The 72,089-nt window shown below is 35.6% G+C and overlaps 1 long non-coding RNA gene across 1 annotated transcript; it reads right to left on the minus strand.

The window, feature by feature from the left end:
* Positions 1-2,266: 2,266 nt before the first annotated feature.
* On the minus strand, positions 2,267-39,876 carry LOC131874738 (uncharacterized). Its single transcript, XR_009372124.1, has 4 exons — positions 39,588-39,876; positions 34,938-35,130; positions 34,668-34,819; positions 2,267-2,459 (listed from the first exon to the last, which is right to left on the minus strand). It is a non-coding gene; the product is annotated as an uncharacterized LOC131874738 (long non-coding RNA).
* Positions 39,877-72,089: the final 32,213 nt, after the last annotated feature.

Consider the following 72,089-nt stretch of genomic DNA (forward strand, 5'->3'; position numbering starts at 1 on the left):
TCACCAATTGGGTCGATTCCTCAATGACAAAGAACCTTTGGAGTGAATGGATCATGGATCTTCTTGCCTAGCCTTCCTTGAGTAACTTTGCGCAAGTACCGTGAATCACTCATTTATACTACAAGGGAGCTATGCCATTGAACTACAAACCCAACTAGTGAATATTCCTTTGATTTGAAATTAACGAAAACTAAAATATATTCCAACAATAAGTCTTAACATTTGTGAATTGATGATCCAATTTGTGAAGACTCCATAAGATCGATTGTGACAACTTATTGGAAGAAGGTTTCATGCAGAGATAAAGAGGACATCGTTGCAGCATCACGAAGCGTATCGAAGAAAGTTTTGTGAGAAAGCTGATCGCAGACTTCTAAAACGGGTCAAAGGAGGATTTGTGAGAGGATTTAAAGGAAGATTATTGCTTGAGTTGTGATCAAATATGTTAAGAAAGAATGGCAAATAAAACTCGGATCAGATTTGTAAAGGAAAGACATTTATTATTCAATATCAGAAGTTGTAATCAGATTTGTGAGGAAGGGAGAGCAATATCCTTAGTCGAAGAATTCGTAGGTTGGTGCCTGTCAAATAACAGACTCGTTTATCTTGCTGAGTTTGTACCCAGTTGTAGGAGTTAGTGTTTCCAGTGCGTTGCTGCCTACATATTCGAAAGAGGCAGTTGGTGCTTACAGTGGGTTGGTGCTCACAAAAAAACTTAGGGGTTGGTGCTTCTAGTAGGTCGGTACCTAGGATAATTGTAAAAGGGGAAACATAGAATCGTGAATTTGGCACAGTTTTTCCATTAGGGTTTCCACGCGTATATCATGTGTTGTATTTGTGATGCTTTGTAATGTCCCATTCCTTGTGATGTTGCAGGCAGTGGTCCATTGGCCTATTCCGGACACCTGTAGGCTATGTGGAAAGGTGAATTAAGGGTTCCCATGTTCCTTTGAGTTCCGACCAGACTTGTCAGGGGTGGAACGTGAACTTACTACTTGTAGTAATTAAGGGTTTGGCCGTCGGGATGGTACAAAGTTGCTAAGATCACCAAGCTTTTTTTCTGGTTGCAAAGATAACGATTTTTTAAGCATTAATTCATGACTTACTATTTTTAGTAAGTAGCAGTTTGGGGCATTCTATTATTGGCAGTCCTAGATTTGGTCTTGTTCCTACACAATTCAATGATCCTCATTGCTCAGCCTCATCTGGATTTTGTTGATAATCAGTACTAGAGTTATAAGCAATTTAATTTTATTCCTTATCCTAAGGTTATTATTTAATTATTTAATTATTGATTGTTGTTATGGGGAATTGTGCAAAAATTGATATTTTTCCTAAGTCTTGCCTAGGCGAATTATTTAATGGATATATGAGACTTTATTTTTCATATACTCCAAAGTTATATCATGCCAAAATTGTGGTCTTCTTCCTAGGCGCGATTTTTGAACTTAGGAAGTGGGCGCCGCTTTGGGTCCACCTCATGAAATGAAACGCAATTTGAATGAGGTGAATTTGGAGACAGCTTCATTTGAATTTCAGACTGGAAAATCTATATAAACAGGTGTTTGGCTCCTCAGTTGTTTATCCAGAGAAAATATATCGTTACACTGTCAGAATGACTCCAAACTTCTTCGAGGGTGAATACCTCTTACATCCTTCCTTCCGGTTTCAAGTGTGAGACATCACTCCTAGCTGTGGTTCGTAGTTGTGAACCTTTTTGGTGATTTTTGGGTGTGTTGGTGAAGAGTTGTGTGCCGCTGGTTTTTTTGGTGTTGCTAGTGTGTTCCAGTTGGAAGTGTTTTTGTTCGTAGCTACCTGCGTGTTGAGTGCATCATTCTGGGTGAGGGCTTGTTGGAAGCGTATCAAAGAGATAATAATTCTGCTACATTGGTGTGGCATTTGGAGAACTCTCCAATTTACAATTGCAGATCGAACTATTCAGCCAAAACGCCATTTCCAGAATTGCCTTGGGTTGCATGCATTGTTGTTGTTGCTCTCCAGTCGCAGTTTCAAGGTATTGATTTGTCTGCTTATTGTTACCTATTTTTCGCTTCTAAGCTGAAAAATAGGTTAAGTTATTCTTGTTTTTACAAAATGGAACAAGTACATATTACTTCTACTATATTGCATTCCAACTACACTAAGAAAGAATGAACTAAAGATTACATTTCAATACTTCTAGTTCGTAACAGAAAAAGAGAGAGACATCTCATCTAAAGAAAGGAATTATTTTTATTGATATTCAAGCATGCGTCCCACACAACGAGCCGTGAGACTGGCTACATGCATCAGGTGCAAGAAGGAAATAAATAGGCATGTATACATGAGTACAAAATAAAAGAGAGCATGTTGAGAATGGAACCAGTCATTGCCTAAATGACTAGTACAGTTGGAGTAGTCTTGATGTTGCCTTTGTCTTGCTGCTTCGTCCTTGTCTACATCTGCCTTCCTTTTGGTATCTGCAAAAGAGTTAAATATACAATGAGTTAGAACATTTCGTTCTAAGCAATGGCTGATTGCATACCTAACATGTATATTAACACATGCATGTATATGTAATCCCTACATGCATCAGGTGCATATAGTCAGCATCACTGAAGAGTCTCAGAAGGGGAAATGTCAAATCAAAGGAAACCAAGAAAATCATCATACATAGGCATATTATTTATAACATGTTTGCTTCATGTGCAGGACCAGGAAAATATGGCTTACTAATCGTAAACTTCATGAATGAGTTGGGGTAAATGAGGCTCCCACAAGGGTTGAGCCCATCTCATATAAAAAACAACAACAATGTCTCATACAATCAAGTTATATCAAAGTTGATGACAGAGAAAGAGCAACAAAACGCAAGTATGCGATCACATGATCAACCAATAAGCATGAATGAAGGCTGCCCTTTCTAAAGGATGTGGACAAGGTATTTATGCATGATAATGAGATATACAGTGCATATTTGGGGTTGTCCATAAAGGGCCTAAGAGGGCATTCAATAATGTAGTTTCAAAAGACTAATAGCGGTTATGCAACCCTTGAGACAGCAAGCGGTCATGTGCAGCTCCAAAATAATGATGACATTAATACCCTTGTTGCAGCATGAAATCATAATTCCATATATGAGAAGAGCAAAGAGCATTCACCAAACTTATACATATTATGGGCAAATCTGAAGTATTAGGAAGCATACAAAAGAAAATTTGCAGATTTGAAGCAGTCATATGCAGCTAGAGCGACATGAGGACTGTTTAATATAGCCACAAAAGGTTTTTTAATAACATTAAAGATGATTACAGCAGGTGACAATGATAAGAGTCAGTTCTTTGTGGAAGAAAGGTGCATAGTCAAATGCTTTCATCACAAATCCAAATTACAGAGCAATCTTTGTATCAGATATGCAGTCATATGAATGATTTTAAACTTCTAATACAGTCACAACAACTTCAAAGATAGTATAAGCAGCATTAAGGAGGATAGAGAGGTTAAAATCAGTCATAAGTAGACATGAATCATAATAGCTAAGGTCTCATACATTCGTTTATACCATTAGAGAGACTTTATGGTTTTCTAAAACTCATAAGTGCAGTCTTCTTAACCTTATGCAATGTAGTCTTAGAAGATCAAATCAGAGAAAGAGCAGTAAATGAGCAAGTTGCTGTTATATACAATAGATGCAAAGATTGCAGCAGTTGAAGAGTCATCAACAGTGAATGAAGAGCTGGGAACAGCAATGAAGAATCTGAAAAAATACAGTCATTCAACAATGACAAAATATATCCACAATGAGTCTAAGAAGTGGGAAGCGGTCATATCGCAGCTGCAGCAGTAAAAGAGCAAAGTATACAGCCAACAAATCACAAAAATTCAGTCAATTAGAGCCTCTATCAGAAAGATCAAAATCTGATGTAATGTTAGGGCAGTAAATGGAGCTTGGTCTGCTGCAAATTATGGATGATTAAGACATGTGACAGTTCAGGAGGTCAAACACATTAAGACAAAGATGGTTGTAAGGTGATATAAAAGAAATATAGTGTGATTATTGCCAAAAAAAAAATCTCAACAGTGATATTGAGCTGACACAAAGTCACAGGCTCAAGCCCGGGGGATAATTTGAAGACATTTCCTACAATCTCAATGGTTTCAATCAAAGAGAAATACTGATATAACGGTCTCTCAAACCAAACACCCATATATCAGCCCCAAAGCAGAGAAGTTGTAACCCAAATAGAGATACGTTGTTAAGTTTTATCAAAACGTGCAAGGTAAGCAGCAGTTCGCATAGATGCACGGAAGGAAATATTGTTAAGTTTCAGACTTTGTTACTTTTTGCAAAGATAAAAAAATGTGCACCTGAGGCAGCCATTAATGGCGAAAAATCTGCAAAAAATGGTTCCCAGAAGTAGCAGCATGGCAGCCTGAAAGTCTGCATTATTTCCAGTTTTTTCTCCTTTCAACCCTAGAAATGGGAGTGCTCTCATGACAATGCGTGCAATATTTTCGAGAAACCCCTTTGGCGGCCAAGAGAAAAATCACGCCTAGCGGAGAAAAATCACGCTTAGCGGAGAAAAATCACGCTACAGCAGAAGTGGAAATATCGAATGCCAAGGGGCAACGCCCAAAACATACAAAATCAGAAATATGCATAAAATCAGTTAGGCCAGAGCAGTTTTCATTCTAAATAGAGGTCGAGATCTCAGTTTTCACGACTTACCAGGCGGTTTGCACACCAAAGATGTATTTCTATCTGCCCAGAATCAATGTAAGACTCTTCGATTTTTCCAGAAAGTCACCTATGGCGGTGCTCAGCACCCATTTACAGCAGGTTGCAGATCAAATGTCGCCCAAACCCTAGCACGGCGGTACCCAGAAGTTTCCAGCAAAAAGAAGGATAGAAAATGTCGAATGAATGAGATGAAGACTATAGGGTTTTCTTTTTCTCTATATCCTCATCGGTGCCTTATGGCATTTTTGCCTTTGGTTTGTTTTTATTCCTTTTTCAAATGCCACGTGAAAGCCTAAGGATTTTGCATTTTTGCAAGGCATTTTTTTTGGTTTCCCTTTCTGAAAATTTTTTTAAGTGATTAATAAAAATCACTTAAAAAAAATTTTCAATGTAATATTTATTAAGTGATATTTATGAATCACTTAATAAAAAAATTTCTTTCATTAGTGCTTTAGAGCATGAGTAAATTAATCAAAAATATAATATATATTAATTAAAGTATTTTTTAAAATTTAATATTAATTAAATATTTATTTTATTTCATCTTTATATTTAAAAATCAAAATAATAATAAATGAAATAATAAAATATTTTGTTAAAGTGATATAAGTCACTTTATTAAATTGTTTTATTATTATTTCATTTATTACCATTTTTGCCTTTAAACATGAACATGAAATAAAACAAATATTCAATTAAATATTAAATTTCAAAAAATCACTTTATGAGATGTATATTTTATTTTTATTGAAGTCAAAAAGGGGATATTTTTGCATTTATGAAGGCTTGCAGGCCTGTCAGGGATATTTTGGAGCCATTTATGATGCATTTAAGAGCTTTTATGGTAGCAGCATGGGCTGGCTTGACTTTTGTTCAAGCCCTTTCAGTTTTACACTTGTTTTTTACCCTAAAAGTGGCCTTTTTGGGTTGAATTCGACCAAGTGGTTAAGCTTGGCTTTATGGGATGCAGCTGTTGGAGGCAGCATATATACTGCCTTCCTTTTTCTTTGTAAGGGTTCTTACTTGTTCATTATTTTTAGCAAACTGTAATTTTTAGAGTTCTCTCTGCAGAAAATGAATGATTTTGTAACACATTTTCAGGAATCGTACAGATTGGTGGTACCTTTTGCAGTAACAATTAGTTCATTCCTTCCCATTTTCATCTGTTATTGTGGATCCTTATTGTTTAGTGCAGATTCTTGTGATTTTCTTGTCCTTGGAGCTGTCATGTCCCTCCCATGATCATTATATATATATATATATATAAATGAAATAATTATTATTAATTAATATAATATTTATTAGTGAAAGATTAATTACAATTATTAAATACTTATTTATTTAATATTTAATATTATTATTTAATAAATATTCATTAATGATAATATTCTGAAATTATTCAAATAAAAGTAAATTAATATTATATTTATATATTATAAATAGAATATACATATTCTTAATCATAAACACAATTTATATATTTAAAATAATAAATATATAATTGTGAGGATCAGGAGAAATTTGCCTTGGGTGTTGTATCTAATTTGATCTGCTTATTAAAGCACTACGACTTTGGGTAACTGACCAGACAATCCTACATTCGGCAATACATCGTGAAGAGGGTCTATGATATAATGAAATCATCAACGAAAAGCACCAAGAATCGATCAGTATAGATTACTATAATAATTCCGATAAACACAGGCTATGCCAAGCAACACTATGATCCTTACTTGGTCTACGTCGATAGCATGAAGGGAATTGTTACTAACATCAAGCACGATAGGCAGCAATTATACAAGTTATATAATAAACTAATCATTGAAGAGCAATTAAGCCATTAATATAAGATGTGTCTCCTCAAGGGAAGGCTACTTCCAAAGGACATGACCCTTGGGAGTTGAGAATATAAAAGGAGGCTGAACACGTATGCTTAGGAAGGGACAGCTAAGAAGGTTTGAATGCGGAATATTAGCAGTAATATTAATATAGACTGCAACACATATGACACTCATTTTTAATTTCTTATATAGTGGGAGACCAGATCTAACGCATGGCCAGATCTGTCTGCCCTTACCCCCACTAAGTATAATTATTGCTTTTTAGGTAGTGATGGTATTATTGATTTATATATTCGGTAATTAGAAGATACATAAATATTTGATAATATAATTCGATTCTTTTATTTATTTCTATTCAAGTCTGAAAAGGATAATAGGTTTATGTATATAATAATTGTCAGCAAGATTGTCCAAATCAGATCATAACTATCATTAAGTTATTGGCAGTATTCCCTTCTTGGGGGCATGCACAGTGTTGTGCTCAATATGATGAGTAAGATTGGAAGCCCAATAATGATCATATGCAGAATTTAATAATAATATAAATATAGATATTAATATAATGGTTATAAATATGGATATTAATATAATACTAATAATTATTATAATATCTTTTAGAAATTGTTTTGCAGTAATGCAAGAGAATAATTCATATAACTAGTTATTAATAAATATGTAAATGTTTTATAATGAATCAAAATAAGATCAATTATCTAGTATGGTAAATTAGCAAATACTTGATAGACAAAGGAAAGAGCGAATATCATAGATTTGATTCACATTAAGATAGACTTGTCTCTTAATCAAGTTAGTTGAAGTCATAAGTACATAGAAATAGATTAATTATGGTTATAACGGGTCTAAACCAAGTAGGGGACATTACAGAGCTGTATCTTTTCATGTTGGTATCTTATGCAGAAATATAATTATTTGCAGGTCAGGAGTTGTGTGTGAAATAGCAGTCTTGGGTTGTGAAAAAGAGTGTTTTCTCCTCCTAGGGTTGTAATTTTTAGCCTTCTCACGAATTATTGATGCAAAAGTTATCTTTTTCTGGGTTGTGAAAGAGAGTTTTATTACTGCCATATTGTGTGTCGCTCTTTCTTACTTTTAAGTGTTTTTTTTCAACATATCATTTTGTTGCATCACCTTAGGGTTAGATTTTAGTTTCATATGTCCTCCTCCTCACTCTTTTCCCAGAAGAAATTGTTAGTTTAGGTGAAGATTTTGAAAAGAACCAACTTACTATGGAGGTTCACTCAGTTTTAGGTTACTTACAACCTTGAAGTGTTCCCATCTTTCAATAGGCAACTGAAGTTCACAGCTTTAGCAAGGGTGCAGGCTTCATTGATAACACTTATGTCATATGCTTCATTCGCTTTTGGTTTGGCATGATTCTATTCTATTCGGTTTTGAGAGAGTTACAACCATTTTAGTGGGTTTCGGGATGGCTGGTTCTACGTTTTCCTTGTATCTGATTTCAGAACAGCAAGTAGTGTTTATGATGGGAGTGTGTTAGTGAATTCTTGAGATATGTACTTCATTCTATCTTCTTTAACATCTCTATCTTTGCAAGAATTGCTTCAGTAGTACTGACCAATTCATTCTATGCTGTATTTCCCGTTGAACAAGTGGAAGAGGATGGCTTAGCCGCCTGTATGTTTTGTAATTCAGTTTTGTCCTCCCACTGAGCAAGTGGTTGAGTGATATTGTCCTCCCACTGAGATATGCGGTTAAGTGATAGTTTATGTAAAGTCCTCCCACTGCATAAGCGGTAGAGTGATTTGGTTTTGTTATGCTCTTGTTACCTTGGCTGGTTTACCACCAAGTCTTGTTCTTCATCCGGCTGAAAAGTGGAAGGGGTTGACTTGCCGCCCAGTATTGTATTGCATTGTAATTTCCAGCGGATTAGTGAGCTAACGACCCCCTTATCACCGTATGCTCTCACCTTCTCACATTGGGCTCTTGGTGATCAGAAAGTGGAAGGGTCACTTTTCAGTAGCATTTGGATTATATTTGTTAACTTTAACGCGTGCATTGTAATATTTGTTGTGCTTGAAAACCGAAAAAGTAAGTGGGAATATTACAGTGGTATCAGAGCTGGTATTTCCTGCCAGCCTATGAAGTCGGGCTAAACAGAGTTCTCCATGAGTGATAGAGACGTCCGCTACTACAATAGAGAACAGAGACGCCAACAGTATCAAATTCCTGTAGTGCCTTTTGAAGAGACTTTTTCAGAAGTCTTGAGAAACAGAGATAAGGAAGTTGATTCAGTTGAGTCAGCAGATTCAATGGGGGAATGACTATTTGGACAAAATAAAACAGCTATGGCTGTAGAGAAAATAGACAAGAAATTTGACACTATGATGGACATGATGTCCCAAATGATAGCCACCTTTAGGCAAAATGTTGGAGGAGGGCATAATCAAAATCCGAATCAAAATACGAGTGGTAATTATGGCAGTACATCCAACAACTCTGGTGGTAATGGAAATGGAAGCAATAATGGCAGCCATGGTAATGGAATGCCTGTTGGATCGATGACTAGGCCATTGCAACCTGTTTTCCTTCGAAGGGAAACACCACCTCCTGAAGTGGAAGTTTCTGTAGCTAAGGAGATTCTGGCCAGTTTTGTGGAGTATGCAGCATTTCCCCAAGAGATTCGAAATGCTATGTCTCTTGACCAATACATGAATTAAAAGAAGAGAAGGAAAGGGAGATATAATAATCGTTACTCCACTCCCAGATATTTTCAATAGGCCCTTGGGAAGGTCACTCTAGCACATTTCGATGGAAGCAGTGTGAGCATGGCTAGAGCTTGGGTGCAGAAGTTGGACAACTACTTGTCCTTGAGACCTATGCCCAAAGAAGAGGCCATCAAGTTTGCCACCTTGCACCTAGATGGAGCTACTCATGAATGGTGGTACCATGGGTTGATCACTCTTAGTCACAACTTGATCCATACCTATGCTGAATTCACCAACAAGTTGATAGAAAGATTTGATACCAAGGATCCGGAGGTGAAGTTTAGAGAGCTAGCACAACTCAAACAGCAGGGTTTTGTAGACACCTTCATAACTGAATTTCAGAGTCTTTCAGTTATGGTTAGTAGTATCTTGGAGAAAAGACTGGTGGTCCTATTCACTGAGGGACTTGAAGAACCATTGAGAGGTTGAGTAAAAGCCTTTGACCCGCCCACCTTGGTTGATGCAATCAAGAAGGCTAGAAGCATGGAGTTGGCTACCCTAAGTCTAAATTTCAGTCAAAGTCTTTCCCATTTCATAAAGACAAGAAGAAATTTTCTAATCAGCATAAGAAGATCCTTCCATGGATGGATGATGACCTTCGTCAATAACTTCAGAGGAAGAATTTGAGTTAATCATGCAAAGAACCTTGGGTTCTCTTGTGACGTATTCACACATCGCCCCATTGCAAATGGGGACCCCTACCTTTTTGCTTTCTAGGGTTAGTTTAGTTTGCTTGGTTGCCTGGTCTTGGCTATTAGTCTTTGCATTGAAGGGTTGCCAGGGGGCTCATTAAGATAGCAGGCTCTGCTTGAGTCAGGTGGATCTCCTCAAGAGGTCAGGTCAATTGAGTGATTAGGGGTTATTTAGATCATTCCTAAGGTGTTTTTTGTGTACTATCCGATCGCACTTCAAGTTGCTAAATCAAACCTTGGTTGAATGCATAATGTCCTCCTAAGGTCCCATTCATCAAGGATAGAGCGAATTCACCTTAAGGAGTCTAGAATGTCATCCTGATCCTCAAATGTCTTGAAATTTGGCTATCTGGAATGTCATCCTGATCCTCCAAAAACTAGATTTTGCATTATAACTCCTAGAGGTCCGAAACCACTCTCAAACATCCTGACAATATATATGGAATATAACTTAAAGTATAAGAAAGAAGAAAGATATAAGGAAATGTCAATTAAATGTTATATTCCATATATGAATCCTGACGGAGAGACTAGCAATGTCAAATTTCGCTCTTGACCCTTCCAAAGGGTCCAGAGCGAAATTTCACCAAGGACCCAAGATTTCACTTATGTCATTGTTGGTTGGATTGATTTGCAAGGATATGGAAGAAAATACATCAAGGGTTGATTCTAAGGTAAAGCCACGACAAATTTGAGGTAAATTGAATCTAGAATAGGAATTTCGCTCCTGACCCTTCCAAAGGGTCTAGAGCGAATTCCTCTATAAGACACTCTACATTGCCCAAAGCCATGAGCTAATCCATGTCCCAAGTATTATTGAAGGCAATTCACTTGTTTGAATGAAGAAATGTGGGAAATAGAGTCAGAAATCAACCCAAAATGCAAATTTTGCTCCTGACCCTCCCAAAGGGTCCAGAGCGAAATTCATATAAGACCCTATTTCTTCACAAAATCTTGAACTAGATGCCAACTTGAGGAGCAAATTCACTTGATCATGATGGAAGGAGGCCTAACAAGTTATATCCAAGCCAAGGAAGGGAGAAAAAAGGTGAGAAATGAGCTCAAGGAAGAATTTCGCTCCTGACCCTTCCAAAGGGTCTAGAGCGAATTTCCTCATGATGTACTATGCCTTGTCCCAACCTACAAGCTAGCTCATTCACAAAAAATTTTGAAGCCCAATGACTTGTTCTTAATGACTTAAAGGATGAAGAATGGAGCTAAGTGAGGGAAAACAAGCAAATTATGAATTTCGCTCCTGACCCTTCCAGAGGGTCCAGAGCGAAATTCTCAAAATCCTCTAGTTTGCTCATGTTTGAGATCAAAAGATGGATTCCTAGGCCTTCGTAGAGAGAAGACTAGTATATACTTGTCTTGGGAAGCAATTTGGAGTAAAGAAATGATGGAATTTGGACCTAATCATAAAAATCGCTCCTGACCCTTCCAAAGGGTCCAGAGCGAAATCCTTTGAAAACTCTATTTTTCACCTTGATTGAGCTGGGCAAAGGGCTAGTTATAAGATCATGATGAGAGGGGGTTTGAAGGTTAAGTCTAGGATTGTGAAATGTTGAAGAAAATGGTCTAATTAAGCTAAAAATAAAAAAAATCGCTCCTGACCCTTCCAAAGGGTCCAGAGCGAAATTCTTATAGCGCTTGTCCCTGGGAAGGATCTTAAAAAGCAAATTTCATTTTGATCCCTTTTTTTGATTTAAGGTTAAAATTGCTATGATCAGGATAAATATATCATATGTACTTAATCATCTTTTGGTTTGTTTTTGCAAATGGAAGAAGATTAGGCTAGGACAAGGACGACCTATTCCAGTCCCATCATCATCAAGGACATTCCAAATGCATAAAGGAGGATTCAAGGTGTTTTGAAGCGTTGGAAGACTACAGGTGTTCAAGGAGTTGCAAGCTATCTCCAAAACCTTTACTTCACCACACAAAGGAACCACATGATGATAGAGATCAGAAGGACCAGGTTGGAGGGAGATCGGAACGAGGATCTCAAGAAGAATATTTCAACATCAAGGTCAAAGGAAGACCTCTTCAAGAGGATCTCATAGGCAAACACAAGGAAGCCAAGGAAAGGTACATCGTTCCTCAAGCACATCAAGGACGAAGGAAGATCACCAAGGTCATCGCAAGGGTATGTTGAACATGATCGAAGAGGCAGATAGTTTCAGAAGAGTTAATCAAAGTCCTCTTCTCATCATCATCACATTGAGTATCAAGAGATATTGCTCCATGTTCCTTGACTGAGCACAAACGCAAGACAAGGTGGCATCCAAGTCACTGTTCCTCCAGTCAAATTGGTCCACCTCAACATGTCCAAATTCAATGTACCTGACTCACCAATGATGACACAAACTTCGAGGCACCTACCCCTGTTTCCTATTGGTCGACACTCATTGAATGTAATTTTCTCATTGGCTAGGGGAGTTTTGTTATAACAAACCCTAATTAGGGTTTCCATCTTGTAATCCTAGCCAATCATTCTAAATCAATCAAAGCCATTGAATTGTAAAGAGCTCCCTATATAAAGCTCTGGCTCTTCATTTGTAAGGGTTAATAGTTAGGAGTTAGCAAAAGAGAGTTAGTGAATAGTTAGCAAATAGAATAGCAATTAGAGTAGATTAGGAAGAGAAGGCAAGAAATTGTTGGCTAAATGTTAAATGAACTCCATTTTCATTGAAGTTATGGTGAAGTGTGTCGTTTCTTTGCAATGTGCACGGTCTCTTGTGGAATCTTCGTTTTAGATGGTAAAAATTGGATTGAATGAAAGGACTTATTGAATGTACTCACGTGGGATCCGCCTAGTCCAAACCACTAGCCTCTTGCTGATTGTAAATGTGCCCTGCGTGGTCAACTGGCATAAAATGAGCTTAATCTCGAGTCGTTACGCGTCTATTGTTCATGCATTAACTCGAATGGTGTTCAGTGTCTGATGGTGTACGATTTGAATATATTCGAAGCATCCCTTAGAAGATCGCACTGAGCTGGTGTCAAATTGTTCGGTCTTATGGTGAGACCTAGCCCAGTAGGACTCCACCTAGTCATTCATCTATCTTCTTACATTCTAGGTCTTAGATTAGATTCTCTAAACCCTACACCTTTTGCTATTTCTTCATTCTCCCGGTGAGTAGATAGGACTTGAGTTCTAGCAAATCAAACGCTCAGGTCATCAAACGTAAGTCCCCTTGTGATTCCAGCAAAATCACATCATACCACAAGAGCTTATCCACACGTAGAGACCCTATATATAAGAACCTTGGAGTTGCCTCGATTGATCCTTAGGCGAAATCTTCAGCATTCGGGGAAACTTTGTTCAAGAGAGGATAAGATACCTTGGTATTTTATTCTGTGTTCGCATGTGCATAAAAAACACATCAATAGGTTCCGGGTCATAGATGCCATGGAAAGGGTAATGCTCGGCAAATGGAAGCATATTCAGCTGATGGATCACATTCTGAAAATTCATAACAGCAGCTTGATTCGGAGGAAAGTGAGTATGAAGAGGCTCCAAAAGGGCCTAAAAGCGATCAAGATGATAAGGGTATAGTTGCCCAACTCTCTAGCTTCCACAAGAATAAATCATTCAGAGTTCGAGGAGCATTGGGAGAGCACCGACTTGTTGCTCTAATTGATACAGGAGCAACTCACAACTTCATTGATGCTAGGATTGTTGCCAAGAGAGGTCTCATCACTAATGATGTTGAAGACTTCAAGGTCGTGGTGGCTGATGGATCAACAATTTGTTGTAGACGGATGGTGTCGAACATGTTAATGAAGCTTGGTAATTATGAAGTCAAGGATGACTTCTATGTTGTCAATATTAGAGGGACCGATGATGTGGTCCTAGGCATTCAGTGGCTGTGATCTCTTCGTGAGATCACTCTTAACTTGCAAACCATGGAGTTAAAGTTCATGACTGAAGGGAAGAAGGTCGTTTTGCAAGGGATGTCTAATGGGGGTCCTCGGATTGTATCCTTGAAGAGGATGGAGAGGTTGATTAGTCATAGTGGGCAGCAGAATGTGTGTTAATGCCATCAAACCCATTAGAAAACAAGGGCAGCTACACTACTGATATTCAAGCTCTAATCACAGGCAAGAGCAAGATCTTTGGAAATCCGCCACTTAGAAGATCTCCTGAGTGTATGGTCATGCCATCCCACTCATCCGAAGAAAGGAGAAGCTATCCTGAAGACATTCAAGCTTTGATTTCAAAAAGGAGCAAGGCATTTGAGACTCCACCTCTGGGTAGGCCGCCTGAGCGTGGTACTGAACACATCATTGAGTTGGAAGAGGGTACTAAGCCTATCATGATTACTCCTTACCGTTACCCAAAGAAGAAGAAGGACGCGATTGAGAAAGCCATTAAGGAGCTTCTAGACATAGGTTACATTAGGCCAAGCAAGAGCCCCTTTGCTTCAGTTGTTGTATTGGTGAAGAAGGATGGGACCATGCGTATGTGCATGGATTACCAAGCCTTAAACTAGAAAACGATCAAGAATCGGTACCCCATTCCCCGAATTGATGAGCTGCATGGTGTCGTGTACTTCTCCAAGATAGACCTCAAATCGAGCTACCATCAAATCTAAATGAGAGCTTCTGATGTTGAGAAGACTACTTTCAGATGCCACTTTGGGCATTTCGAATTTTTAGTATGCCTTTTGGTTTGACTAATGCTCCAGCCACATTTCAGTTCTGCATGAACAAGATCTTTCAGAAGCAATTGAGGAAGTTTGTGCTCATATTCTTCGATGACATTCTCATTTTCAGCAAGTCTTGGAAGGAGCACTTACAACACTTAGATGAAATTCTTAGCATTCTGGAGTCTAAATCATTGTTTGCCAAAGAATCTAAGTGTGAATTTGGAATGAGGGAGTTGCTCTACTTGGGGCACATCATCAATGCAAAAGGTGTGAAGGTGGATCTCGAAAAGATTAGAGCTATCCTTGATTGGCTCCTTGATTGGCCACCACCTGAGAACATAACTCATTTGAAAGGATTCTTGGGTCTATGCAATTTTTACAGAAAGTTTGTGAAGGGTTATTCTCAATTGGCTGCCCCCCTCATAGATCTTACTAAGAAAGGAGCCTTTCAGTGGTCTACAAAGGCACAAACAGTGTTTGATCAGTTTAAGGAAATCATGAGCTCATGCCCAGTTTTGGCCTTACCAGATTTCACCAAGCCTTTTGAGCTGCAATGTGATGCGTCAGGAGAAGGTGTTGGTGATTTTCTTATGCAGGACAAGCATCCTATTGTCTTTGAAAGCAGAAAGTTGAGAGGGCCTGAAAGGCTATATTCAATCTATGACAAGGAGATGCTTGCCATAATGCATGCCCTTGCGAAATTCAGGCAGTATTTGGTGGGAAGTAGGTTCGTTGTTAAGACTGATCATAACAGTCTTACGCATTTCATGCACCAAAAAGATTTGAATGAATGGTAGTAGAAGTGGGTTAGTAAGCTTCAGACTTATGACTTTGACATTGAGTATGTGAAGGGGAAGAACAACATAGTGGCCGATGCCCTTTCACGAAGACCCCATCTAAGCTCTATATGTGAGCTTACTGCTGATTAGAGGGACCTATTGCTTGTTGATTATGCCAAAAATCAATTTGCAACCATCACTGTTGAAGGCACTTTTCATGGTGAAAAGTACAGTTTGGTTGATGGATTGATTTTGTATAAGAGAAGGATCCTTCTTCTACCTGAATAGAAGTTGAAGGAGAAGGTATTGCAGACTTTTCATGACATTCCCCTTGCTGGCCACCAAGGTTTTTTCAAGACTTACAAGCAAATCCGAGAGAGATTCTCTTGGAAAGGGTTGAAGAGAGATGTCTTGAAGTACGTTAGGGAATGCCATACTTGTCAGAAGAACAAGGATGAACACATAGCACCCACTGGTTTATTACAACCATTGTCGATCCCCAGTCAAAAATGGGAAAGTGTCTCTATGGATTTCATCACTGGGTTGCCAAAGGCCAGTGGGAAGGATTGTATCTATGTGGTGGTGGATAGATTAACAAAATTTGCTCATTTTTTTGACATCACTAGCTCATTTACAGCAGCTCGGGTTGTTGATTTGATCTTCCATGATGTGTTTAGGTTACATGGGTTGCCTAAAAATATTGTGTGATAGGGACAACTAGTTCCTAAGCTCATTCTGGCAAGAGATTTTCAGATTATGCGGTACTATACTCACCCCAAGCACGAGTTACCATCCCCAGACAGATGGACAAACAGAGAAAGTAAATAAGTGGTTGGAAGGTTACTTGACGAACTACGTTTCAGAGCAGCAAAAGGCCTGGGTAAGATGTCTACATCTTGGTGAATACTGCTACAATTCCACTTATCACATGTCCATTAGGATGTCACCTTTCATGGCACTTTACGGTTATGAGGCCCCTAGCTTTGCTGATTTGGTGTTTGGAGATAGTAGAGCACCTCAAGCTAGGGATATGGTTCAGTAGTGTCAAGATATTCTGAAGGCATTAAAGAACAACCTCTAGATTGCATAGAATCGACAGAAGTTGTATGCTGATCAGCAGCGTATTGAGCGCTCATTTGAGGTTGATGATATGGTGTAATGTCCCCTTCTCCGCAGTGATTAGTTCTATTGGCCGTTAGCCTAGTTCGGAGGCCCATAGGCTAGTCGGGGGCAGAAATTAGGGTTTCCTATTTTCTAAGAGGATTCTTTGGTGATTTCAAGGGCTATATGTGGGATTTTGATAGTTTCGATTATGGATTCCTTCTGGGTTTTCAGAGAGCTTCAGGATGGTTCGACATGCATCTGCATCAAGTGACTTTTTCCAGACTTGCTATTTTTAGTAAGTACAACGATTGCTCAGAATGTGGTTAAAATCACTTTGGAAACACTTACTATTTTTAGCAGTATGCTATTTTTAGTAAGTACTATTTTTAGCAGTTCTATTTTTAGTAGGATGTCAACAGGCTTGTTCAGATGGCTATTTCCGATAGGTTAGTTTGAGCAGTTGGTCTTCCCTCTTTTTTTGGTGATATTCTTGGCAAGGGTTCCTCAGCTCAGTTCAATGACTATTTCTAGCAGGGCAATTCTCTCAGCTTGTTTCCCCATATCCCTGGAGCTTGTTTTGGCAGGTTCAGTATTTGATGAAAAATGGTGTTTTAAATTAAATTATAACTTAAGGCAAAGGTTGGACGATTTTTTTAAAAGGGGTTGCTTAAGTTATATTGATATATAAGTCATTTCCTTAATTAGATATTGGGTGATTTATTGTTGAGGAAAAATACTTTATAAAGTGAAATATTAATACAGCAAGATGGACGCATTATGGAGAAATCAGTTAATTTTATAATATATTTCACTTATCTACCTTGGATGCCACATTATGATTTTATTGTCATTTTTATAAAGAATATTTGCTCCTATGAGAAGGTCGATTTGGAGAAAGGAGAAATGAAATGTAATTTCAAAATAATGTGAAGTGAATGTGCATTTGGATTTGGCGTTCATTTGGAGGGACTGTGAATCTGAATTTGAGCCCTCAAAATCTATAAATGAGAGTGTTGGGCTTCTCATTTGGTATCTTATGAAATTGCATTGTTATGCTGTCGGTTTGGCGATTGAAAATCTGAGCTTCGAAGTGTGGCTTCCTAGCTAAGTCTCAGTTTCGTACTTGGAAGATAGTACCTAGCTGTGTTCCTATAATTCTAGTGTTGTTTGTGAGTGTTCTGCAAATTGTGGAGAGTTTTGTGTGGATTTTGGAGTGTTTCCTTGTTGCTGGTCGCGGAGTTGCTGAAACCATAGTTTGCTCATATCTCTTGACCAAGTGATTGCATCGTTCTGGGTATCGGCTCTTTGGAAGCGTATTGGGAAGACAATCATTCTCCTATCTTGGCATGGCTTTTGGTGGTCATCACAATTTTTGGTTGCAAATCAAAGTTTGCTGCTGTAGCGCCATTTTCAGACTTACCTTGGGATGTGTGCAACGCATTTGGGGCTTCCAAGTTGCGAGTTTGAGGTATTGGATTGGTTGCCTATGTTATATTAGTCATTTGCATTTTATTTGGTGTGATTCCGGGTAGTTTTGAGAAAGTTATGACTATTTTGGTATTTCCGGTAGTGGCTGGATAGTGTGTTTTCTAGCTTGCAGAATTAGAACAGCAGTAGTGTTCAAGTGTGGTGTGATTTTGATAGTGGATTGTTTGAGATCAGCATTAAGCTTCTTATCTTATCTCATATCTCTATTTTGTAAGATTGTTTCAGTAGTACTGATCAATCATTCTTGTTGTTCTTATTTGTAATTCCCACTGCATAAGTGGAAGAGGCTGGCTTAGCCGCCTTCTTGCTTTGTAATTCAGTTTATATACTCAGTCCTCCCACTGAATAAGTGGTCGAGTGATAAGTTTTATGCAATTGTCCTCCCGCTGGAATATGCAGTAGAGTGATAGCTTAATGTAATGTCCTCCCGCTGAAATATGCGGTAGAGTGATTGAGTTTCAGTTTCTTGTTATTTCCCTTGGCTGGTTTACCACCAAGAGTTCAGTTTCTATCCTGCTGGATAAGCAGAAGGGGCTGGCTTGCCGCCCATGCATTGTAATTTCAGTTTGATTTATGGTGCTAACGATCCCCGAAACACCGTATGCTCTCACCTTCACAGATTGGGCTCTCGGTGAACAAAAGGTGGAAGGGTTCCCTTTCAGCAGTTTGGATTATTTCTCTAACCTTAACGGGTTATGGTGTTTGCTTTGTAAATCTTATTGCCAAATCAAAAAAAAATTATTGGGGATATTACAATGGTATCAGAGCTGGTTTTCCTGCCAACCTGTGTGTTCGGTTGATCAGATCACAAGTTCTTCCTTCCATCCTATTGGTTCGTGGTTTGTTGGTTGCATATCAGAGTTTGGAAGAATGTCTACTATAGATAAGTCTATTTGTGAGTTAATGCAAGGATTGATTAATTTGATGAAGGATCCAAACATTAAAATGGGGTTCGCGAAGGTTCTTGCAAATTCCAAACATAAGGAAGAGTCTGAAAACAATATCTTTAATACAAAGACAAATGATGGAGTTGGTGTTTTGACACCTAACTTTGAGACAGTGCTTCATGAAGACTCTTTGGTGATGCATGCACCTACCATTGATGAGGTTGTCATTCAAGAAGAAGAAAAACCAATATTTGAGGTTGTGCATGATGAATCTCTTAATGTTTCTTATGGAGCTAGTGACAGTGTTGAATGCACTCATGTGCTTCTAGAGGAAGAGCATATGAAAATTGAAGATGTTAAACAAGAGGAAAAGGTTAACAGATTCTTGGATGGAGATTCATGTTATGAAGCTGAAAATATTGCAGCTAATGATAAAGTTCCTAATGACCAAGAGGCTGTCCTATTTTGTGAGTTTAAAATATGCCAAAATGATGACATTCAAGGGGCAGATTTAGAGGACCAATCAGAAATTGCATTTCAGAACAATGGTGTTGAGACTCATAGTTTGAAGAATGAGTTTGACCAAATTCTGAAAGTCTTTGAGCAATGTCCTAAATTGGAATTTTCAGATTTAGGACAGCAGGATTGTTGGTCTAAGTTGGAAAAAGGAAATACTTTTCAGATTGTTGATAACCCATTGTTTGAGATGGGTAAAGTGAAAACATATGACAAGAAATTATTTTAACATTACTTATCCTTGGAATTCTAGGAAATTGAATGGCGGAAGTCAAGGTTGCAACTAAGTTGAGAAAGGCATTGATCAAGAAGTAAATAAAAGGATTTCTTCTCGAATCCAAAATCTAATCGAAGTGGGAGAATGTTGGTTACATCAACTTCGATACATTCAACTTAGAAGATTTCAAGCAAAGGATATTTGGGCGTGATGGCGTAGTTCTTTTAGCAGTGGCGTGAACAATAGTCCGAAGTGGAATCATCCATGTAGGAGGATTTCCTCCTTCCTTCCAATGTCCAGAATTGATCATTGAATGTGCAAAACATTACAACCCAGAGAGAAGAATGATCTCATCTCTTGACGCCAAGTTGCTAGCTAACTTTACTCCAAGGACAATCTCAGAGGCATTTGGAATCACCACATCCCGCTCCATGGAGTACAAGAATAAAGAGAAAGCATTAAGATTCTACCACGCAAGAGGAGTTTAATGTTTAACTACTGTCAACCGCAAGTGAATGGAGAAGCCTAAGCGTCATCACTCTAAATTGCCAAAACAACGAGAATGGACTTCAAGCAAGAATACAATGATCTAGTGGTCTTGATGAACAGACTCATGGGAAGTCAACATGCCTACACCTATGAACCATGGATGTTCTTCTACATTGCAGAAGTGATACAGGAATCAGAGTTATGACTAGTCTAGATTGATAAGTGACAACTTGGATGAGCAGCTAAATAACCCAAAGCAAACTCGTTCTTTCTACATGAGTTCATACTTAGTCTACTTGATCACCAGAATTCATAAGTATGATGGACTCATATGCCAAGCGTCAATTGGGCTAGGTGAAGGAAAGTTCAAAGTATATGAGTGTTTTCCTCAGTTACAATTGACCAACACTATTCATTACAGGAGAGTGAACGATGCATTTTCAATGCATATTGTTTGGATTCTGCAAGGGGGTTTTCATAAGATGTTATACTTAGAGGCTCGAAAATTGGTGGACAAGTATGGCGCATGGTTCATCCAATTTCCCTGGTTTACATACATCAGAGTCCAAGGGTTTGGTGGCTATCCTCTTTAGCTATCAATATACCCAACTGACAGAATATTCCTACTAAAGGTAACAAGACAATTGGCAATATATGACAAAATTCTAAAGAAGAAAAACCAAGGATAACAATTTCCCTTCATCATGGGAGATGATAATGAAGTTTGTCCATCACTTTCAGTAGAAGAGAAATCACCTAAGGAGTTGTAACTCTACAGACTTGCCAACTTTGAGATCGGGATTAAGAACAAAACCCACAACAAAAACACAATTGAAAGGTGTGATTAAAACAGGTAACTAATATTCATGTAAGGAGTGCAATTAGACCATAAAAAACACGTATGAGAAGACACAATTAAGGAAAGTTATGATCATTCCAAATCAAAGGGATGCAACCAATCAATAACAAGATATTTAATACAGGATCAATATTCATTCCAAGGTCATCGAACATATTTCTTTTCTATTGATACCCATTTGTTGATTTGCTCTAATTGAGCAGCAGCCTGTTGACTTTGGACACATATTTACAAGTGGTACAAATCAGATAAGTGCCATTTGAATTTCTATAATCGTAAGATATATTGGGCAAGCATTCATATCTAAAAGTCTTATAGAATTTCTGTCCTAATCAAGTAAATCAGGCAAGCATTCATACAGATCGAAAGTCTTATCAAACCGATACAAATATCTTTGCATATTAATAGAATCAAATTAGACAAAGAAAATATTAGGTTGACCAACTAAGGGTATATAGCCATCACATAAGAAGATCAGACAAGTGATCAGGTTGATCAAGTAAATCAATCATCATTCCATCGCAATCTCATAAGATTATATCTGATAAGTGGAAGAATTTAATTAATGAGACGATTCATAGCAAATTGTTTAAGAGACCCTTAGAGGTGGCAATTCCTCTCCTTGTACACCATAAACACATGAAATTACAGATTAATAAATAGAGACAACGTCTACTATTCTCTTAGGGAACAAAGGATTATAATCAGACTTTATATCAAAAACTCAAGGAAATTATAATCATTCTCCATTTATTATTCATCTTTATAGTTCAATTATTAAATAGGTTTTGTTCTTAATCGCGATACTTTGATCTAGTTACTTTCAGAGAAAAATTTGATCCTTATAACAAGATCAGGATTGTGGATGGTTGGAGACACCGGCATAGAGCACACATGGAATATTATTGGGCAAATGCCAAAGATGATTTTGAGATTAGAAAAAGAATGTTTTCTAGACTGCCACTAAAGTTAGTCTAGGCATGTGAACTCTTTCCAATGCCTGATCAGTCATGAAAAGATGAAAATAGAGTGCACCTAGAATTTGAGATGGAAAAGAACAAGCCCATTTTTCCACCAAGTTGGTCTGATCCAAAGATATCGGATCTTGATGCCTTGCTAAGACCAGTGACTAAAAGATCCAAGATATGGATAAAAAGGCAAGCTAGTAGATTCCAGGCCGAAGTCACCCAATTGACATATGATTTGACAGGAGATCCTAAATCACGATCCGCTCAAGATGGGATTACTAAGGAAACACAAGATGATTCGACTGAGCATGAACAAGGCCAACAAGAAAATAATAGCCAAAGGAAAGGTAAGGAAATTGTCAAAAGTTTGAGTTCAAGGGAGGCAAAGAAGCAAAATACACCAAGTATAGGACTAAACTCAAAGAAGTAGAGAACAGTGACACCTAAGCCATCACCAAACAGTTCTCCAAGTGTAGAAGAGGTGGACCTATTTACAAGAGAAAAGACATCTCGATCCAAGAATGTATGCCAAATGGAGATTGAGTCTAGTGTGTGTTGTGACCATTTCACACATCGCCCCATTTAAAATGGGGACCCCCTCTTTTTGCTCGTTTTGCATGTTCTTCGCTTTGTTTTTTTTTAGGGTTTTGGTTTAGTTTGTCAGTTGTCTGGATTAGGGTCAAGCCTTAGGGTTCCCGTTTTGACATTTTTAGGCCAGAGTCCAGTCAATCTTGAGAGCTTTTTGAGCTTCCTCTCGTAGGATGCAATTTTGAATAAAGTGAATTCGCCAGAGGCTAAGTGAGTTGGTCTAGTTTTAGTCGGAATTTTGAATGCAAAGTCCAAATTTGTCTAAGTGTGAATGATAGGATTTTTTATTTTTGTCTGATTGAATGATTTTGACCAAATTTTGGAATTTCGATGATTGATTCTGGGTATTGGAAAGGTCTTGTTGTTGCCTTGTGAAGTGACTAAACCCTTGAAATCATGATATTTTGACCTGTGGAAGCAAAATCGCTCCTGTCCCTCAGTGAAGGACCGGAGCTTGTTTCTCAAAATTTTACTGTCTCTGCAGGATCAAGACGAATTTCGGATTGGAAGTGATAAAGGGAGGCATGTTCTTTCTGTTGAATATAATTTGAAGAATTTTACAAACACGGAAATGTGCCAGGAGCAAAAATCGCTCCTGTCCCTCAGTGAAGGACCAGAGCTTAAAATCCAACATTACCTTGTCCTTGCAGGATTTGAATGATTTGACGATTTGAGGAGAACCAAGGAAGTGCATTTTATCAGTTGAATATAATTTGAAAGCGCAAACATGAGGAAAACTTGACCTAGAAGCTAAATCGCTCCTGTCCCTCAGTCAGGGACCAGGGCGAACTTAATGGTAGCTCCCGTCCCTCTCCCAAGGACCAGAGCGAATTTCCTCATAGGGCAAAATTCGGGCGAAGATTAAGTAAGTTTTGAGTTTGAAGCAGGCAAGGAAGGTGTAACGAACCTGTTGAAGACAAATTGAAGATTGCAAGACACCAAAAGGAGGCTCATATTTGCCTAGGCGCTCCTGTCCCTTAGCCAGGGACCAGAGCGAATTCTCCCTTAGGCCAATTTCTCACCAAGTTAGAACGAACTCCAGGCCAAGAATGAATGAAAGGGTGCATTCAAACATCAAATGTGCCTTGTAAAAGCCAGGTAAAGTATGAGTGGAATGGAGGGTAACGTTGTTTCTTGCTTAGTGATCGAAGAAATAAAGGTCAAGGAGAAAACACAAGTTCGCTCCTGTCCCTCACCAAGGGACCAGGGCGATAATGGTCACAAGGGGCATTCATCTATGAAATCAAGTTAATCAAGCTCGAGATTCCTAGCAAAAATGCCAGTTTCAACGTAGAGATGGTGGTTTCGAACGTAAAAGGCAAAAGAATCAAGGCTAAGATGATAATTCGCTCCTGTCCCTCAGTCAGGGACCAGAGCGATATGGTTTGTACCCTTACCTCTTCAAATTTTGGCGCTAACACATTTTTTTTTGAATTTTATTAAATGCTAAAAAATCGATAAATTTAAATATTCAATTAAATAGCATTTAAAAAATTGCGCATGGGCATTTAATTAATTATTTGTTGCCTTAAAAAATTGAATCAATTAAAAACGAAGGCAATTAATTAATTAATTATTATTTTAAATAAAAATCAAATTGGAGCACTTGGATTTAAATTCTTTTATTTTTACAAAGTCGGCCCTTGGTTTTTATTTAAAAAATTGCTTTTAATTACCTTATTTTTTACCAAGTCGGCCTAGAGGTAATGGAGGGGGGTAAGTGCCTATAAAGGAAGGAGAAAATTTTAATTTTCAAATCATCATTTAAACCTTCATTCATATGCGATTTTGGAGAAGTGCGAATTTCACCAAGATTACAAGGTGCGAATTTCATCAAAGTGGTGCGAGCATCATCAAAGGGAGTACGAACCTTGGTTAGAGTTGAGCGAACTTGCCAAGATCACATCAAAGACCCCAAAGGTGGCGAAGTTGCTAAGGAGGACATTCGCTTGAGGAAGATCACGTGGAAAAGCTTCAAATTTTAAATTTTGCCTAGGCGAATTTCCTTGTTTTGCACTTTAGAGTTAGCTCTCAAGTGAGGTATGGCGATGTGATTCTTTGTCTTTTGTTTTGAATTTTGATCGTCATAGCCTTAAATTTTGAATTTTGAAATTTTGAATTGCAATGGCTCAATCGTTTTTTAGGAAATGATAACTCAAGGACTTATCATGAGGTTTCCTAAATTTAATCTTTAATCTAATCTAGTTATACATTGCAAAATCTAGTTTCTTATTATGAAATGTTGTGTAGGTGTTACAATGGCGACCCCGAAGGCGGGAGCATCCACCAATCGTCCAGCTCTCATGAAGGAAGATCAAAAGAACGAAGAACTAGAGACCAAGATCGTGTCTAAGTGGAGCAACATTGGAGATACCAATTTGGGCAACTTCAGCACGAAGAAGTTTCGAGAGGTCCCTTACATTGGCAAGCCATCACCTGTCACTCGGAGGATAATTGAAAGTGGCATCATTAAGGCGGTTGGCTTCCCTCCAGCAGTACAGTGCCATGAGTTGATGATCGAGTGTGCTCGTCATTATGATCCTCAGTCCAGAACGATAGTGTCTAAGGAAGGAAACACTTTAGCTTATCTTTCAGAAGAGGCTATAAGTGAGGCTTTCCATCTTCCAGAGCACAGAGATATGGTCTACAAGAGCATAGAAGGAGCCAGGTCCATGTACGAAGATGATCCAGATGCTTGCCTAAGCATCATCAACAAGAACTGGTTACTTAAGAGTCGTCCTCGCCTGAGCAAGATCCCGAACACACCACATAGGATCGATTTCCAGGAGGAGTACAGAGATTTGATTACAATGCTCAACCGAGTCACAGGAGCCCCTCAAACTTTCTACTTTGAGAAGTGGATGTTCTACTTTATCCAGGTGATAGTTCAGGGAAAAGGAACAATTCATTAGGCTAGGATGATTAGCCATTGCTTGGACGTACAGTTGAGGAGATTGAAGGCTACCAAGTCCTTCCACATGAGTTCATACGTCATATATGCTTTGATTAGGAGCTTTGAGTACGCAGGACTACCTCACAGAGGAGTGATTGGAAGAGGACCCGGCGAGGTCAGAGTTTGTGATTCCTATGTTCACTTGCATCATCCACCAGGAAGTAACTACAAGTTAGTTAATGATACCTTCACGATGAACATCACAAGGACGTTGCAAGGTGGGATTCACAACAGATTATCTCAGGATGCACAGGAACTAGTAAAGAGGTACGGTGCTTGGTTTATCCAATTTCCGAAGTTTACTTATATTAGAGTTCATGGATGTCCTTCACCTCCATACATGTTGCCGAGATATCCGACACACAGAATTGTGTTACTTGAGGTAACAAGACAGTTGGCAGCTTATGCGAAGGCATTTAGACACAGCCATGGAAATGGAGTTCCTGTACCTATCATCTTAGGCAATTCAGTTGAGGTATGTCCTAATGCTTTAGCCATGGATGACACAGAGAAGGAGTTAGCTTTGTATTCTTTTTCATTCTTTGCTTTGAGAGAAAGCTTTGATCCACATGGATATATAGAGAAGATAGTCGGTAGGAAATTTAAGCATGAGTTTCAGATAGAAGATTTTATGATGAATCTCTTAGACGATCTTGAAGTGAAAAGAAAGATGCATTCTAGATTGCCTTTGGATTTCATCAGGAAATGCAAGATTTACAGAGTGGTCAACCTTACTCCAGATGAAGGAAGTTCTCTTCGAGGACATCAGTACTAGATGCAATCATGTTGAGGAGGTTATCCACCCGATCCAGGACAGAGTATTTGAGGTACTACGTACCATTCTTGGCAGAAGGATCGAGGTTGAGACAGATGTGGATTTGTAGGAATTGGAGGATAAAATTAAGGTCATCTTTTGCAAGGACGCTAATGCTATCACAGATGAGCAACAGGACCAGATGTTTGCTACCATGCTCCTAATTGAAAAGACTAAGGAACTTGAACCTGAATGGGACGCTGCTCTTCTCGAGGCATTTGATCAGGTCATCCACTTGGAAGAAAGAATGAAGAATCTTCCCGAGATTCCAATTGCTGAGATCGAAGGAATCGTATCAAGATTCATTGCATATGCTAAAAAGGAGCATTGGAAAGGGAATAAGATTCTAGATGAGAGGTTGTTATAGATGACATGGCACCTTAATTGTCATTGATCTATGTCTCCTAGGTTTTTGTGCCAAATTTAATATTTGGCTATGCATTTAATATTGTTCAGTAAAAAGGAGTCTATTTATAACAAACCCTAATTAGGGTTTAGGTGTCATGATCTTGACCGTTGATCTGCTTTTTGATCTGGACCATTCATTGTAATTGAGGATGCTATTTATACCCTCATTTCATTTCATTTTGTAATTAGAAAAGGAGAAAATTAGAGAGAGTTAGAAATTATTGAGAGATTAGAGTTTAGAAGCAATTTACTTTTGTAGCAAGATTGAGCTTTGAAGAAAGAATTCAAACAATTGTTGTACATGATGACTTTGAGATCAATGAAATATTGAAGTTATGGTGTTTTGTTGCAATTCTCTTGGTTATCTTCCTGGTTGTTCAATTTTCTTGAATCATCCTCAATCAAAGTAGTGTGTTAATTCAAAGGACAAAGTGTCGAACTTGATCTTTGGTAGGATTCGCTTTCCAAACCACTAGCTTCTTGCTGATTGTAGGAACGCCTTGCGTGGTCGACTGGAGATATTTGAATCACTTAAACCTTCAATCGTTGTTGTATCTTGGATATGTACCTTCGTGGTAGTGTCCTTGATCTTTGATGTATTGAAAAATCATTTGTTACCTTAGAAGATCGCATCAATTTCAATTGAGTTGTTAATTTATGGCAATATTGAAGTTGGTAGAATTTCACCAAATCTTGTCCACATTGAGTCATTCTTAGGGTTAGATTAGATTAGACCTCTTGCAAACCCTATCCTTTTGATATTTTTTTATTTTTTTTTTTGAAAAAGCTTGATTAGTTTAGCAAAATCTTCGGCGACGTAAGGCCCCTTGATGACACAGCAATCACAATGACCACTGGTGCTTATCCACACGTAGAGACCCTACTAAAAGAACATTGGAGTCATCCTAACTGATCCTTCTTGCGATATCTTCAGCAGTTAGCGACTTTATTCAAGAGAGGATAAGATGCCTTTGGGTATTTTATTCTGTGTATGATTGTGTACAAAATACACGTCAACAGTGTGTCAGACAAGAAAAGTGGAAATACTTACATGGAAACTCTCTGCCAAAGAAATGTTGAACAGGAATCCCATCAAGACGAAGACTTGGACATCATGAATTTCTTTGACCAACATGATATGACAACAGAAGTGGGAGGCTTGGGGAATCCTAATTTTCCCTTTTCCAATGGAAATTTCCTTGAGGATGACACTTTGCCAAGACAGGAAAGACAAATGGAAGTGCATATTTAGCCATCAAAAGTACCAATGTGGCTAAAAGACCAAATGAGAAAAGATTTAGAAGAAGATGGTGATACAACGACAAAATTGGAAGAACTCCTCAACTGGATAAACAATTCTAAGAAAAGAAGGCAGCCAAGAAGTTCTCCCATTGGACAAGAGGAGGATCTGAATTGAGAATTTTACATGTTGCAATTCCCAAAGTAGACAAGACGAGATGAAATCACTCCAAAGGAGTATGATGTATCATGAGACAGAGTTTGATTTAGGACCTACTTCAACAGCCCAAGTCATCGAGGATTTTGATGACTCCACTCAAGCATTGAAAGATCAAATCAGGAAATTGGAAGTAAAATACAAGAAGTTGAAGATTGACCATAAAGCTTTAGGTGGATATGTGCAGTGCCTAATGAAGCCAATTAGACAAGAAGATGAGACATTTGTTCCACCCACTACCCTTCCAAGGGAATCAATTAAATAGCTTCAAGGAATGAAGATAATTGCTCAGGAAACCCAAGATTAGTTAAAGAAAATTCATAAAAGAGGCAGATATATTCATTGAGGGCTTAGTGCAAATGTATAGTAGGATTCTGGCCATCCTCAATTTAATCCAAAATATAGATCATGCTTGGGAAGACACTCATATCTACCAAGATGAGACTATCCCACGCCTAGGAGCATTGATAGAGATTCCTCGAGGCACATTGATGCAAGGAGAGATAATCAAGGAAAAGGAAGTAAATGAATTCTCAGATGGTATTGCGTAGTGATATTAGGAAAGGAAGCCTTCAAGAAATCAAATGAAGAATCAGCCCTGCTAAGTAGGATACTCAAAGAAATTCAGATGGAAATCCTCTCAATGGAGGAATCGTTTGCACAAGAAATGGGAAATAAGGAAATGACCATAGATAATTTGACTTGAGCAAGGTTAAGGAACATGTATTCAAGGACATGAGTTCTTTCTCGGGGAGTTACCTGGACGACATTTCCACATTCATTAGTTTCATGAACAAGATTCAGGAACTCAAGTCAGCTTGGGAGAAGACTCTCAATCAGTGTGAGAAGGATACAATAGTCAAGGAGTACAAGAATGAGACTACTCCAAGTGTCTTTGTAGATGAACTTGAGATTGTGATGTCTAGGTTCATTGAATTTGCTAGCAAAGAGAGAGATAAGAGGCGCTTACTTCTAGATGATGAGTTGTTTAATTCTTAGTTCACACTCAGTTATTTGTTTTTTACTCTAGTTCTTTTTACATAAAAGATGGTCATTTACTTTGAAACCCTAATTAGGGTTTTCTCTCATTGCCTTTTGAAGGCCTATATAAAGGGATTCACCCCCCTCATTTGTAATAAGGAGAGATATTATTGTTCCTGAAATACTGCCAAGATAATAATTCATTCATTGATTCTATGGTGAATATTCATGTTGTCTTGAAGTCACATGGTTTCCTATCCTTCAAAATAGAATAGAATTTGTTTCTTTTGAAGTTGTTTAGTGAATGAAAGATCTGATAGTGTTGATTAGTGGTGAAATCCTTTTGCTCATACCCTTGATGAATAGATGATTTCTTTTCATTGTGTAAGGGTAGTCTGAGCTTGTTTTTGTGGATGTTTAACTTCTATCCTTGGATAAATATTATTCATTTTGATGATAATTATTTAAGGTATGAAAATCACAAGCACAACCTTTTGAAGATTGCACCCACTTTGTCTAGTTGTTTCTTTTGGTGAACCTAAGTGTGGTTTGATTCCACCCAATCATTCACCACCTCTTGAATTCTTAGGAGTAGAATAGAATTCTTAACCCATCCTTTTTTTCATTTTTTTTTAGGATTTCATGATCCAAAATCCGAAAAGAACCTTCATTGCTATATCTTCCATTCCATACATTCTTGGAGAGTGCATCATCCCAAGTCCTCACTATGATCAAAGAACAACAAAAGCGTAAGTACCCCTCGGATTACCAGCACACATCATACTAAACAAGCTACATCCATCATTAAGTTGCAAGTTCGCATAGTAACCTTGGAATCACTTTCATGAACTTTTGCAATCTTAGCATAAAAGGCGATTTTGCTCAAGAGGATAAAGTGTCTTTGGCATTTTTATTCTATGTTGGTGTGGTAATAAAACACCCATTAACAATACTTAGTTCAGGAAGGTAGGTGGTCATATTCTCAAGCCAATGAGAAATAGCATTGTGGCAGTCAAATAAAGACAATGATATGAGAAGATGCAAGATACTAAATGGAGATGGTCTATAAATTGTACTGTGATAGACAATGTGTTCAAGGGTATGCAAAATCTTTTGCTAAAGCTTGGATTAACAACCTCTACATGAGTTTTAAAGCCTTTAAAGCCCAGAAGAAAATTCAAGAGGATATATTATGCTATGCTCATCATGGTAAGTCCGTTTACAATAGCTAGATGTACATACTTGTCATAAGTAGTGATATATCGTCAGATGGTAGGTTTGTGAAAAGAATAGAAGATAATGAAATGACAAGAAACCAAATGACAATCTAACTCAGTGTAAAGGAGGATGATTGTAATGAAATGCATAGCAGTCATCATGTTCAATAGATCAGCATAATGGCTGTAATACTGGATGATTGTTGAGGGATAATGACTGAATGACAGTACATTATGATAATGGACAGAGGTTGTAATAGTATCTATACCCTTGCACAAAGGCAAAAAAAATTCAGAGGCATATATTTGTGTGATGGTATAAGAAAAAAGGAAACATGGGTTTTGCAAAAAATGAAGGACAGTCCACATAAGAACATCATAATTGACAATAAGAGAGCTTAGTCAAATCATGAGGTAAGAAATAATGAGCAACATTCATGAAGGACAGTGTTGCTTTGATTAAAGAAACAATGCATACAGTCAAGATAGCAGTGACGGTTTTAATGATGAAAAATACTTAAGGAAATCAATATTTTGCCTTTTTCAACTATCATGGAAAAGATTCATTTGCTATCCAAAAATGAGAAGGGCAGATTCAAAGAAGGGGATGAGCATGGTGAGCAAGGATGACAATATTAACAGTTGCAGTGCAAAGACAATATGTTTGGGATAGATAGTGTTCTTTGATAAGTTGTCTTGTCATAATGATCTAGATAGTTGTCTATTTTGAAACAATACATTACAGAGGTTAAAAAGACAATCAATTGAAGAGAACAGCAGTGAACTTAAAGGGACTGTGAATAAGTGACACTCAAAGCTTGACTATCATGTGTACAGACTATAGTGTGAAAGGATTGTTTCATGTTTGATGATGACACAAAGATGAAAAATGGTGAGTATGGTGTAAAGAAAGAGAAAACAGTTAGGAACTCAAAAAGACTATATGGTGTTCTCAAAACTAAGAGGGCGGTGATGACAATGACAACCAAAAGCCAACAAACCTATCAGACAGTATCAAAGAGAGGACATAATACTAGAAATGACAGTGTCATGGACAAGAAGGTGAAGGCCTTGTGACAGTGAGTATAAAAAGTCTATGACAGTCAAGAGAAAGGTGACAAAATTAAGAGGATGTAACTTTGTGAGCAATACACAGTGATAGCAAAGATCCATGATCATGGCCTTGAGAGGTGTCATGAAGGAACCAAGAATGCTATAATCCTTGCAATTGTGAACTGTCAAAATGTGAAAGGTTTTGTCTTTCATTTGGCTTCGTCTTGCTGACAATGAAGAGACATGCTACTAAGAACAAAGAAGAGCAAAATAAGAAGTGAATGTGAGGAAAAATAGAAGATAATATTGATGACAGTCCTAGTGAAGTTGAATGAGTGAACCCAATGATATTGAGACAAAGGGAATGTTGAAAAGAGGGCAGAGTTAAGTCATTTTAGAAGCAAGAAGATGGCTTGAAAGTTTTAAGTGAAATGGCTAAAAGACATGGTTCACCTTAGGGTGCACTTCCAGTGAATTCTTCTTTGCCAAACACAATCAATACTACTCTTCTTGAAAAAGCTCCTCAAATGGACGGTCAACTGCTAAGAAAGAAAAAAAATTGCAAGGGAAAGGAGGTTTCAGTCATACCAAGTTATAAGGAGGCTAGGTTGACCTTGTGGCAGTGATATCAAGGGAGGAGCAAAGCTTCAAAAGAAAAGGTAGTGAGCTGCTTCAAAGGCAGTAAGATGACAGTCATACACAAGCATGCCAGTCTTCCAAGAGATAGAAGAAGATAAGGGATTGAGGCATGGAACTTCACTATTTGTGGAGTCGATTCCTATTGCTAAGCGTGGAGTTTCCTGTGGTTTGGAGTTAATTATTGGCTTTAATTCTAGGCACCATTGTTAAGGTATAGCTAGTCAATTTATCATCTGTTGAAGGCAAGAAAAAGCTACAGGTTCTGGGTGCTATGTAGAGATACTTGGAATAAAGGTACGTATATATGAATCAAAGTGGACAAGGAAGTTGTGGTCATTGTGGAGAGATTTAAGCCAGATCGATTATTTAAGATCCATTTTCTCTAGCCACGACTATTGCTTCAGGGAGGCCACAAGTCTATTTATTTTGGCACTAGAAGTGATAAATGGTTGCTGTTAAAGCTGGACAATGATGGCATGAGGTAATATGGTTCTCAAAGGCTAGATGAAAGCGAGTTAGGGTGTTTTGGGATAGAGTATCCATTGAATTTACATGCTGGGGTTGATACGTCCAAGTTTACCGACTATTCTTTGTCGGATGAGCTAGCTGTCCCTCTTTGTGAAGACGTCGAAACTCGGAGATTAATGCTGGAGTTAATATACTTCACATTTTGGGCAGAACTTAGCATGTAAGCCAGTTCGAACCTTCATTAGTCTCTATTTTCTGATAGTTCAGCTTTCAGATCTGTGCAAAGGGTTTAAGACTATTTGAGTGCAACTTAGGAAAGCAAAAGCTTCATACTAAGCACAGACTTCATGTTTGTGAAGCTTAAAAATTTCTCAGTCATCTATCGTGTTGCAAGCATATGATAAGTCTATGAATAAAGGTCATAAATTATGTTATATTCAAATCTGACTTCTGTATCTAAATGTGTTGTTATTTCTCAGAATTTTACCTTGTAATCAATCTTTACTATATAAGAAGGTTGTGTTGTGTCACACTTGTATTTTCATTGTCTTTGCAATTCTAAAATTATTGAACCGCATCTTATGCATGTGAAAGACAACCCTACATTTAACTTCCATGCCCTCAAACAAAGTGTTTGACGAAATTGCTCGAAGAGAAAGGTGAAAATTTTGGGCAAAAATCCACAGGAGATCTTAAAGAGTCTCTGATGGCAAAAAGGGACCTGACAAATCAATTTAAGATATTCTCTATGCCCAGAACTAAGGCCTGTCTAGGAGAGGAGCTCAAACAAACCTGTTATACCACTTATCACACCCCAAACTCAGGAGTTCACCAGCATCGCCCAAGCAAACAGACCATCCAGACAGATCAGCTTGACTATCCTGGGATGATGATCTACTGCAGTGACCAGAGTACGAGAAAATCTTATCTCTTGAGCAGTCATCATAGGAAAAGAGAGGCAGTTAAATCCAGATCTGCAGCCTTGAACCAGAGATCACAGTTAGTGATGTTTTTTAAATCACTACAGAGCAGCTTAGATCATACCCCTGCAACAAGTTACCAATGGGCAGTGGCCTCAACAGTTTCATGCGTCAAGCAAATGGCGATCACTAGCTGTGAGATACTTCTCTAGAATCTTAAGGCTTACTCACCAACTTCAACTCAGATCACAAAGGAATAAAGAGGGTTTAGGGCTACTTATGCATCTAGGTCACTTCTGATTTGTATTTTAATCCCCTAAACCTCATACATACCCTACTCATCTTGTATCAGGTGCATAGCTGAATTGTTCAAACTGAGATCTGAGTTATTTAATAGCTGAAAATTGCTACAGGATGTATAAATCAGTGGTTGAAATTCCATTACTGTGAATTGTCCAATTTTTAAAAATTGTTGTTAAGGTTACTCGGGTTTATTTGCATGAATTCTTTTTCTGTTTTAGACTGGTACATAGTTTAAAACCTTAGATGCACTACACTGAGTGATGATGATATCTCTGCAAATTTGATGCACACTATTAGGTATTAACCATTGAAACATGATCAATAGGAGTGATGATTATGCATTTATCATTACTCCATTTACTTTTGGAGGCCATAAGAAGAAACTGAGTTTAGAGTCATGAGAATTTATGAGCATGCAACGCTTTGAATTGTTACAAGAGAACTAATAGTTCTCACCTATTTAAGATTTGTGGGATTCAGCTTTAATTGAAGTCTTTACGTATATGAATTGGAGGTATTTGCAGTATTGGGTCCCCCTTATAGATATTAAGATAAAATTACTTCAGGACTCGATCCAAATTTTTTGAGTAGAAAAATTTGCAATTTGGGGTTCAGAAAACCAAATAGGATATGATAGAGATTGTTAAGTCCAAACTGAGCCACTCCTAGATATCTAAAATGGTTTATAAGGCATTATGCTAATTTCTATAAGAAAATTTTGGAAATGGTAATAAAATATTCAATAATTGAAAAGTATAATACACAACAAAAAGTGCCATAAACTTATTTAGTCCCACTGAATTTTTTTCATCATTTTTGGATATTAATATGACTTATTTTATCAAGACCACAGAGAAATTCAATTCGATAACTTTGAAATTTGAAAGAATAAATTTTTGCTCTAGCCTTACCTCATTTTTAAGTCTCTCATCTCTTAATAACTCAAACAATCAATCTGGAGAAATAGGAACCCGTATAGATGTTGCTCTAAAAATTACACCTATAGTCTGTCCAGAATTTATTTCTCATCCTCTCAGTAAGCTTCATCATGCTCCTGCAGCCACTGGGCATTGTACATCTATAATTAGCAAGCAAAGAGGGTGAAAAAGCACATGTAAGGCGTCCATTATCAAAAATCCACAACATAAAAATAAAAATCAGTGGGACAACTTTTTCCTCACTTATTCTAATGCTTGTAAGAACTCGTAGTGATATCTCTGGCAGCAACATGAGTGTTTGTTGCTGCGAGGAATGTAATCCTTTCACACTGGCACTGCAGAGTTGTACTTCAAAGGCCAACCCATTATTTACTACTACACAAAATATCCTGTGCACCCCAATATTATCATGTTCTGCATGCTCCACTCATGTAACCTGATTACACATAAGATTGATTTGAATCCATCTTAGCAGATATTAAATTTCCAAAAAGGTTGTCCATGATCTTAACAGTTGTAAGATATACTAGAGCAGTTTTACTTTGATCAGCCAAAAAAATTGTGAATTGGTATTTTTTCATGAATTACTAGGGTAATATGCATTTGACCAAGAAACTGAAAAACCACAACTTTTTAAACCATTTAACCATCCTGCAAGCCCAGTTGTGATTAATAACAATAAATTCATGACTTTTATTTCTTTATGGGCTAACTTTGAGCAGATTAAAGAAGGCGTTAGACAAGTGAGAAACAGGCTGGGACTGAGATCCTAACTAGATTAGGACAAATGGACAGACTTCGTTATCTGAATCGGTCATGAAGCTATTGTCAATTACGTTAATAGGCTTGTAATTGGATCAAAATATATTGATGATGAGTCATGTCATCGAGTCCACAACTCTTCCTACTGGTTCCTATCTTTGTGTCTAAATGGCTTCATAAATGAATGTTTGTAGTTGTACATTAAAAGTGGATCTCTCTTTTCCTCTCAATTAAAATGCTAATTAGGTATAATACAAGAAACGAGAAAATATTGTTTAGACTAGCTCATAGGAAGAATTGTGTGCTAAACTCTATGTTTCTTATGTCCAGACTTGAATCATAGAGGCATGCTTTGCTTCTATGCACCAATTCTAGACCAATCTGTTCTCCCAGTTTTGGCATGGAGGACAACCATACTTTAAGAACATTTGGTAGTTATGGTGTGTGTGATATTGATATGGAAAGATATATTTAAAAAATTCGACATTGTAAATATGTGCAGTGTGAGGCAATACAATTCAACAATGTGAATAATCTATATTATTCAACAGATATGGAATCAGGATTAGAACTCTAAACTAATATTCTAATGTACTAATATCAACTCAAAGTAAATAACGTAGTAGAAATAATATTAAGAAGATGGATGAAAGATAATCCATATAAAGAAGTTTGCACCTAAGAAACGACAAAAGTAATACATTGTGATCAAATGACAAGGTTGATTTAAGCCTATAAGGACAAAAATAGATGGGAGAAGTAGACACCACCATACATAGCCAAATGAGTAAATATGACTATCTCTTACAATCAACGACATGATGACAAGAACTAGAATAGCCTAGATAGTTTGTTCACAAAAGTTATTTTCCCTATAACAAACAAATCACAAAAGACAATGTTGATGGGTAAGTGTTGCCAAAATAATTTCCAAGGTTCATATTGAAGGCACAACAAAGAGCATTATAATGCTCAGACTCAATGTTGCCACAACAAATGATCATCAACATAGAGAGTTGGGGCATGAAGGCATTGTCGTCATAGTTCTGATAAATTATCATCATTAATGTGACAAACTCTGCCTCCTTTGAGTGTAGCAATGCACTTGGTACTTATATGAGATTCTGTAGATGGGGGACATGTCTACCACACAAAACTGGGCAGTATAATCACTACAGAGTTATTTGTCTTACATAGCTAAAGGACCATGGACTCTACAGTTGAAATGATATAACTACAGAGGGTATGCTTATCATTGCAGTGCTTACATGAAGAGAGTCAGACAACCAAGTTGCTGACTAAAACAATGCAAGACAACTATGGCATAATGCTAAGCAGATCCAATCAGACCTCCCAGTCATTTGATCTGGTTGTATCATAAAGTATTCCTCATCCTTGAATTCATGATCTTCAAGGTCTGAAACTTTTTCTTTGAAACAGAACAAGGGACTCAGCACCATCTAAGTTTCCAGTTACTTTGATTTGCATAAATGACTTTTTGATTTAATCCCAAAACATGTAATATAGAGCACAGCCAAAGAAAATAGTCAAGGGCCACTGACATAAGACAACTGCAGATTGTAGTAAAGGAAATAGATACAGGAGCACTAAGTGTCAACACCTTGGAGAAAAATTTCAATTATTAACAAAGATAGTTGGGGTATGAAGGCACTGGTGTCATAGTTTTGATCATCATCTTTTAATGTGACAAACTCTGCCTTCGTTGACTCTAGCACTACACTTGGTACCTATACGAGAATCTGTAGATAGGGGACATGTCTACCACACAAAACTGGGCACTATGATGTTGTGCTTCACTACAGAATTATTTGTCTTACATAGCTAAATGACCATGGACTCTATAGTTGAAATGATATAACTACACAGGGTATTTGTAATGTCCTCGATTTTAGCCTTTTGGCTAATAGGAGTAATAAGGAGAAATTAATTTCTTATAAAGTCATTAAAATAAATTAATTATTAAAAAGTGACTTTATATTTAATTAATTTAATTAAAAGTGACCAAAGTATAAAAATAAAATATTAATTAAATAGTCACTTATTAAAAATAAATAAAGTATACCTACCCCCTTCTAGAAGGTGTCTCATGACGGGTTATGGAAAAGGTTAAATAGAAGACGGTAAGAGAAGGAAAGCAGACATGAATTGTGAATCGTTGATTGAATTGTTTTTGTAGAACCAAGTTGGTGTCTAGAGACTTTGGTCTTTGGGAACGGAAACTCCCAATTGATCGCATAACTGAGAGAGTGAAAGATCTCTTGAGCGGTTGCATAGGGGAGGTGACATTTCAGTCATCTCATTTGAGCTTATTGGAGTTACATATCAGATTTCAGGTGGTTATGCTTCAGACTTCCATATTTGGAGATCACCTTGTTGATGCATTTATTTTGGGCAAAATCAGATTGACGAAATCCTATTGACACTTGGAGGATATCCATTGTTGTTTGGTAGAGGCAGATCAAAGGTTTAAGGGTCTGTCTATATCTCAGTTGCAGACTTCGGACATCACATTTTAACTCATATCTTTTCCAACATACATCGATTTGGTCCTCCATTGGTTCCTAAAGCTATTTGAGGATGAGGTGATGATTTTGTGGTAATCTTTTGGAATATTTGGTGGCAACATTATTTTCTATGATGGGTCGAACTCCTGCAGGTCTGTCCCCTCTTACTCCATCGATATTCATTGTATGATGCATAAGATTGCTTGAGATCACCTAGGTCGAAAGCGCTGTCCTCTAGTTGGAAACTGGATCAATTTGGAAGGAGTTCTTGGGCTCATAAATGCAGATTGTAAGTGGTTATCAGACCTGTCCATATCAGATACAGGGGCGGAACATTAGTGCGTTCATTTGGGCTCATTAAACTTGGCATTTGCTTTCCTAACTCTACATAAGGAAGGCGATATATCTCTACACCATAGGCGATCAGTTTGGAATAACATTGGGACACCAGAACGCAGATTTGCACAGTGTTCTCAGACTTTGGTAACAGCAACAGCAGGGGCGGCATGTCACTTGGTACAACCTCACACTTCAAAGCCCATTATCATTGAGGATGTGTTTGCTTCCTTCACCGATTTGTACCAGGTTCTTCACATTTCATTTTTTGTTTAAATGGAGAAAGTGTGAATTTCTATCAGTCATTAGTCCTCAGAAAGAACTCAGAGATTTGGTCCTTGCAATTAGTCCATGTAATTGATCTTTGACAGCATATTGTAAGAAGGGAAGTGAATTTGGTTATGCCAACTGTTTGTCTTAATTACAGTCAGCTGTCATCTTACTTCTTCACACCAAAATTCATTGTCAATGAATCAAACATTAAGTATTATTGTAGCATTATCTCCCTAAACCATTGTTATATGATTAGCAAGTCACTCTTATTGAATAAACGAAGGTTTATAATGTCTTGCCAAATCTGAAATCTTATATCAGTCATTAGCAAAGTGTTTGCCATAATTCCTTCAAAAGGGCAATAGTCTGAAAATCTTCATCAGAATTGGCTAGGGACATTACAGTATTCTTATCATCATTGCAGTGCTTACATGAAGAGAATTGGTAGACCAAGTTGCTGACTAAAACAATGCAGGACAACTAGGGCAAAATGCTAAGCAGATCCAATTAGACCTCCCACTCATTTGATCCTTCTGTATCATAAAGTATTAGTCGGCCTTGAATTCATGATCTTCAGGGTTTGCAACTTTTTCTTTGAAACGGAACGAGGAATCAGAACCATCTAAGTTTCCAGCTACTTTGATTTGCATAAGTAACTTTTTTATTTAAACCCAAAACATGGAATGTAGAGCACACCCAATTAAATAGTTGAGGGCCACTGACATAGGACAACTGCAGATTGTACTAAAGATAACAGATACAGGATACAGGAGAATAAGTGTCAACACGCTAGAGAAGATTTTTAATTATACCCATTAATGTATCATTCGAGGCCATTCAAATAGAATTCTGAAAAAAACTTGTGCATTACCGGTAAATTTTGCCTGAACGGGTATATTATGCAAAGACAACATTAAATGTGGAATTGACATTGATTTTAAAACGAGTATTTATCAAAAACACACTATGCATTTTAAGAATAGTTTAAACAACTCACCTTCAATCTCTGCGAAATAACCCCTTTACAGCACCACCTATTCAGCAGAAGTTCGAATTTCTCTCTTCTCATTATCATGGAGAAATCTTGAATAACTTCAATTTTCTGCCATTTCAAATTTGAACTCCGCTCCTCACATTCAAAAGGATATTAAACGTGAGGGATGTGGTTATGGAAGCACTAGTTTACCGTTGGACGCGGACATTTTTAAAAAAAACACTTGTTAGTTTCTGGTTTACCGTTGTGCGCGGGCATTTTAAAAAACCACGTCATAGTTTGTTGGGGATCAGTTGAATGCCTGAGCCTATAGTTAGTTGACGGTGGCTGTAAGATGTAATTCAAAACTTCAGGAAAATATCTTTTTCACGAATGGTATTTGAATGGAAATTTTAAACAATATTTTATCAATAGATTTTATTTATTTTACTTATGTCAATTAGGGAAAAAAAATGTTTTTTTTAATATATTTACACATTTAAGGAGGTCCATTATCAAAACATTGAAGAGGTGTGGAAGGTCAAATAGGAAAAAAAAAATTAGTTTTTTTTCATATATTTACATATTTGATGAAGTCCATTATCAACATGGTCATGTTATATTTGTACTAGGGAGAAATAGTTAGTTGATGGTGCTCTAAGGTGTAATTCAAAACTTCGAGACAATTTTTTTTTTTCACTAAGGGTAATTTTAGATTTAATATTGAATGGAAATTTTCAACAATATTATAAAACCATTTATTTCAGATGTTAGCAGATCAATAGATTTTATTTATCTTATTTAAAATTAGCAATTGTGTTTTACGTTGCAATTAGAAAAAAATTAGTTTTTACTCATATATTTACACATTTAATGAGGTCCATTGTGGAAGGTCAATTAGAAAAAAATTAGTTTTGTTTTCATATATTTACACATTTAATGAGGTCCATTATCAATGTTGAAGAAGTGTGGAAGGTCAATTAGAAAAAAAATTAGCTTTTTTTCATATATTTACACAGATAATGAAGTTCATTACCAACATGGTCGTGTTATATTTGTAATAGGTGGAAATAGAGAGGGAAACGTGGTCAGCCACATAACCCCATTAAAATCATCCTTCTTTCCTATTTCCCATTTTGTTCACTACTGATGGCTTGAGAAAACAAAGTGGGGAAGGAGATGATAAGTGGAGGCTTAATATAATTAAGTCACAATATTATTATCATATATATAAAGATATATAATTTTAAAAAAAGTTAAGTATGATGTCCATCATATTTAAAAACTAGCAATTGCACCTTGGTGTGCAATGGGTACACGGAAAGAGGTTTGGAAGGTTAGTAAGGAAAAATGGTCTATTGGTTAGTAAGGAAAAATGGTCTATTTTTTTCATACATTTGTGTATTACATGAAGTCAACTAGTAGGACATATAGGAAATGATATTATTTGGGCAACAAAGGTCTCAATGGAGAAGTGATAGCAACAAATCATCTATTATAGGAATCTAAACATGATTAAAATAAAACCTTTGAATTAAAAAGATAAGTAGTTTTCATTACCAAAATAATAATATTATTTTTGCAAGAGAGAGATGTGATCGTAATTATTCAAGTGACCAACCATGTTAATCAATGAGGGGTTAGATGTAAGCATTCTCTCCTTAGCAATTCTGATAATAATATTGGGTTGACCTAGCACTTAGAATAGTAAAGCGGTGTGGAACCCATACTACCTATAGTGAGATGGTTAGTTTAGTCTATTAGGGGTGGGTTCAAGTTAAGAACACTAAAAAAAATCCTAATTTTTTTTAAAAAATATTTTTCTTTATGTTGTTTATATTTTGACAATACTATCAAGATGGATTATAAGAAGGATTGTACTAAGTTTTGATCAAATTTGAATGATTGTTCTCTTCAATGCAATAAATGTTCTTCAATACTTATGTAATAAAGGTGATTGAGTGCACAATTTAAAGTTGAATAGCGCATGATGTGAGACTTGAATTAAATGCATCAATTTTTTTGTATACATTAAAGTAACATCAAATTGTAAAAAATTATGTAAAGTTAGCCCTAGACCAAAGTGTAAGATGGGATTGGTCAGTTAAATGTTTGAATATTTTATTTTATTTTTAATTTGATTGCATTAGGATCATGGTTATAAGAAAAAATTCATACTTGTAGACATAACCAAAGTTAGAGAATTACTTGTAGACATAACCAAATTAAAATGATAAAATGGGTACTTTTTAGCATCACAATATTATAAATTTCTTGAATATTGATTTAATTTTATTACAATTTTTTTGTATAATTCAATTTATTAATCCTTTCTAATTATTCAACTAAAAAAAATTAATTGTTTAAATTTATTTTTTTTTCTCCAAATAATTAATCAAGAAGTTGATTTTAATTTTATAATATTTTTCTATAATTTAATCTATTAATGATATACAAAATGGCAGAATAAAGAATGCATTAATGCATATTACTTGTGTTGTGTACAGTTCACAGCATAAGTAATATGCAAGTTGTTCGGTTCCAATCGTCTTGCACGGTTGTAGAGAAACGTGGACCATCGATTTTCAATTTGAGGTCGTCCCTCTCAAATAAGGTAACACCTTCCGTGTAAATATATAGATTGTAGAATTTAATTTGAAATAATTTATTTATTATGTTAGTTTGATTTTTTTTTGTCATTAATTATAAGGATAAAATAAAATCTATTTTAAAATATTGATAAGATTCATTATGCCAAAGGCTTTTCTTTATATAAGATGGAGAGTCGATCCACGGTTGAAAGTGTTTCTTAACCTTACAGGATGATTGAAGACTTTTGATCTGTCCAGTCCACTGCTGACTTGGACGGCATTAATGTAACCATGTTGATAACAAAGGACTCGAAATGGATTCCTCCAAATTTAACACCCTTATTTTACAAATCTCATTGTCATACTAAGATATTTACAAACCCTCTACCGTACCCTACCCTAGGGTTCAAGTTAACTACACAGGGCCGTTGTAATTCGTCCCCTGTGGTCAAGCCCTCGAAACTCGTGCTACAGAACGGAAATGGAGAAAGAATCAAAATAAACAATAAACATGATTGATTATTTTTTAAAACAATAAACACATACACAAAACCATGCCCTTAATGATGGCATTAAATTTTGTTACGCCCTAGGTACCTCTGTAAAAGAGTGGGTGATTGTTTAAGCAATTACAACCATGAGTTCCTACAACTAACTTGGAGTAATGCAACTACGTACAACTGACACATATCAAATCTGCATTATAGTAAATCAAAGTAATGTACGTATAGGGGAAGAGCACCATTAGTTGAGCACCTTAATTTCACACTTCTCAAAATCTTATGTGAAAATTTCAAATCACTCCCATTTTTTTACAGTGGCTTACTTGGCAAGGCCCTTGCTTATAACTAAGCTTTCAGTGCCACATCATCAATTATGGTGCCACATCAGCATGCTTTTTGTCAAGGTGTCCAAAATAGCCCCAAAAAAAGTGAGACCAATAGGCGCAAAAGAGGCCCCAAAAGTTGTGCAGCTGATATGGCATCACCTGATTGGTTACTTTTTACAATATTAGTACATTTCCTAACAACTATTGGTACATTTCAACGACCATTGACACATTCCTAACAAAAATTGATATTTTATGTTTCAAACAATAGATTCATGCTCAACTTAACAAAATGAACATGAAATAGGTATATTCACAATGTGTATATTATTTTTTTAACAAAAATAATATTATTTTTTCATATTTAATTAAAAAAATTATATTAATGTTTGTTTTAATTTCATTGTATTAAAATAATTATAAATGGAGAAATATGTAATGGAAATTATATAGAAAAAATAATCTTACAATCATATTTTTTATTTAATAAATATAACTATTTTGTATTTTTATACAATAAACAATATATTTAAATTTAATTTAATTATTATAGTTACATTAAAAAATAAGTTTAAATTATTATAAAAATATTTGAATTTTTTTAAAATAAATAATCAACACGATAATTTTCAATTTTAAAAATATGTAATATTTTTTTTGTTTCAATGCAATTATATTATTCTTTGAATTGTCTTACTATTTTTTTATTCAATTGTAGAAGAAATAAATAAAAATTAAATAGAAGGAATTAATAATAGTTTACTTTGTTGAAGATGACTGCATATTCTCATATGGGAAAAATTGGTGGGATTTGAACGATAGATTTTATTTATTTATTAATTTTCTTTGGTTTGTGTAATTTTTTTTTTAGTAATTTGGGTATGGATTAGTATTTATTTGTTTTTTAGTTTGATGATTTTGTCATCAAAATAAATTTTAGAAAAAAAATAAAAAGTTATTAAAAAAAAACTTTTTGGATTAAACTAAATCTATTGTTATTATTAATTTAAATTTAATTATTTTTGGAATAGTTTCTAAATAGAAAACAAAAGTTAGACTGGAGAAAAAATTAAAAGAAATAAGAGAAAATGAAGTCTCTTGAAAGATTATTAGATTTAGATTCATATATTTTTAGAAATTATAATTATATATAATTAGTGTATGTGTCTTTTGTTTATATTAAAAGTTTTTTATATTTGATTTATTAAAAAAATATTTTAGTAATTTATTTTGAATACAAGTTAATAAAAGAAAATATATATTTTTGATATTTAAACATATTAGCTTTTTTATTTTATTATAATTATATATAATTAGTGTATGTGTCTTTTGTTTATATTAAAAGTTTTTTATATTTTATTTATTAAAAAAATATTTTAGTAATTTATTTTGAATACAAGTTAATAAAAGAAATAATATATTTTTGATATTTAAACATATTAGCTTTTTTATTTTCTTTTTAAAACTTTGACGTGCTCTCTCTCTCTCTCTCTCTCTCTCTCTCTCTCTCTCTCTCTCTCTCTCTCTCTCTCTCTCTCTCTCTCTATATATATATATATATATATATATACACCCTCTATTTATATCTCTTTATCTCTAACTTTCCTATTTATTTACTCTATCTCTCTTTACCCCATCTCACACCTTCATCTCTATATATCTTCCTCTATCTATCACTATATATCCCCCCCTCTCTCTCCTACTATATATCTCTATCTTTTTGTCTCTCTCTCTATCTTCCTCTCACTCCTCTCTAAGTTATCTCTTTATATACATATAGATTTCTCTACTTGTAGATCTTATCTCTCTATTTCTTTCCCTATCCCTCTACATCTATCTATATTGCCCTCTATCTATATATATGTCTCTTTCTTCCCATCATCTATCTTTCTTAATCTCTACTCTCTATTTTTTTGTATCTTTATCCATCTCTATCTTTGTCTCCCTCTTCCCCTCTCCCTATCTCTCTATATGTATGTTTGTATATTTACCTTTATGTCTCTCCCTCTCTATATATTTATCTCTTCCATCTATATCTATCCCTCTCTCTCATGTGATGGTGCCTACCTGTGGTGCCAGATTTTGTTTTTGGTTTATCGTTGGTCTCTAGTTCTATCTTACTATGTAATGTAGGGTTATACATTTTATATTATGAAAATGAAGTATATAGAAGCAATTGGCCAATTTCATAGTATGTACACCTTATAGTTTTTTGTGTAATTGATATTTGGTTTGAAAGCATAATAGAGGTAGTATGGTGTGAATTGTAGAAAATGTTTGAATTGTAGAAAATATTTGAAATCTATGCCCATGTAAGGTCTCTAGATGTACTTAGACTTTTTGATATATAATATAGGGGTGTGGCATTGATGGTGCTACATTTATTGATAAAACAAAAAAGATTTACTTATTACGCCGAAGGCATATTACACTCACATTATGGATAAACAAAAAACAAATGTGTTAATAAAAACTAGAAGTATTAAATTTGATGTATTACTTATTACGCCGAATGCATATTACACTCACATTATGGATAAACAAATGTGTTAATAAAAACTAGAAGCATTAAATTTGACGTATTTGTGACATTTAAATGCATGAAAAGAAAAACATATATTTTATTTATTTTCTCCTCTCAACTACTACTCACTGTGATTAATCAATTATATCTATCTACATCATACTAATTGTTTACTTTATAATTATGTCAATCTAATATTATAATAATAATATAAAGATATGATAATATAATAATACTAATTAATCTTAATAAAAAAAAATATTTTCATGATGAGTTTAATAAAAATATAAAAATATCTTAATAATAATTTAATATTGATTACAATATCATAATATGATAATTTAATATTAATTAAAACATAATAATATAATAATTTTTAAGTGGAATAATTAAAAAATATGATATCTTTCGACATCAATACGTAAACTAGTATAATTAGAAAAGTGAAAATTACTGTATTTAAAATGAAATTTGAAATAATTTATTAATTATTATTTGGGTTTATTTATGTTTCTAAAAGTGAAAATTAATTTGAAAAATATTTATAAGATTTATTTTATACAGTTGCAAGAGTGAAAGTATTGTATTTTAATAATAATTTTTTGCTTAATTATATGTGAAAAAGTTATTTTATTTTAAAATTATTTTTTATATTTTGTATACTTAAGAAATATATTTTTTAATTTATTTTCTTTTACGCACATTATGAATTATATTATATTAATTTCATTTATTAATAATTAATTTTGAATTATAAATCATATAGTGGTCAAAAATTTATAATTTTAACAAATAAGAAATAGTTTGACATTAACATAATGAATTTGACAATCTTATGATTAATAAGTTAGGAAAAATAAATATCTTAAATATGTCTATCTAAATAAAGAATTTTGGTTATATATAAAATTTATATTTTATTGGGTTGGGGTCTGGCTCAATTAGCAAGAGCTTCTTGTAGTAGGCACGAGGTCATGAGATTTAGCCTCCCCCCACCTCATGTGATGGTGCACTACATTTTACAAAGGCGGCTCCCTATTCCTACAATCTTAAAAATATATTATATCTATTTAATTTTGTATGGATGTCATTAATTAATATTCTAATTATCATTTTTAATTATTAATCAATGTGATGTAAAATTTTATTTTTTATTTTTTATACATTTAATTTAATCTCTTGAAATCTTAATCTCTCAATTATACACCTTCATTTATATTATCTCTTATTTTATGTGCACCTTTCTTCTATATTCTTTTTCCTCAAATTATTCTCAAAAGTGTTGTTCAAAATCCTTATGAGCACTAAAATTAACATATTAAGTGTTGTGAGTGATGATGTACCAATTTGAATTGTTATAAACCTACTCAAGCACTCTTCCTTATGTAGTATATCCATCATATATATATATATATATATATATATATATATATATATATATATATATATATATATATATATATATATATATATATATATATATATATATATATATATATATATATATATATATATATATATATATTCTTGGAGGTGAAGGTGAACAATTTTTTAAAGAAATGATAAACAAAAGTTTTATGGCTACAAGAAATGTATGCATATTTTTTATTGTTGACCATGATGTCCCTATACCTATTTTGTTTGCTAGGATAAAAAGGTTTGATTCTATTTTAAATACCCTTGATTAATTTTAGGGAACTTTCCTTTAAAATTAAGGGAACTATCCATTAAGAAAATCAACATTTCCTCCTAGTGCTGATAAAATAAAAATCTAAATGATATTGTAGTAGAATTCAAAAATTATGGACTTTATTCCTCTCTTTTATATTTGCATGGTTTAACATATGTTAACTCTTGGATTTGTTTGTCCCACAATTATACTGAGTTGGGGCGGGGGGGGTTGAATCAGTATAACATACTTTTTTCAAAATATTATGTATAAGTGTTATTTTTACGATTGGTTGAGGCACCAATTCCCCATTCACTATGTGAGTGCCAACTCACTAAAAGCACCAAACCCTTATTCAAATAGAGGCACCAATTCCTCATTCACTATGTGAGCACCAACTCACTAAAAGCACCAACCCCTTATTCAAATAGAGGCACCAACCCCTCGTTCAATAGAATTTACAAGAGTTATGTCTTCCTTGTCAAATTCATATATTACTTCACTCAATTTTGCAAAAATCAGTGTTCTGAATGCTCATATATTTTCCACTCAGAAAACCACAAAATTCCTTCTACAAAAAACATCAAGGTTTTTTTTATATCTATTGTATTCTCATTATTAGTTCTTCCTTAAATCCTCTTCCTCAAGCCTGATATTTATATCGGATTAATGACCTGGTCGTGGTATACTCAACCCCTTTTTTTATTTTCGCAACAACAACATCAATCTCACTTCTCAACTTCCCTTTATAACTTTTTGAAATGAGATAAATTTTTGAATGAAGATGTTTATTCAAAATGAGTCATCCTTTCACTTAGATAGGGTTTCCTTTTTTTAATGAACATTTTTAATTATTTTATTGAAATCATATGTGTCCTTGAACCATGATTTGTTTTGTTTATTAAACTAGTATACCTATGTTCGAAAAAAATATATGTAAAATAATATTGAGAGATATCACATAATTGTCTTGCATGTTTGTTAATTGTCAAGAGGGATAGGGAGCTGAATAATGTTGCACTCTTTCACTCTCATTAAATATGTAACAATTTCATATACTTGGAAACAAATGGCAATGATTCTATTTTATTCGGAGTAATAAAATAATACTTATAGAGAAACTAAAACATTCATGCATTTACCTGTCATCTACACATCAAATTTATTCAAAACCATTTTTTTGTTTACGAATATTTGTATGTCATTGTAGATGCCTCCTGACATAATCATGGCATATTATAATAATTAAATCACCACCTTTTGACCATGTTTAATACCGGTTTATTAAAATAAAAGAAACTTAAGATCTGACTCAGTTAACAATCACGTTAACCACACGCATGTTAACACTCAGGATCTTGGTGATTATGACCTGCACGTTATTTGATCTGGCTCGAGCATGGTGATGATGTATTTTTAATGGTTGCATCTAAAATTTTAAACATAAATCATTAATAATCTTATCTGACTCTCCTAGCTGTGAAATTTTCCTCAAGACTAAAAATTTCAAATAGTTTTCGTTCTTTTGATCATATGTAGAATTTATTAATTCTTTAGTTTTCCATCAATGATGATTTTTCAACAAACTCCTCTTTTATTATTGATTTCAACCTCTCTTTAGTTTTCCATCAATGATGATTTTTCAACAAACGCCCCCTTTATCATTGATGTCAAACTCTCTATCAGGCAATGCTCCCCCTTAATACTCTATTTTCGCCCCCTTTTACATCAATGGCAAAGGATGTTTCAATGATATTTTTTTCTCAAATGGGCATTTTCTTGGAAGGGTAAGGTGTCACCCCTAGCTTTTACCTTAGGAACTCAAAAATCCCTTTAGGAAGGGGCTTTCTAAATATATTTATTACTTGATCTTTGGTAGGAACGTGCTCCATCTTCACCTATTGTTTTTAAAAAATTTCTCTCAAGAAATGATATTTTATGGGAATTCGTTTTGTCCTTGAATGCATCATGGGATTTTTGGAGATGTTGATGGCACTTGTGTTATCACACAATATAGATATTGGATGAGCATACTCCACTTTGATATTCTTAAGTTTTGATGCATCCAAAGTACTTATGTACAATATGAGACTACTACTGTGTACTCTACTTCAGTGGTAGAGGAGGAGATTGAGGCTTGTTTCTTACTCAACCGCGAAACAAGACTATTTCCTAGAAATGTTGAATTGCCACTTGTAATTTTATTTTCATCTACACAATCAGTGTTTGTGTATGCTTTTAGGGTGAAGTCTTCACTTCTAGGGTACCATAAACCAAAGTCCAAAGTCCTTTTCAAGTACTTCAAATTTTTTTTACTACTCGAACATGTGTTTCTTTAGGGTCTACTTGAAACCTTGCCACAACTCTAAATGCTTGCATAATGTCCAACCTTGAGGTTGTTAGATAGAGTAACCTTCCTATCATTGATTGGTAGAGAGTTTGATTTGCTTTAGAAGAGTCATCATCTTTACTTATGTTACACCTTGTCACCATGGATGTACTTGCAGGATTACATTCTTCCATCCTAAACCTTTTTGACATTTCCTTAGCATCTTTTGTTTATGTGATAAAAATTCCATCTTTAAATTGAGAGACATGTAGCCCTAAGAAAAAAGATAGTTCACCTAACAAGAACATCTCAAATTCTTGTTGCATCCTTAGAGCAAAGTCTTGACACATTTCCTTTTTGCTTCCTCCAAAGATGATATCATCTATGCATACCACGACAATCAATTGGTGTTCATCTTCAATCTTAAAGTAAAGATCGGTGTCTACTACACCTCACTTGAAACCTCGGTCTTGCAAGTATTTGTCCAATCTAGAGTACCAAGCTCTAGGGGCTATCTTGTTTCAAGACATAAAGAGCATTATTTAATTTACATTCATAGTCTTTGTTTTCTGATAGATTGAATCCTCCTGGTTGTTCAATATAGACCTCTTCTTTTAAGTGTCTATTCAGAAATATTGATTTAACATTCGTTTGGTACACACTTAAATTTTTATAGCAAGCATATGCTAGAAACATCCTAATAGCCTCGAATCGTGCAATTGGGGCAAATATTTCTTCAAAGTCAACTCTTTCCACTTGTGCATATTCCCTTCACACCAACCTTGCTTTATTTCTCACTACTTGACCATGTTCATTGAATTTGTTTTTGAAAACCCATTTGATGCCTATCATGTTCTTGTCCTTGGGTCTTGGGACAAGTTCCCAAGTTTTGTTCTTCTCTATTTTGTTTAATTCATCTTCTGTGACTTTTACCCAATGTGTGTACTAGCTAGCTTCCTTGAAATCTTTAGGTTCAATCATGGAAAGTAATGTCATGTGATTTGGTGTGGTTGTTAGTCTTCTCCTTGTCTGAAATTTTGTATTCACGTGTTGCCAATAATTAGCCCTTCTTGATGGTTTCTTTGAACAAATTTTGAAGGGGTTTTGGGTGCCTTCATTGGTTTAGAAGTCTTTTCATTTTCATCTTCCTCTTTGTTGTTTTCTTCCTCCTCATGATCAACTTCTTGCTCTACTTTATTATGATGAAAATCATCATCTACATGAACATTTTTCTTTTAATCACCTTATGTAGTCAATTATTGAAACACCTAAATGCTTTTCTTCTTGATGAATAACCAAGAAATATCCCTTCATCAGATCTTGTGTTAAATTTCCCTAAATTTTCTTCATCATTTCTCATAAAACACTTTCTACCAAATACATTGAAGCATTTTACTGTGGCAACCCTTCGTTTCCACAATTCATATGGATTCTTATCATGATTGAACCTTGTTTGTGAGCTATTTAGGATATAGACTGTTGTGTGTACTTCTTCTCTCCATAATAAATTTAATAATTTAGACTCATTCAACATGTTTCTTGAAATTTATTGTATATTCCTATTCTTTTTTTCCACCATTCCATTTTGTTGTGGTGTTCTAGCAGCTGAGAATTGTCTCCTAATTTCATGATTTTCACACAATTCTTCAAATTCTATTAATGTGACCTTACCCCCTTTGTCTAATCTTAAGCATTTTATCTTTAATCTAGTTTCATTCTCACCTAGGGTCTTGAATATCTTGAACTTTAATAATGCCTCAGACTTCTCCTTTAGAATAGTGAGCCCAAATGAATCTAGAATAATCATCTATTGATAGCATGAAATATCTTTCACCATATATACTTTTTGCATGAGTTGGTCCACAAAGATCCATGTGGATAAGATATAATGTCTTGGATGAAAAAAATTATTTTGATTTGAATGTGACTCTTGTTTTCTTTCCAAGTTGGCAACGTTTGCAAGTAGTATTTGAAGGTTTAGATATTTTAGGCATATCTCTCACAGCTTGTGTACTGCTAATTTTGACTAGTATGTCAAAGTTAATGTGCCCCAATCTTTTGTACCACATCTACACTTCATCCTCCTTTGTCATAAGATATTTCTTACCTCTATTTTTACTTAGAATGTAAATATTATTGGATAAAGTAATATAACCAATAGAGGATCATATAAAGGAGGAGAAGAGAAAGTAAAGAATGATGAGTTTGATGGTGATTCTTTTAGTGCTGCAATCAATGTCAAAGGGGGAGAATGCTAACATACTTGGCATAACTAATGATGATGTTGACATACCAGTATAAGGATTGTTAGTGATGATATGTGTTGGCTTGATGCTGGTTGTAATGTATTCATCACTTGTTGTCATTGATGAAACACTTTCTCACACACATATGATTATATTGACTACCGATGTAACTTCAATTGTTTACACTGTTAACCGGTATATTAGAGGTTTATCTCTAACCGGTACTTTGTGTCAACCGATATGTGCATAAGAGACAACCTATGGTTATACTAAGTCGGCATCAAGATGAAGATCAAGATGGAGATCAAGCAGAGACTCAAGGACAACGGTTCATATGTTTTATTCAAATTGGTATTGATTGTTCCAACCAGTATTTGTTGATTTCTGTGATTAACAAGGAAGCTTACAAGATGACTCCCCAACAAAACGTTGAAATTGCCAAGCAAATCCAAGAGCTCTTAGACCAAAGCCTAATTAGGAAGAGCATTAGCCCTTGTGCTGTCCCTACCATGTTAGCCCCAAAGAAAGGTGGTACTTGGAGGTTGTGTACTGATTCTAGAGCCATAAATAGGATCACCATCAGATATAGGTTCCCTATTCCTAGAATAGAAGACCTCATGGATTGTTTAGGGGAAGCCAAGTACTTTACCAAGATTGACCTTAAGAGTGGATATTAGAAAATTAGGATTAAGGAGGGTGATGAATGGAAAACAACATGGAAGACAACAGAGGGACTTTATGAGTGGCTTGTAATGCCATTTGGCTTATCCAATACTCCAAGAACAATCATGAGACTTATGAATGAGGTGATGAAGGACTTCATAGGTAAATTTGTGGTGGTATATCTAGATGACATTCTCATTTTCAGTAAGGATAGGGCAGATCATTTTCCTCATTTGCAAGATGTATTACAAAAATTGTATGATGAAAAGCTAACCATGAACTTGGATAAGTGTGAGTTTGTCAAGCAGGAGTTGGTTTACCTTGGGTTTGTGTTGCCTCAAGGAAACCTAAAGATGGATCCCAACAAGGTTGAAGCCATAGTAAATTGGCCTACTCCTAAGTCAGCAACAGAGGTGAGAAGCTTCCATGGACTAGCTCAATACTATAGGAAGTTCATAAGGAAGTTTAGTGCTATATGTGCACCAATGTTAGATACCATTAAAGGTGGAATGAAGGAAAAGTTTCAATGGAATGAGGCAGAAAACAAGGGTTTTGAAACCTTGAAGGAGAAGATAGCTACTCAACTAGTGCTAGTGTTGCATAGTTTTGAGAAACTTTTCATTGTGGAATGTGATGCAAGCAACGTTGGAGTAGGTGTTCTCCTAAGCCAAGAAGAAAGACCAATAGCTTTCCATAGTGAGAAGCTTGGGCACCAACCCAAGGAGCACCAACCCCTACACCAAGCTTCAACTTGGCGATGTATATTGAAATACTATTTGAATATAATTAAGGCTTCTTGTTGTAAATGAATTCTGTAACTCTTGAATCAAATAACTCTCTACTCGTTGACAGTCTTTTCTCCTCCACTGAAACTCACACTATTGGTTGTGAGATAGTTGTCTCTGTTTCTGTACCTCTGTTATTTTTCTCTCCCTCTCACACATAGTCTCTCAAACACTATGTCACACTAGGATGCTGCCTACTCTGCAACACCTTACCAGTTAGGCTCAACTGCAAGACTATGGTATTACCGGTAGAATCCTCTCACTGGTTTGCTTTCTCACTCACACTGCAACTTTCTCAGAACTCCTTCTGAAGTTTTCTCATTTCTCTCTCTCACTTCTCTCCTCTTCTCAATCTTCACAGCATCAATAAATTTTTTTATCTGGAGCTCTCATTTCTTATACGTTAATGTCCCGCTAGAATGCAATTCAAAAAACCTGAGCGGTAAGGGTTTCCTCTTTCTGACACAATCTTTATGAGATCCAATCCTTCCTATCTTGGATCAATCACCTGTTCTTGAAGACTACACCTGCACATGTTTTCCATTATCCAATGCACATTTTTCTCGAAGTGGCAATCACAAATCAGATCTTCTATCATGAAGTCAGATGACACATAAAGTATTCTAGAAGTTTCCTTTTTGAGAATGTCCTGAATCAGATTTTCTTTGCCTTGATTCAGGCGCTAAATGCTCCCTGATTTTCCTCTGTCAGTCCTTCTTCCTTGAACCACAATCAATCAGATGCAATCCCATGATTTGTGGCTCCTTCATTAATGGCGATTATATGTTTCATCAACCCTTTCGATGAGGCTTCACCAACCACAACACACTTGCCACCTTTGCTTCACATGGCCCACCAACACACAGTTGGTCCGACAAAGACATACCGGTATATCCCTTTGTCGGTAGGGTTTTCTTCCTTTGTTAATCGGTAGAGCATCCTGTACCAGTTGCACATCTTCACCTCTGATGGTGTGAGACAACTTTAATATTCTACCTCTTCATCATAAACAAGCAACCATCCTTCATACCGGTTTGTACTTTGTTGGTAGACCTTCATTCTTTATGCTCACCCTTATGTGGATCTCCATCATGTCGGTTGGCATCAATGAAAACTTAGTGCCAAAATGCCAACATTCATGTTGGGTAGTGGGTAATTGTCCTTCAAGGAAAATACATTCAAATTATTAAAATCAACACACAACCTAATGTCTCCATTACTTTTTCTTACTGGCATCAGGTTTGAAACCCATGACAAGTGTTGGATGGGCTGGACTATACCTCCATTTCTGAGTTTCATTATTTCTTATTGGATTTTTGGTTCCAGTGTAGGATTAATAGGTATTTTCTTTTGTCTAAAGGGCTTTTCACTTGGCTTCAATAGGATCTCATGCTAGAAAACATCCTCTTTTTATGCCTTCAAGTCAGCATATGACCTTACAAAGAAATATTTGTATTTTATTAGTAGGGCTATCAACATTGTTCTAATATATGGGTTGATTTTCTTTTCGATATAAACCCTTTTAGGAGTTGATTCAGTCCCTAAGTTGACTTCCTCTATATCGTGTTTGTTAATAGGGGTAGGTTTCATAGTGTTGCCACAATTATTATAATTATCTCCAATGTAGCCAGTCCTCTTGGGATTTTATTTTTCTTAAATTGTACTACCTCATTCCCAAAGACAATATCCTTCACATCCACATCCTCAACAAATACATTAAAGACGATCTCTTATGTTTCATATTGGTCAATGCACTACAAGAACTTTAAAAAATCATCATCACCTTGGAAAACCTTCCAATTACAAATTTTGTCAGGGAATATTGAAGGCCTGAATTTTATTTCTACCTTAAAAATTCTTGCCAAAGTGACATCATTACTCCTCAAAGATACATTTGCCAAGAAATTTACCAATATATTATTACATCTATCCACTCAATCAATATAAAAGTCATCAAATAACTCTAGGGTGTCCCAAACAACAAACTTATATTATATCAACCTCTTATTCTTTGAGGAGTACTTAGATATGACCTATGGAAAAATCAATTTAGAATCTCAAAAAATTGTTAGCATCTTTATTTTGTGTTTCACAACCATATTAAGGCCTAGTAGCAATGCCTCATACTCAACAATATTATTTGTACACTTTAAAGATAAGAAAGAAAAAATATTTTAAATTTTTCCCACAAGGTGCAATGAAAAGTATACCTATTCCGAAGCCTTCCCTACTGCAAGCACCATCAAAAAACATCTTCCACAACCCCTCTTTGTCACATTGCAACTAATCCATTATAGGGATTTCTTCTACATTTGTGGCTTAAACATGTTTACTCTAAAATTAACCACATCCATGTTGCAAAAGCACACCATTTGGTTTGGGTCTATATGTTCAACAATATCTTCACACTTGGTTCCCTACTTAGCTTGACCTATTTCCTATTGATAGGGATAGTCACATATGATAAGTCTAATTGCACATTCCCTCTTGTATCTATAGTTCATTGTTTGGATAACAACATCCTGTGGGAGTTATTTTTGCAACTAATTATGTTCACCCTATATGCAACTTCAGGATAAGAGGCCAATTTCACTTCAATGTTTTTCATGATTCCTATCACTAAGATGGACCTATTATACATGGCATAACATTTTACATAAGGAGTATCAACTGACAATCCTAATTATTTCATCACCACCATTGCAATTATGTTAATGGTAGCCTCTGAGTCAATCATATAGTTCTTCACTAACTTGTTATTGATCAATTGGGTTGTATAGAAGGGATCAATCTAAGAAGGAGACATGGTAACAGTGGTTCCTAAATATACCTCAAGAGTTTTCATCATTTCTAATTGAACATTATTGACTTTATTAGTTTCTTTCTCCTAAGTTTGTGATGGATTAGGGTGTGAATTTGACTTGGTTAAGACACTTGAAAACAAGGATATTGTGTTATTTCTATACTCCTCTATTTTCATAATCTCCAATAAAGGTACAAAAAATTTAATCTAAGGTAATGATTGCAAAGTCAAATTTAGGAGCATTTAGAGAAAAGTGTAAATTATCTTTGCTTACCTCTCCTTGTCAACGGATAATTGAGACTTGGAGGTAGTATTTACAAAATCCTTACTTTTTGCCTAGTTACCTTTTAATGTGTCCTTGGGGACATATTGTTGACTCTTATAGTATTTGGGAGCATTTCCCTTATCTTTGGGCTTCTAGACTACTTCTTGTGACTTATTTGCATTTTGATTCTCCTTAATGAACATGCTCTCTAATTGTCTATGTTTTTCATTCACAGTCCTATTCCTCAATTGATATTTTATCCTTGCCTAACCAACAACATCAATTGTAAGAGATTTAATCTCTTCTTCATTGGCCTTCTCAAGTTAATATGCCTTTGCTAGTTATCGGCCATGTTTATAGTAACATCTCCATAATTCTCATCCTCATCATATGAAAATACTTGTTGCTCATTCATTGATTCAGATAATCTAGGGGCATTGATGTCAAAATATTCTCTTTCATCATCTAATGAATCATATCCATCCTCAACAATATATGGTAGGATTGATAGCATGTTTATAGTGTGGTCATCATCATATTGGCCATAATCTTGCTCATCAAGAGATTCTTAAGAATCTTGAATGAATTGAGCAACCACACAATGCACAATGGAATGAGGGAGGCTACATGCCACACACCAAGGGTTGTCACCCACCACATTTGCACTAGGTCTCTTTACAGGATCAAAAATTTTCTTTCTTGACTATCCTTTTGCATTATTTCTATTGTTGTTGATGGGTTTGTCATCATGCCAATTGGTATTGTATGGTATCTCATGTAACTATAGATCATGAGGAAGTCCCTTCTCATTTTTTGCAACCTTATAAATGAGGTCCTTCAAGGCACTCATGATGCTGTCCAACTTGTCCTCCTCCTTGGCCTGCTTGCTATCCTGGCCCTTGGGGTTTTGACGAATCCTCACATCATCTCTTTTTCAAAACTTACCACATGATTTTATGTTGTTTTCAATCTCCAAAGATTCCTTGAAAGCATCTACTAGGGTTTGTGGATTCTTGTTTCTAATCTCATAACCATTTTTTGGGTCAAATGCCTTTTTGTAAAAGACTAGGCACATAGGATCAATTGATATTAAGTGTACAAGGATTTTGTTGTACAACTTGTTGAACTTGGTGTTAAACTTAACCACTAATTCATTATACTATTTTTTAATATTTGTAAATTCATGGAGAAAAAACTAAGGGTTTGAATGGTTACCATATTCACATTTCAAGACTCTCATAAACTCATTCCATTAATTTATAGATGCATCATCAACCAGAGACTACATGAAAAAATTCATAAACACATCTTCATGCTCAACTTCAAAGTTATCCATGACATTAACAAAAACCCTCATATGGTCTTCTCTTGAAGTTGCATCATTTCCAGAAAATTTTGGTAGAAACTTCTTGATCTCATTATCGATGGAGTTTGGGTACCCATTCATCACATTAAATTCCAATTTCCTATATCTATCCAACTACATAGGGTCTCTAAGATTATTTTTTTGAGGTTGGTTTTGTGGCCCCTATTGTTGATTACAGGTGCAGGAAGTGCATAATTGTACACACCAGCAACTGGATTAGTATTTCCTTGGTTTATGGGATTCATGTCCCCTTGATTCATCATATTTAAATATCCCTAATTAAATGGTTGGTATGATTTTGGTAACCAAATTGTTATTGATATTTCTAATATGCATTGAGACTAGCTACAAAATTTGTTGGAGGATATTGTGGTGGAGCAAGAAATTGATTGTATCCCTACCTAGCATGTGGATTTTGTGAAAACTGTTGTTGAGAAATTGCTCCCTAGATTATGACCATGGCATGACTACTTGCAAGGGGTGGAATTATATTTGCAGCAAATTTTGATGCATTTAAATTTATAATGACTAAGGGAGAAGGTAATGGTATTCTCCCTTGCCTAGTGTAAGATATGTGTTGACTTATCTATGCACTATGAGTGACATTGCTAGAAAATTGCACTGGCATGGAGATTTCTATGGGGCCTAATGAATACATACTTTCCATTATAGATGTTGATATATTGGACACATTAGAAGCATAAGGAATACATGCAAAAGATATTACAGGATGGGACGTTGGAGCATTTAATGATATAGAGCTTGGAGTCCTCCAATTGGAGTGTTGATACTTGAATAAGGGGGAAGGGAGATTGAGGGTTGAGATATCAAATTCAAGATCTCTGGTGCCATGGCTTCTCATTGCCTAAGAAGTTGCAACCTAGCCATATGAGCTTTCATTTTCTCATTTTTAGCTTGTAGTTCTTGCTTTGTTAGCTCTCTTTGGGCACCACCAGAGGTGGAATAGATATTTGCACTAGAAAATTGGGTTGAATGAGGTAGCTAAGCATAATGATGGCTCATTGATAAACATAAAATATAAAAACTAGTTAAAATATTAAAAAATATATATTTTGGAAAACTCGCTTATAGATTTATAAAAGAGAATTTTTGTATTTCAAAAAAAAATATTATTTAGAAGAGTAGGAGTTGTTGAAACATCAAGTTTTTTTAATTTTTTAATTTTTTTTTGTAATTAGACCCAAAGTGGTATAAAATATACATTTAGTAAACATAATTTCCAATTGGAAAAGTTGTGGCCCATATATAACTTAGCTATAATGAATCTATAAAGACGATTTGTTTGACTAAAATTAATTTTTAGTTAGAATTACTTAAATTCACTTGTGCTGATAAGTTGACTTGAAACGTGACGCGGTTTTGTGCTTTTACCCAGACTTCCTCAATTTTAAAAAAAAAAAATGTATTGATTCACAAAAAGGAATAGTAAAGATATTAAAATTTGTGTGGTGTGGCTATTAGTGTATTTTGGGACAAAGGGGGAAATGGCTATCCTATCCCTAGAATGCACAAATGTATAAGTTATCCCCATACACCATAAGTTAACTTATGCATTGGTGCATTCTAGGGGCTAGATAGCCACTTCTAACAAAGGATGCATGCAGTTTCTCACAATTGATAGAAGACGTTTCTATCAGAAGATGCAAAAATATAATTAGAAACAAATATTTCATGCTTCCATATCCCATTCGTTCAATAGATTACATTCTTATAGGAGTTTGGGTTCCTACATTATAGGAACAACTCACTATTTATTAGAGTTGTTTTAACAACTCAAACAAACATACACCCATACAAAAATATAATTTTACATATGATTAATAAGCCTAACAGATAATTTAATATTACCAACAAACATAATTACTATGTGAGTTATTAATTTACCTGACACACTCTATCCCATGTGAACACTAACATGAATTCCTAACACACACACCCCCTATTGTGAACATGGGGAGAAAGAAAATCACACAAATTGGAAACATAATTGTATGCCATGCATACTTTTAGGTTTGCATACTTCTATTTGGATCTTGTTGGACATGATCACCTACATATGAGAACTTGCCCCGCTTTCAATTCTAGTGAACTTATCACCAACCGACCATACTTCCAAGAAGTCTGACAATTAGAGGATTTTTGTAGTTAGTTGTTCTCCTATACAATTGTTTACAATATCGATGATGTCCATATTCTCCACCTTAGCACTTCCAACTGCAGTAAGCCAACACTTCTGGATCATGATATTGATTTAAACGAAAGGCATATCTCATCAACCTTTCATGGTTTCACACAAGTTTACCACAAACCTAGCCACAAATAGGAACACACTCATCTATTCACCTCATATGGTTTCCTCAAGCACCACTAACCTTTTCAAGATCCATGAACTACATTACTCTAGTGCTTTTGTTCGTTACAATATTTTGCACTAGGAAAGTGCATAAGGAAATCACACACACAAGAATATAAATACCCATTGTTGTTGATCGTGTCACTGTATCTTCAACAACATAAAAAACTTATCATTCCCACACACTAGAAAATAATATGCCACCAAAGTTGTTGTGCGACCTTGTCTTTAATGACTGATGAAAGAATGTTGAGTGTCCTCCTTCCTCCATTACCTCCTACCTCCAATTGTTTTGCTACTTGCTTAGCAAATTTATCTTTTGAGACTCATTTTGTCAATTATGAGAAAATAACATATCCTCCCCTTCATGTGAACTTCTACCTTGGAATGTCGGGTGCCACTGACCATGCACTCCAATTACAATGGAGATTATTTTTATTTTTATTTTATTTTTTTTGGTACTTTAAATTATTTACATACATTGTAACATGTCAGTGGACCCTATTTTAAACAAAATAATATAACTTCACTACCACAAACAATATCTCCAAATCATTGTAGCTCAATAGATCCAAATTATTGAAACTCAACTTTTCAAACTATGCCTGAAACTAGCATTCACTATCTAATGGAGGCTACAATGAATCCTAAGTCTCTAAAGCTAAACCTTGTTATGTGGAAATGACTATTGAAGGAATATATATTCTTACTCTTTATGACTAAAAGAGGGGTAAAATTTTATTCAACCAAGAAAGAGATACAAAGAAGAAAAGAGCCTAACAAAACGAACACTATAGGGCTCTGTCACTATCAACTAACTGATCAAGCACATGAGCCATATCAGGAGGCAATTTCCCCTTATCCAAAATATTTCAATTCTGCATATGAATCGACATCCATTTGACCAAACAATCAGCAACACCATTCCACTCCCTAGAAATGTGTGCGAAGGTAGCAAAATCCAACATCATCAAACAAGTTTGAGAATAAGTTGATGCTCCTTCTAGATTCTACTGCAATTAACGTACAAATATTGAAATACCTTTCATTTGAAGCCCAAGAAATTCCATGACACCAACCTATTGGAAAAAGAAAATAACCTCTAATTTCTCCATTGAAACCCAATCAAGCCTCCTCCCTGGAACACAACTATTTTGGTCTTATTTGATCAGATCCACTACAAATCGCGCCAAGAAAATAATAGCTCAAGGATCAATGGAAAGAAAAGCCCCAATATCAAATACCAATTTGATCAATTATCATATCGATACCAAAAGTTGGATTGACTTGGACTCAAGTCAATTTGGCATGCACACACACACACACATAGATGATGCACATCAAGAGATAATGAAACAGTGGCTTGAAAGCATGCAAACTCTATCTTCCACTCAAAAGAAAGATATGTGTTGGTCGATTAATCAAATAATCCTTTACAATTCTCAATTAAAATGCAAACAACCAACTTATTGTGTCGTATCCTTTTCAGATGCTAGAACAAACAATCTCCAGACAATCATGTTGCCAAACACCCACACATGAATACGTTGTCCCCAAGTCAATTCCAATTGTAGGCACACTCTCCTCAAGTCTCTAATCTAAAACTTAACATCATCAACAATATGTGACTAAAATCATTGAATACACTAGTATTTCGTCATCGTTATTGCCCAAGATGTGAGTGTAATACCCTAAAAATGGTCATCCAAAACCATGGGCCCCTAATCTCAACTAATGTGCTTAAATTCAATAAAATTCATCGAGGTCCCGAATCAAATAATCAATTTAAATCAATCGTGAGAGCCTAATTAATTGATTCCTAAGGTATAAAAATGCAACATGGCACTTACAATTAATTAAATTCTCATTTAATTAATTGATCAAATTCAAAATTCAAAGTAGAAAATCTTTTTAAAATCAAATATCTCATTTATTTAATTAAATATCTTTTATCTATTTAATAAATAAATAAAAATTGCCATAAATCTTCAAAAAAGGAAACAAAAAAATGAATTAATTTGAAAAATAAATTGGAAATTATGAGCACAAATCTTCAAAAAATGAAATAAATCAAGAAAGAGGAATTAATTTGAAAAAATAAATTGGAAATTATGAGCACAAATATTCAAAAAAGGAAACAAATCAAGAAAGAGTAATTAATTTGAAAAATAAATTGGAAATTATGAGCACAAAAATTCAAAAAAGGAAACAAATCGACTGAACTCAAGAAAAATGGAAAGAATTTGAGTTGCTAATTTGAACTCAATCTTATCTCTCCAAAATGGAATTAAATTGTCCAATCAAATCATTTCACCTAGATTATGCTTCCTTCGAATCGATCTCGACCATTCATTAAAGATCAATCCTAACCTTTGGTCTCCCTCTTGATTTTCCTATAAATTCAGGCTCTCATTCTTCAATCAGCATCTAAAAATTTTACATCATTATTATGTTAATATTGTGTTGCAGGTTATCGAGGAAATTCCAAAGAAGCTTTGCATATTTAATTCATCAATCAACTTAGTTTTCATTTAGCTTTCATTTAATCTTAGAATCATTTAGACTTCTAGTTCATTAGCTTAGATTCATTTATCTTATCTAGATTCAATTTCTTGCATATAATCTAGCTTAGCTTCATTTAAAGCTTTGATCATTTAGCTTGATAATCTCATTTTTCTTTATCAATTAATCTTGCATTCAATCTTCCATTTATCAATTAATCTTGCATTCGCCTAGTTGCATGCATTTAAAAATACTTCATTTGAGTGTAGTCTAGTCACTGGATAGCTTAGCAATCTAAGAGTAATGGTTTATTGAAGTGTTTGTGCCCTTGCAGGTTCCCCAAATTTCACACACATAGTGAGGTAGCTCTTGTACCATATCAGAAAATGCTGAAAAATAATTAGAAACAAATATTTCATGTTCCATATCCCATGTGTTCAATGGATTACATAATTATAGGAGTTTGGATTCCTACATTATAGGTTCAATGGATTACATATTTATATTAGTTTGGGTTCCTACATTATAAGTTCAATGGATTACATATTTATATTAGTTTGGTTTCCTACATTATAAGAACAACTCACTAATTATTAGAATTGTTTTAACAATTTAAACAAACATATACCTGTACAATAATATAATTCTACATATGATAAACAAGTCTAATAGTGAATTATTACTTTACCTCACACACTCTATCCCAATGTGAACACTAGCTTGAATTCCTAATAGTTTATTTGAGATAACCATATGGTTATCATGAAATGTGAGTGAAGCATTTTGAGATCACTTAGACACATTTGACCATTTTTATTAACTACCTAAAAATTAAAAAAAAACTTTTATTTTTTAATTAATTAATATGATCGAATGTGCAGTCTGATACTTTTGTTTATGAGAGAAGTGCATAATAGTGATCCAGTTTTGACCACACAAATAATGGGAATCGATGCCAAGGGTGATAGGTGTGCCTGCTACAAGTTAGATGGATAGTTCAGTATTAGGAATTAATTGCCTAAAGCAAATGTTGAGATGACAGGTTTGTCTTCCCAAGATTAAAACTAGAAGTTTTATTAGCCTACCAAATACGTTCATGTCAACCATGTTTTAAAAAGGCCCTGAGAAGAAGCATATGTCAAGAAACACTTAAACAATGAGTTTTTTTTATGAATAGGCCTTCTCTATTAATTAAAAATATTAAAGTACATATTCACAAAAAAAGGTCGGGGGATACAAGATCACCCCTCGATAATCACAAAAAAAGGTCGGGGGATACAAGATCACCCCTCGATAATCACAAAAAAAAAAGTTGTTCATCAAAAAACCTCCTCAGGTAGCCAAAGCAATGGTAGCTGAGGGAGGAGGATCAGGATCATCTTTCTTGCCCCATAAATCAGCGAGACTAGGAGTCGGATCCGACACAGACCACCCATCTTTCGGATCTTTGTCAATTTCTCCTTCCTCCTGCTTGGGAGGCGAGATCACCAGGGCCAGGCGAGGAAATTTGGAAGTGGTGGCAGAGGGCCACCCAGAATCATCACCAGCTACAGCAGCAAAAGCCACAGGAGCATCAGAGGGTCACCTCGAGGTAGAGCCACGACGTGGCAGAGAAGCTGAGCAGCGTCGCCAAGCATCATCTCTCCCACTTGAGGAGCGGTAGGGAGGCTAGGACCACGAGGTCTGAGAGCGGGGGGTAGAGGAGTTGCAACCGCAACGATGACCATGGGGTGGAGTACGGTCGGGAGAGACAGAATCTGGTGGTACTTGAGCAACCGCACAAGGGGCATTGCCCCAGTGTTGGAGGACCTCTTGAAGGTGGCCCACCTCCAGGGCCACCTTGTTAGCTTGAACCTGAATCTGTATTAATACATTGTTACAAATGCAAGCTTTAGCATAAAGGGAAACATTAATATCAAACAACTGTGTGAAAAATAAACTGCATTCCTATCCTTCCAAAGAGTGAATAGGATCTCCATTCTGAAAGCATGTCATGTATGGGAAAATTTATAGGGGATTCTAGGCGAATCACCCAAAAGAGCCATATGCCAGGAAAATGGCTCAGGCCGAAAAGGTCAAAAGAAGTCATGAATCCAGCTCCAATACTGTTGAGCCCTTCTACAGAACCAAAAAATCTGCATAAAAGTTTCTGGGTGACCACAAAAAGGGCATCAGGGATCAGGAACTCCCAAATGCTTAAGTCTGGAACCCAAAGGCAATCCTTGAAAGAGTACACACCAAGAAAAGTGTGCAATGTTGGGTTCACTGATGGCGGGCCAAACAAAAAGAAACTTGAATCTCTAGGAAGTCTGAAAAGACTGCAAGTGCCACCGCTAATTGAGAATATGGACCATAGGCAAATGAGGAACCAACTAGAGATAACCCATTTTTGGATTTGTAGTTGGTGAAAGGAGTCCAAGGATACCATTTCCAGTCTTTCCACCAAGGTCTGATAGACCAAATAATGAGCTTATGAAGTAAATTTGAGGGTAGAATTGAGACTAGAAGGTCATAAGTCTGTCGATCTGGCCGAGATATGCGAAATTGGACCTAAAGGTCTTCCAAAGACCGAAGGCTCATAGAAGCTTTGGAAAACAAATCCTTAGGTGTTCTAATGCCACATTTGTGAAAACGCAGAGCACTAACACCCTGGCTTTTGGCCAAAGGTAACCCTTGCACCTGAAAAAGAGGTGACCACCAAAGGTTGTGTCGATCCATGGATAATCCATCCCGAAAGCCATCATCAACGCATCAAAGCCAAGGCTTGATAGCTTCCCAAGCACACCAGATGCTTTTGACCACAAAAATACCTTGGATCTAAACAAGGTCTTTCATAGTGAGTAGGGTTTGCGAGCCAATCCTCTTCCAAGCTGGCCTTTTAGTAGGAAAGCCTGAAGAAATACAATACCGAAGAAGAATTTTCCAAGCCTCGTCACCAGATAAGGCTCTGATAACCCATTTAGCACATAAGGCTAGCCCTTGGTTCTGGGTAGAAATAAGGTTGAGCCCTCTAGATTCCTTGGGAAGACAACAGTTATCCCAAGCAACCCTATGGAAACCATGATGGTCAAACCCAGAGGCCTAGAGAAAGGCCTTCAAAAGTATTTCCAACTTCGTGTAAGAGGCCTTAGAAGGAGCCCAACATGAGGAGTAGTAGACATGGGTGGCGAACAACACTTTGGAGCAAACTTGGAATTTACCAGCCAAAGAGAGAGGCTTGGTGATCCAGTAGGCAAGCTTTTTCTCGATTCTGGCTAAAACCGTATTCCATAGATTTGAAGGTGAAGCTTGGAAGGAAAAAGGAATGCCCATAAAGCAAAAAATTTTGCCATGTTGAAGACATCTCCAGTCATATTGGAGGATCCAAGCGGAGCGGGAAGAAAAGACTGCCTATAACATTGTGTCTTGTGCCATTGAATGGCCAAACCAGAAGCCAAGAAAAAGGTGTTTAGACACTGAAGAGCGGCTTGCACATTAACTTCATCCTCAATAAGAGTGAGAAAGGAATCATCCACAAAGTGGTCATTGACAAGTTGAGAAGGTGAACTGGGCAGGGAGATACCATGGACATGCCCAATAGAGATAGCATTAGCAAGTAAGTAACCAAACCCTTCTACTACAAGAACATATAAAGCAGGATGCAGAGGACATCCCTAGCAAATGGATCTGAAAAGGCCAAAAGCCTCAGACTGTTGGCCATTAATGGTGATGCAAGACGAGGCATCTCCAAATAACATCTGAATAGATTGGATGAATCGGGGACCAAAGTTGAGGGCTTTAATCATAGCCAAGATAAAAGGCCACCCAATGCGATCATACACTTTAGAAAAGTCAATCTTGAGAAAGATTGCCCGTTGTTGAGAGCATCCGGCCCAGTCCATCCCTTCCCAAACAACAATAATATTGTCCAGAATAAACCTAGATTTAATAAAACCAGTCTATTATGGATGAACAACGAGAGGCAGGAGATGGCGAATCTTGAGAGCCAAAGCTTTGGCAATGATCTTATAAGAGACATTGAGCAAGGTAGTAGGCTACCAATTGCAAATGTCCTCAAGGTCCCCAGCATTAGGGATAAATTTGATGTTTCCTTGGTTAATCATTTTTCCCAAGGATCAGGAATGAAAAGCTTCCAGATAGACCTTATGGAGGTCGGGACCAATACAATGCCAAAGAGCTTTGTAGAATTCACAGGGGAAGCCATCACAGCCTGGGGCTTTGTCATCTGCCATAGAAAAAGTGGCTTCCTTGAGATCATCAATGGTCAGTAAGAGATCACAAAAGGCTTGTTGAGAGTCAGAGAGTCATTTGGGAACAACGACTAAGCAGTCTTGCAAGGCTTGGGTTCTGGTCAGAGAATCTCCCTATGTTGTGAACACCTTGTCATAGTGATGGATAAAGGCTTGCAATATGTCAGGCAATTCGGTGAGAAGAGCCTACCCCTCTTTGATTTTCTTAATCCCTACAAAGGTATGATGAGCACATAGAGCTAGGAAGAATTCCTTAGAAGCCCTATAATCCACCTTGAGCCAGTGTAACCTGGATTTGATTTGAGCTCCTCTAGCAGAGTGACTATCATCAACTTGTTTCTGATGGCGGAGCTGGGCTAAACACAGTTGCAGGGTAGAATCAAAAGGATTCAAGGCCAGAGCTTCTGTGGCAGGACAAGGAGCTTTGGTGGTCACATCATATGACTGCTTGTGGTAGATGGCGAGTTGTCTACCATATATGCGCAGAAACCTCGCAGAGTGGGTAATGGCATCATGCCACCACACAATCCAACTAGTGTGATGATGGGGCCTTGGCTCTAAATTACAAACTCTTTGAAAGTGGGCCATCGTGGACTGATGGTGCAGGAGAGATGTGTTGAGGTAGAACTGCATTTTGGAAGGGCATTGCCTAGTTGTTTGCCATTCAATGCTAAACTTTATAGGGAAGTGGTCTGACAGCGTCACATCAACAAGAGGAGTGACAAGAAGATCATGATCTTCAAAAAATGAGAAAAATGATTGCACAGATATCATATCACGATCAAGCCTTTTAAGAATTTTGTCAGAGCTAGCTCTAAAATTAGACCAAGTGTGTTAGACCCCACCAGGGCGGCGGGGGTTGGTGTTGAGGTCAAAAAGACCCAATTTATTATGCATATAGTACCAGGCTTCCCGCTCACCAGTTATCCAATGGAAAGGCAAAAATACGTCCTTATCGGATGCTACCTCAACCATATTGAAGTCCCCACACATGACCCAAGTGGTAGGTGGCAGATTGTCCATAATCCATTGCCAGAGGTATGATCTATCAACTGAATCATTGGGAGCATAAACATTAATGATCCCAATAGAATGATTGTCAATTGAAAGAAAAACCCAGACGACACGTTGTATGGGATCAAAGCCATGAGAAATGACTGCAGAGTACCACCGAAGTGAGATGAGAGTGACAACTCTACCTTGACTAGCTTCATGCTGGGAAACAAAAAAAAGGCTATCTGGCTAAATAACATGGCATGCAACATTGAGCATGAAACCTGCAATTTTGACTTCCTAGAGGCAAAGAACATCCAAGCCTACAATACGTTGGCGAACATCTCGAATAGATATAACAATAGGGCTAGTGTATACAACAACTGTGCATTTCTTAGTCCATGTAAGTTGTCTCACTCTATTGCACTATTTATCACGATATTAATATTATGCTCTCCCATTTCATTGTGTATGCTTGTTCATTACTTATAATCCTATATTTCTAGTAGTCTAACAGATCCATTGAAATGCATGGACAACTAAGACTCAGCCCTAGGAAACTCCAATTGGGCAAGGTGAGCTATAGGTTCTATATTTTATAGAATGTAGATTGACCTTCTGGCACCCACCTTAAGACCCAAACCAACTTGTGTCCACTAGCTTGCCCTTGTATCATGTTGACAACTATAAGCATGCACCAACAATTCAAGTATAGGACCTCCATCAACATGCAGGAGAACTCTACCACAAATTGTTTTACTAGAATCAAGGAGTTAAAAAAATGTGTTCATGAAACAACCTCTTGGTTTCCGTATGACTCCAACATAATCATGACACACAATAAAATAGTTGCCACAAAAATAAATCAGGTATTTTCATATGTTAGATAACCAAGAGCAGTTTCATAAGAGATAAGGGATATATGAGATTACCCTCATTACAATAAGATAAGGTCAAGTATTGTCACCTGTTAGATAACCAAGAGTAGTTTCATAAGAGATAAGAGATATATGAGATTACCCTCATTACAATAAGATAAGCTTAGTGCTCATACATGGATAACTTTCGGCATTCAGACCAATAGCTCTTCATATTCTTCTATAGTAAAGTACATTTCAATAGAAATGATATCACTTTGCTCAAGAAACACTTTGGCTTCCATGTCATAAACAAGTGTGAGAAAGGAACCACCATAGTGCTAATAACATATGATTAGCAGCTTTCTAAAGCTATAATATCTACTAGTTTTCGGAAACAGCAACTTGGCAGCATTAATTTCATTTATTAGGATGAGATAATGAGATTTATTTAACAACAGGTAACATCAAAATATAGGTGTGTAGTGAGTTCAAATATAAATCATATCCTATTACTCTTACCAAGATATGAAAAGATGAACTGGAAACTGCAAAAGGTAAAAGCAGAATCATAAAATTGTAAACAAAGGATTGAAGGCTTAAAATATACTTTAATAAGTGCTGATGATTCTCTAGGCAGCAAAGGGTTGAAAGCTCGATAATACTGAATGTAATGAAGTACTGGCAATGCATCGTGGCCAGACAATCTATATTTCTACATCACTTTCCCCATTCCATATACTACGGTTTTTTTGTTTGACAATGTTGAATGTTTTTGAATTTTTATAATAGGGCAAGTACAAAGAAGAAGAATCTCATCACACATGTATTTCATAGTCATTCTTCATTGCAATCTTATAATGGTTAGCTGCCTGCTCATCTTTACTATGCTGTTATGCTATTTCAATAGATGTTTCACATGTTTACAACTACAACTTTGCTGCATTGCATCCAATTTTACCATCCTATTTAAACTACCATTTGAGATTATCTTCTGAATTACAATACCTTATGTAGACACCTAAAAATGTCTCATTGATCATGTACTAATTATTCCTCTAGTTGGTTAAATAATTATTTAATTATTTAATTAATTTAATTAACTATTTCTTCTAATTTCGTATTTCCTCATCATCTTACTAATTATTCTATTTCCTATTCTATCATCATTTAATCATTTTAATCATTTTCTAAATATTAATTAAATATTTATTATTTAATTAATTCTGATTAATTCCCCAATTTAAATAATCTTTATTATTTAAATAATTATGTTCTCAATTTCTATCTCTCTAATCATTTAACCCACTTCTAAGTATTAATTAAATATTTATTATTTAATTAATTGTGATTTAATCCTTTAATTTAAATAATCTTTATTATTTAATTAAATTCTATTTCTGAATAATTAAATAGTTTCTTTAAATTATTTAATTAACTAATTAATTCTTCCAAATTCAATTACATATGCATGATTTCAAAAACCAAATTGAAAATCAAAGTCAAGTTCTAAATATATTCAAATACTAAATTGAATTTAAATGAATTCAATTATTTAAATAAATTTCATGCAAAGATTAAATTGAAAATCTAAGTTAGAGTGCAACCACATGCTAAATTAATTAATTAAACAATTTATCTCTCCAGTCTCTATTTCCATCTTCTAGTTCTCTTGGTCATCTTCTTTATTTCTTCCAATCATTCTTTTTCTTCTTTCAGTTAGCTTTTTCTCAATCAATTGACTCAATTAATTTATTCAATCTATTCTATTTCACCTCCAAATCAACAATTCAACTATCAATTTTCATGTGAGCTCACCTGAGTTCCACCTCTTGATCATTATGTTCCACCTTTTCAATCAATCTCATCCAAAAATCTATAAATTGAGCATTCAATCCTCACAATTCCTCTAGATCATGAACTTCGAATCTTTGTGTCAATTGCAGGTTGCTAGTGCAATATCTGAGAGTCATCATACCACAGAGAGAAGAAGAACAATGGAAGCCATGATGCACAATAGTGAGATTAAACAATTCCATTTTGCGTCTATTTCATTGGTTTTATGTTTGAATTGCTTAGATAGTTAAGGATTTCATGATCGTCCTTATTTCCTATTTAGCAATGATGGATTTGAGCATGGCACATTTTGGTGAATTTGACGTGAAAAACAACTAATTAACCTTCTCTGTTTTCTGTGTTGTTTTTGCAGATCGTACAGATTTTTTCCTTTTCTGCAAGTTTTGCACAAATTTCAAGACAGATCTCTTTGTCATGCATTCACAGTTGCATCATCACGCAATTGCATAGACAGATCTATGCAATCGATCAGACAGGGTTACGCATTCGTGCGGAACCCATCACGCAATCGACCTTACAGGATCACGCAACCAATGTGATACTGTTACGCATTTGTTTTGGATTGTTCTGTTCTGATAATTTTATCTTCATTCCTTTTCTGTTTTCTGATCTGTTTAATTTTGCATGATATTGAATAAATTTGGAAACAAATTATTTTTATTGCATGTTTTGGTTTTAATGGTTTATGACACGTAAGGTACAATTCAGGATTTCGGGTGACAGAAGGACAAAGGAACCAAAAAAACAAGCCAAACGCTATCAAAGGGTTCTCCAAGTAGAAAAGCAGATACAAGATTGGGAAGATCAACCAACCTTTGATAGATATAACAGCTCAGTTATCTCATATCAAGTTAAATATGATCTAATTAATATTGAATGGATGATGAAAGATTTAGCTAGGGCCTCACAATTGGTTTTGCAGGTTTCTGATCGGGTTTAGTTTATTTTTTTATTTTTTTTGTATTATCTGTCTATCTGTCACGCAATCGTCATGTTTAGATTACGCAATCAATATGTTAGTATCACGCATTCGATCTATCAGGATCACACATTAGCTCTGTTATGTTCACACATTGGCTCTGTCAGGGTCACGCAATCGCACAGGTATTGTCACGCATTTGTTTCTGTCAATTTTTTATTCTCTATTTTCTGTTGATTTGATTTTATTGTTAATCATATGTTTGCAGTCTGTGGCAAATTTATAGAAAGGATCAAATTAGTATTAGATCAATTGCACTCATAATCTCACACTTCATCTTTTGGTGCTTAAAATCAACAATGGTTAAAATGTACATGCATGCACAATCTCACACTTCAAGTTCTGGTGCTTAAAATTAACATTGGTTAAAATTGACATGCATGTATAACACTTCAATTTGGTGCATAAAATCAACAATGGTTAAAATTGGCATGCACGCCTTCACATTTCAATTTGGTGTTTAAAATGGACACGCACATGTGTATTCAACACCTCAATTTGGGCTTTAAAATGAACTTGAATCAGGCTGCATTAGATTAAATCACATTTCGTTTTCTTAAGATAAAGAATTTTTATCGTGTTTGGGGTGGATCTACTTTTGCATTAACTAACTTTCCACCCACCTTCGGGGTCTTGGGAGAAAG

Source organism: Cryptomeria japonica, chromosome 4 (genome assembly GCF_030272615.1).
Source record: "Cryptomeria japonica chromosome 4, Sugi_1.0, whole genome shotgun sequence".
Lineage (NCBI taxonomy): Eukaryota > Viridiplantae > Streptophyta > Pinopsida > Cupressales > Cupressaceae > Cryptomeria > Cryptomeria japonica.